Source organism: Amblyomma mixtum, chromosome 1 (assembly GCF_055824585.1).
Source record: "Amblyomma mixtum isolate Tamu chromosome 1, ASM5582458v1, whole genome shotgun sequence".
Classification (NCBI taxonomy): domain Eukaryota; kingdom Metazoa; phylum Arthropoda; class Arachnida; order Ixodida; family Ixodidae; genus Amblyomma; species Amblyomma mixtum.
In genome coordinates, this window is record NC_143012.1 from 45461782 (window position 1) to 45533870 (window position 72089).

The 72089-nt window shown below is 45.6% G+C and overlaps 1 protein-coding gene and 1 long non-coding RNA gene across 3 annotated transcripts; one reads left to right on the forward strand and one right to left on the reverse strand.

Annotated features, from left to right (window-relative positions):
- Window positions 1-1642: 1642 nt before the first annotated feature.
- LOC149366205 (uncharacterized) lies at window positions 1643-8030 on the forward strand. 2 transcript variants are annotated; one of them, XR_016284507.1, is made up of 3 exons: window positions 1643-2004; window positions 2788-2991; window positions 7059-8030. It is a non-coding gene; the product is annotated as an uncharacterized LOC149366205 (long non-coding RNA). The 2 variants fall into 2 exon arrangements; XR_016284503.1 differs by having other exon boundaries at window positions 1645-2004; window positions 2811-2991.
- Window positions 8031-15488: 7458 nt separating this feature from the next.
- On the reverse strand, window positions 15489-54966 carry LOC149366206 (uncharacterized). Its single transcript, XM_089569866.1, has 9 exons — window positions 54879-54966; window positions 52277-52311; window positions 44922-45008; window positions 36722-36821; window positions 30818-30921; window positions 25062-25088; window positions 22387-22410; window positions 18511-18658; window positions 15489-15566 (listed from the first exon to the last, which is right to left on the reverse strand). The coding sequence occupies exons 1-9, from the start codon at window positions 54964-54966 to the stop codon at window positions 15523-15525; spliced, it is 657 nt and encodes a 218-aa protein (XP_089425992.1). The 3' UTR covers window positions 15489-15522.
- Between the last annotated feature and the right edge of the window lie 17123 nt (window positions 54967-72089).

Here is a 72089-nt window from a genome sequence, read left to right on the forward strand (position 1 = left end):
TATATGGCTGGCAATCCGACAAGTCGCGAAGAAACTTCTATTGTGAACTGGCCGTCGCTTTAAGAAAGCGGTCGCGAGGAAGCAAGGTGCCCGCGCAGTACAGAAGTTCATCCCGAATACAGCTCTTTCTTCTCCATGTAATGACACATCGCGAGGCGAAGTGCACCGTTGTCAAACGCGGAAATACCGGTCCGAGGTTAAGCCAAATTTAAGTGAAGTTAAATTTGCCCGTCCGACACCCGAATTAGTGCTGTCGCTTGGTTGGCGTCCACAGAAATACTTCGTGATCCTGTGCTTATAATATCGCACCGCTTCCTTAACGCTTTTTTATTATCTAATTTGTTTGCGTGCACACGACCAGAGGCGCGAAATGACAGTTTCATCGTCTCTCTCATTTTAGCGCCACTTCGAGGAAGATCAGTTTGAGAGAAACAATGGATGCACGGCGGCTCCTCAAGTCAACGGCTGTCCCGACGTTGTTTGATTTTAGACGTGTTTGCCCACATTCGGCTTGCTAGCCTAGTATCCGCATCAGATAATCTGAGGAGCACTAGAGCCTCGGATATGTTTGGGTACTGATGAATTAATTTCTTTCTTGCGCAAACAGCGCAGCCGAAGCGAAGAAAGCCGCCTGCACCGCGGCTTTTTCCTGGTAGTTCTACATCTGACGCCACAAAAGGCTCTTCGCCAACCCCTGAGACGCCACCTGACCAGGAAGAGACCCGAGCCGACTGCGATGCAAAATATTTTTGATATGCGCGGCTGACTAAAACGTCAACTAGTTGTTCATCTGCATCAACAGACGCAGTTAAAGCCTTTTGCATGTCATGCACCTTATAAACTCCGTCATGCTCTGGCAGTACAAAACGCATTGCTCTGTAAAGCAGTCACTGCAGTTAAAATAACCGCTTTGAGCATCTGAGACGGCCAAAAAGTAAGTGCTGTCCTAGCTGCACAGTGGTCATTTGCTCTAAAAGCTGCGCTTGTAAGCACAGGCTAGCTCTTTTCTCATTTATATCACTAAGCAAAAAGTGCTCAGAACTGTGAGCATATATGAGAAACCTTATACAGCTCAGCCTGCTAGCGAAAGCACGTTCTAAAGAAGGATACCGGCCGACGCTCCGTAGGCCCGCATTTCAGCGCTTGCCCCAAGATGGCGCCCACGAAGGTCGTGTCTCCACCCTGTACGGCGCAGCGCTGGATCGAGGCACCCTACGTGTTCCCTAGGTACACACACGTACACTAAATCGTATGAGCCAAGCTGTGTAGAGTACGCTAAGCCACACAATATGCGAAAATAAAAACCGAAACCAGTAGCGTTTGGCAACATCATCATCATTCCTTATTCTGCGACGCAGTTACGGGGAGCTGAGTTATAGCCTTAGAACTAGGCAGACTGTGCAGCCGTGCAGCGGCTGCGGCTTTCCTGGCCCCAGATGCGTCGCCTGTAGCTGCCCGGCGTGCTGCCCGGTTTTCCAAGCTTTCGTTCGCAGCGCCGCCAGAAACAGATGGTTGTGAGTAGTCGCATTTTTTCACCGCAATCATTACAATTTGCTGACTTTGTAATTGAAACATAATATTTTGTCGTTTAATGCAACAAGTTTGTGGCAAAAAGGGCTTTATCAAGTCTTTTTTTAACGCGTGTAAAGTTAGGCGACATTAGCGCCACCTTTCCGTTCGCTGGCGGCGGATTGCGAGTCTCATGTTGGCCGCGCGCTACACTATCTTTTTTAGGACGCTGAAACGACTCTTTGTTGGCGGGGTGCGACGGTTGTGATGTGGGTGCGTTTCTTCAGTTTGTTTGTGTTAAATGTGCGGCCTCGTTAGTGTTGTGGTAGTGTGACTGAACTCGGAAGGTGACAGATGGCTCCAGTGCTGCGGAAGACGTTCTTACGCGCACGCAGTGCTCAAAAACTGCTCTGACGTATTGCACGCAACCACGCCGAGAGCGGCTGGCGCCCGATGCCCGATAGAAGAAACGGCTTGCCGTGAACGTTGACAAATGTAAGTACAGAACTGGAAAATGACTTCTGCGATGTGTCGGGGGTATGATTGAGGGCTGCGAATGCATTTGGGTTGGTCTTCACGTCTTGTTCGCAGTGAGGTGCAAAATGCGGGCACCACGAGATCGTTTGCAGAGAGAAGGTGTTCTGACACGCTCGCTTGCCAACTATGCAACTTTTAACCCGCCGCCTCACGCTGTTTGCGTCAGCTCCTCGGCGCAGGAGTTATGTGATAGAATTTGGTTGCACGCCGAGAACTATGGGGTGCTGCTTGATTCGTTATTCCGACTGAACAGGAGCAGCGCGTGAAAAGGAGACCATAAGAACGAAAAGTGCTTGTAGCGGCGTGCGTCTTTTGATTCTGCTGCCTGAGTGTTTACTGGATAAGGAGCATTGCCCGTTCTACGTCGCAGTCACATCAAGTGCTGTGTTTCTTGATAGTTCTGGTCAACGAAACGACGATTAAAAATAGCAGAACCATTCCATTGCACTGCAGCTGAGGTACTCGCACAATGGAAGGTTTGTTGTCATTTTATTTTTTTACGTTCACTACATTTATGTCATTCCCCCATTTTCAGTCTGAAGCGATAAAAGTATACCGTGATTCGCGAATAATAGCTTTAAGAAAAGTATGACAAGCTTTGTAAACCATTTTTTTGCTAACTATTGGAGGCATAGGTAATTAATAATTAGCCTCCACTCATGAACACATTGGACTGAACAGCTAGAGGTTTTAATGGGATGTGGCTTCTGTGATGTTTATGAAAGCATGGCTCTAATGCAGCCTTTCTTCAAATGCACCCGCAGTCAAGCCCTGTACAGCTGCTCCACCGGTATCATCACGCTACTTTTGCACCAGCTTTCATCTGTCATCGAGCCAATGCTACCTCAACCAGAGGCAAATGACATCAAGACCTGCTGGTTCAGCCTATCAGCCATTGACACTGGATATCAAGCATGTGCCACTTGTAAAAGGATAGGTAGACAAGTGGGTATATTTTCCTTGTCTTTTTTAGCCTGCCAAAAATCTTCTGGTCCAGGCTCCCTCTCTCTTTCGTTTTTTTTTCTTTTAAAAGAGGGCCAAGAGAAAGGGAAAAGATATTGCGGGCGTCATGAAAGCACTCCCCTAGTCAAGTGCATTGTGTTATAGTGTGAAATGCTTTCTATAGTTTTTTCCCTCATGCCTCTCGTGCTTGGAAATCTTGACCACTGTATAGACCAAATTAAAACAATTATCTGCTTCATGACCCTTATACAGCAGTCTAAAAGCAGCAAATAAATTTTATAGGTTTACTTCAGCAGTACCTACCTCTTACAAGGTATGGCATGTTTGAAGTGAACCAGTGATGTGATAGGCATGGCCTAACGGGTAATGCATAATTGAATATTGGCGTTCAAGTGGAGCACTCTGCTTTAGAAGCATATTTGTTGCTAGCATCAATAATTGATACCTTACCAGGTTATCCTTGCATTACATGAAACCCTGCAAAGCTTATATTTGAGCTGTACAGAAGAAAGGTGCTTATTCGATGTCATGAGCATTGCTGAAGTTTTCTTTCACACTCCCTTTGTCACAACTGACTGCACTGTACAGTTGAAATGCATTTGGAATTGAGTATTGGTGCATTGTTTTTTTTATTCATGCCGACTTTCAGTTACTGATTGCATTACACTAGCTGAGCCTAAGTCAACAAATATTGCTGTGACCTTAACAAGACCCCTGGCTTTACTTGAACCGATGCATTTGATGTTGCCTTTCTGCCGTGCCATCAAGGTTTGTAATAAGCTGTGTAAATAACTTATTTTCTTTCTCGAGGTATTTATTGCTGCAATTAGTGACAGGTAATTTCCTAAAGAACAACCTAAGTGCACATTTTTATCTTCTTTGGAACACTTGTTTGCTTGTTTCCCTTGTATTCTTAACTTAAACAGATATGAGCAGGCCTCAGCACTAGAGGGATGTGCTGCGGGACAAATAAAAAAACTACCAGTCCAGCTGCTCCCTTAGGGGCACGTTTCTGAGGCTTTTATCGCTTGTAGTTCTATGCAGCTTTACTTACAAGTATTGTATCTGACGCAGTGTGTGCCTTAATATTTTGATTCATTTGCTTTAGAGTGTGCCACTCTTGCCCTGACGAACTTGCTCACCTTTGTACTCTTTGTTCATACATTTTCCCCTAACACCTGGTATAGCTCCAAATGATACATTATCTACAGCAACATGTGCATTATATTGCAATGTCTTTGTGCCATCACTTTTGAAAACAAAAGCTGCCTGAATTTTTGTGCAGACAAATCAGAAACACAACATAATTTTTATATTTTATGGCCTGCATGTTATCTTCATATGACTGGAATGGCTAAATATCTCTTCGTAGTAGCCTAATTTGGTCATCATCATCATCAGCCTGACTACACCCACTGCAGGGCAAAGGCCTCTCCCATGTCTCTCCAATTAACCCTGTCCTTTGTCACTTGCCGCCACTGTATCCCCGCAAACTTCTTAATCTCATCCGACCACCTAACTTTCTGCCGTCCCCTGCTGCGTTTGCTTTCTCTTGGAATCCACTCCGTTACCCTTAAGGACCAGTGGTTATCTTGCCTTCGCATTACATGCCCTGCCCAAGCCCATTTCTTCTTCTTGATTTCAACTAAGATGTCATTAACCCAAGTTTGTTCCCTCACCCACTCCGCCCTCTTCCGATCTCTTAACGTTACACCTATCATTTTCCTTTCCATAGCTCGCTGCGTTGTTCTTAACTTAAGCTGAACCCTCTTTGTTAGCCTCCACGTTTCTGCCCCATAGGTGAGTACCGGTAGGATACAGCTGTTGTATACTTTTCTCTTCAGGGATATTGGTAAGCTACCAATCATGATCTGAGAGAATCTGCTATATGCGCTCCACCCCATTCTTATTCTTCTAGTTATTTCCCTCTCATGATCCGGATCTGCGGTCACTACCTGCCCTAAATAGACATATTCTCTTACTACTTCCAGCACCTCGCTACCAATTGCAAACTGCTGTTCCCTTGCTAGGCTGTTGAACATTACTTTGGTTTTCTGCATGTTAATTCTTAGCCCCACCGTTCTGCTCTGCCTGTCTAACTGGTTGATCATGCTTTGCAGTTCTTGTCCTGAGTGGCTTAGCAAGGCAATATCATCAGCGAATCGCAAATTACTCAGGTATTCTCCATTAACTCTTATCCCTAACTGTTCCCATTCCAGTCCCCGGAATACCTCCTGTAAGCAGGCATTGAAGAGCATTGGCGAGATCATGTCTCCCTGCCTGGCACCTTTCCGTATTGGAGTTTTATTGCTGACTTTATGGAGAACTATAGTAGCTGTGCAATCGTTATAAATATCTTCCAATATTTTCACATAACACTCTTCCACACCCTGATTCCGCAATGCCTGCATGACAGCTGAGGTTTCCACTGAGTCAAATGCTTTCTCGTAATCAATGAGGGCTATATATAGGGGTTGGTTATATTCTGCGCATTTCTCTATCACCTGATTGATAGTGTGAATGTGGTCTATTGTCGAGTATCCTTTACGAAAGCCTGCCTGATCATTTGGTTGACTAAAGTCCAAGGTTGTCCTGACTCTATTAGCGATTACCTTAGTAAATACCTTGTAGGCAACGGACAATAAGCTGATTGGTCTGTAATTCTTCAAGTCCTTGACGTCTCCTTTCTTATGAATTAAGATAATGTTAGCGTTCTTCCAAGCTTCTGGTACTCTCGAGGTCACAAGGCACTGCGTATACAGGGTGGCTAGTTTTTGAAGCACAATCTCTCCTCCGTACTTCAACAAATCTGCTGTTACCTGATCCTCACCAGCTGCTTTCCCTCTTTACATTGCTCCTAAGGCTTTCTTTACTTCCTCCTTCGTTACTGGCAGGATGTCCCATTGCTGTGCTCGACTGCCTCCCTCAGTAACTTGATGATTACATTCGCTACTGTATAGATTTGTGTAGAATTCTTCGGCTAATTCAACTATCTTATCCATATTGCTGATGACATTGCCCTGTTTGTCTTTTAGCGCATACATCTCGTTTTTACCTATGCCCAGTTTTCTCCTCACTGATTTTAGGCTACCTCCGTTCCTTAGAGCATGCTCGATTTTCTCCACGTTAAACTTTCTTATGTCGGCTACCTTGCGCTTATTTATTAACTTCGATAGATCTGCTAGTTCTATCCTGTCTGTGGAGTTAGAACTCCTCATGCTTTGGCGTTTCTTAATCAGATCTTTAGTCTCCTGAGATAGCTTGCTGGTATCCTGTCGAACCATCCTACCACCTACTTCTGCGGCGCACTCTGTAACGATACCTGTAAGATTATCATTCATTGTTTCAACACTGCGGTTGTCTTCTTCAGTTAAAGCGGAAAATCTGTTTTGCAGGGACAGTCTGAATTCCTCTACCTTCCCTCTTAATGCTAACTCGTTAATAGCCTTTCGCTTCACCAGTTTCCTCCGTTCCCTCTTCAAATCTAAGCTAACACGAGACCTTACCATTCTGTGGTCGCTACAACGGACCTTACCGAGGACCTCCACATCCTCTACAATGCCAGGGTGTGCACACAGTATGAAGTCTATTTAATGTTTAGTCTCACCATTGGGGCTCTTCCACGTCCACTTCCTGTTTGCTCGTTTGCGGAAGAAGGTATTCATAATCCGTAAACTATTTCTATCTGCGAACTCTACTAATAACTCTCCCCTACTGTTCCTAGAACCTATGCCATAGTCACCTACCGCCTTGTCTCGAGCCTGCCTAATTAGGTGTAACACGTTAATGTCAGTTCCTGTGAATATCATTCAGTCTTCGAATGTGGTGGCAGAATTGAACACAACAGCATGTTATAGCTTTTTCTTGTTCAAGGACGCATTACATTTAGTTCTAGTCTTGTGACTGCTGCTTATGCTATTACTCAGCAGCCTTATCAAACTCGCTCGGAGTGCTGCATTTTAGTGCACATTTAACTGATTGTTGCTGCTCCGTGTTTGATTCTATTAGAAGTTACTATAACTGTATACTTTGAATGTTTTCTTGTGCAGTTCTCTTGCTGCTGCATTCTGCCATGGAGAAGGCTACCTGTTCGTGCACACGTCTCATCACTAGGACGCTACCTCTTCCACTGGTGATGCAGACAAGTAACGACAGGGTTAATTGGAGAGGCATGGGAGAGGCCTTTGCCCTGCAGTGGGCATAGTCAGGCTGATGATGATGATGAACAACAAGCAGGCTGCCTGATATTGAGGACAAGTGTCAGGATAGTGCACCAACAAAGTCGCTTAAGCATTTCTGTGCTGATGCATTTTTATTAAAATCAGCTCATAGCTTAATATCTACATCCATGGGGACATTTAGCATATGTTTGGCATTTGTTTGACTTTTAATTCGCTAGTGTTTGCAGCCTTTAATGTTGGTCTTAAGACAGTGTAAGCATTGTTTCACTGTGTGGGATTTTTTAGCTGTTTTGGAGAGATGTGTGTGTATGCATGCAGTTTTTTCCACGGGTTTGTTATGTGGCTCATGGAACTTTCATGTTACAGAAGAAATTATTTCTTTTCTGTGTTGTACAGGAAAGTGAGCAGTATTTATATGCACCAGGTGTTTCAGGGAAGAATAAGTAGTTTTCAAAAATATGGCTTTTTCTGCATAATATTACCAGTGTTAGCAGACACCAGAAAGCCGGTGAGGTGTATTTAGTAAGCTGGTTAACTAATTTCTGATAATTAACTTTTTAACTAACACAGGTTTGCAACTGGTTGCAGTTAAAGACTTTTAGCCAGTTGTTCGTAGTAGCCATATCAGTTTCTGGAATGTACAAAACATGATTACTTTCGCCGCTGTGGCTCGACAAAATTTGGCTGCATCGTGCGAAAATACATGCGCTTTTGAAAGCACACAGGGAAAGAAACCCCTCCAGTGCATGTAACCGCTACAAATCTCTAATGGCAACTAGACGCCTAACTCTGATAGTGAAGGAGTCATATTCTTAGCGGTAAGAAACAGACACAACACCAAGATACACACACACAGGACACCCGCTAGACTTAACTATCTTTACTGGACACTTGTACGACATAAATATGTATCACTGAGCACATGCAGAGGTGCCTCGTCATCTGCAACAGGTCTAACTACGCCCTCCCCTCTCCTCCAAGGCATACGGTTGCGCCGATAAACAATCTCTTTTTCTGCCAATGCCAGGGAGGGAGTGCTTACACACGTCACCCGCCTCTTGAATACGAAAGACTTCGATAATTTTTCTTTCTTTTCTCTCGGCTCCCAGGCCTTTCGTATTCAAGAGGCGGGTGACGTGTGTAAGCACTCCCTCCCTGGCATTGGCAGAAAAAGGGATTGTTTATCGGCGCAACCGTATGCCTTGGAGCAGAGGGGAGGGCGTAGTTAGACCTGATGCCGATGACGAGGCACCTGCGTGTGCTCAGTGATACATATTTATGTCGTACAAGTGTCCAGTAAAGATAGTTGAAGTCTAGCGGGTGTCCTGTGTGTGTGTGTCTTGGTGTTGTGTGTGTTCTTACCGCTAAGAGTATGATTCCTTCAAGCCGTTACCAACTAGCCCAACTTAATGTTTTAACAAAGTTTCTGATAGTGAAAAGGTTCATTAATAAAAATTAGCCAACCAGCTTATACGTAAGACACTTCACAAGTTTTCTGGTGCCTTCCAACACTGGTAATACTATGCTGAAAAAGCCATACATTCATCTCAACATACCTGTTTTTTGAAAATTACTTAGTCTTCCCTGAAACACCTCGTATATATGTAAGAAAAACCTAACGGGATTTAATTGACGATGTTTTGGTTGGAGGGCCAGTCGTTTTCAAGTGTACTACAGCATTTGAAGCGCACAGCTTTTGTTTCGAATGCTATACTATACTCGAAAAAGGCTGGTCCTCCAGCCGAAACATCGTGAATTAAAACCTGTTATGTTTTTCAATTGCTGTGTGTCAGTCATTGTTACTCAGAGGGAACTGAGGGGAAGCGTGCCGAAGGCAATATTCTGTTCCTCTGTTGTTCTCCATAAAATATTTTGATGCATCATGCATGTGTTGTAGCGCGTATGTACACTTGTGCACAATAAATGTAATAATTTGCATTTTGCTTCTATTATTCTTTAAGCACTCCAGGATAGTGTTCACAAAATCATTTTGAAGTGATAAAACTATGTTGGTAAAAGTGTTGTACTGTGTAGTTAACATACACTTTTCCAAAAGTTGATGTAGGAATTATACTTTCTTCGTACTTGAGTCTTTTGAATAACGGTGGCCAATTGTCGGAAGACCGTTGATAGGGTGTTGGTAGACATTGTCGGTATGTGGTTGATAAGAAGTGTAAAGACTTTCTATGTACTTGAGTCTTTTGGATAACGGTGGCCAATTGTCGGAAGACCGTTAATAGGGTGTTGGTAGACATTGTCGGTAAGGGGTCAGTAGGAAGTGTATACAAACTCGATAAGGGGATGATAGGAAGTATAAAGACTTTCTATGTACTTGAGTCTTTTGGATATCGGTGGCCAATTGTCGGAAGATGGTTGATAGGTTGTTACTACAATGTACAAAGGCGTTTAAAAGACTTTCTATTCAATGTTGATAGGTTCTATTAACAATTGTCGAAAGAATTTCTAAAGAATGTTACTAAACATTTTTGTAAGGGTAAGCTTCGCCTGTAAGAGTGGAACGCGACAGCGTCTTGCAACGCTGCCAGGGAGTCCACAGAACGCCATCGCCAATTCGGCTGTACGCCTTGCTGGACGGTAAATTTATTTTTTGAGGAAAGGAAATGTATCTCTCTCGCATATCTGGGTGGACACCTGCACCTCGCCGTAAGGGAAAAGGGGAAGATGGGAGTGAACGAAGACGCCGTATTAGCTAGACGCGCCTTTGTTCATTCCAAACTATTCAGCTGGCATTACGGAGTGGCTAGCGTGCTCGTATCGCACTCCGGAGACCCTGGTTCGATTACCCAACTCGACCAATTTCGTTCTCGGTTTTATTGATTTATGCGGTCTAACTAGAAAGGTTAATTAGGCTATTTTTTGCATTTCTATCCATCGTGTTCTGTCATTAACCTGTCAATTGTTGGAACTGTCTAGGATGTTCGACACAACGTATATGAAACGAGCAACGTCTTACTGAGTGGGGAAGTGCGTGGTGGTGGAGGGAACGCGGCTTCGTACTTATGTTTTTTTCAGCAGCGTCTCCTTCCGCGGACGCTGTTGTCGCTGCGGCGCGCGTCTTTCTTTTCTTTTCTTCTGACCTCTTCATTCTCCTCTATATTAATTAGGCTAATTGATTAATTAAGCAATTAACTAAACTCACTCCAACTTAGGGTCAGCATCACTATACGATCCCTTTGATTGGTTGCATGGTTACTAGCCAAAGTACAATTGGCCCCATTTGAAATTCGCGCACTGTGACGTCACGAGCATTTCGACCAATTGAAAAGCGTGACATTGGGGGCGGAGCTGGTTACGAGGCCGACGCCGACGCCGACGACGACGCGAAACCCAGGAACGGACGCCAAAGAGCTGCGCTCTAAAAAAGAGTCCGGTGAGGAGTGTGAAGAAACGGTTAAAAAAGAAGAAGAACAAGAAGATGAAGAGGAAGATCACTCTTTCGAAGAAGAAGGAACGCTTGAGGAGCAAGAAGATGGACATTAACAGTGTAATGTAAAAGCAGACTGGTTTGGAAGTGTCAAACTAGCTGAAGAATTATGTCTACAGCGCGGAAAGGAATTCAACGAATGAAAGTAGCTTCCGAAAAAGCAAGCGACTAAAACATTTAACTTTTTACACGGAGCCATACCAGGAATGCAATACAATGATGGAAAGTACGTAACTTAGCCGTCTTCTGAAACTCAGAGAGAAAAATGGCATTGCGTTTCCGTGATTAGTCTGCCCTGTGAAAAGCTTTGTGGGATGCTAATAACATTTTTCTTCTTTTAGGGACGTTGCACAATGAATACTGAGTTGAGTTTATGTTAATGGTTGTTATGTTTAATACAAACGTTGTCTGATGTAAACGCTCCTAAAGCACCTCGGTGTTCATTACCTCTGAATTCGTATCACTCACGTCACCTGTGAAAAAACTAAACTCTTCCTGAGAGAAAGAGTAGTGATAAAAACGGAAATAATCTTCCACTCTTGAACTAAGGGCGCTATGCTCAGAAACGAAGATTTTAGGCTATTTCGCTTCTTTCCTAAATCTGATTATTTGCGAAAAAAAGCTAAAAATTGTTGAGGCTCAGCTTGGCTAAGCCTGGGGAATGCGAAGCATATTAGTGGCTAGGCTTGGTAATACATGGCTTTCCTTGGTTGAATACTTGGTCATTTTAATACAACCACTAGAAGCCTTCGTCGTGGCGGAAGACAACGGCATGGCTACAGCGGAACGCCGACTAACCCCGAGACGCGCGTTGGGTGAGCGCCTGGATTGCCACGGAAGCCGCGTCTGCCTGCCCGGTGGAGCGAGCGTTTCACCTACACTGAGTGTGAACGCGCGTTCGAAATGCGCGGGTGTGACGGCTAGGGGTCCCACGGCGACGGCGCGAGGTGGAGGCCGGCTCTCTCATCGGATGTCACGTGGTGTGACGTCACGGTGTCACGTGGCGTGACGGCTAGGAGTCCCACGGCGACGGCGCGAGGTGGAGGCCGGCTCTCTCATCCGATGTCATGTGGTGTGACGTCACGGTGTCACGTGGGGGTCCCACGGCGACGGCGTGAATGGTAGCTCTAGCAATATGCTTCGTATAAAAATGATTGCAGACCGACCGAAAAAGTCACACACAGAAACACCATAGAGTTTCTTACTACTACCTAGAGGGAAAGCTGGCGGCGCTGCACTTCAGCCAACATGGACGCTCAAAGCATCATGGGGCGGTGAGCTACTTGTTGCGGCACAGTCGTAGTTTTTCGGGAACACAGAGTGGCAGTACTAAGGCGTTTCATTCCGAAAACGTAGTTCGTGTGTGCGCAGACGACTTTCGCGCGAACGCAGTGTGCAAAAGCCATAGTAGTGAAGACGCGACGACACACGACGCCAATAAAAGGTTTTACTCTTCCGAAATGCCATTAAAAAACCTCTTAAAGTATCTAAACAACAACATTTTTTTTAAAACATATTTACTTTTAAAAGTGCGCCTGTTAATTAGGAAATATTAGTTTTTGTAGTGTTCATCACTTGGCCAATAGGAAAGCTAGTCATGTCTTATTTTAGGCAAACTTTGCACTTAAATGCTTTTCTGCTCGTTTGTTGCAATCATTAGACAAGATATTGAATGTTAGGACGTTTGTAGCTATCAAACAGCTTTATTTTTTTATTATTTTTTGGCCAAAAGTTACAGTTCCGCAACAAGTAGCTCACCGCCCCATGATGCTTTGAGCGCCCATGGTGGCTGAGGTGGTCACGTGGGGTCTCCATGCAAACTCCCATAGACGGCTTGCCAGCTTTCCCTCTAGGTAATAGTAAGAAACTCTATGAGAAACACCGACCGCGGAGTGCTTGTGGCTGACTCGTCACTTTGTACTCCTCTGTACAGAAAATACTGTTGGTGCGTTTCAGGTCATAAAAAGCAACTCTTTGAACCAATTATACGTGCGTTCCGTGAGCGCACTGCCACTACAAAGGGCTGTTCTTTAAGATCTACTTAGGAAACTATGTAAAAATCAGTTTTTCTAGTTTAGGCACAACAGCATTAGCGATTTCAGAATGTACATATGCAATGAGGATATTCATTGCCTATCTTCCAAGCGTGCTTTATGCTTGAAAAACATTATGGACCATCCTTCGCGTAGAATGAAGTCGTAGCAGATACTCGTACCTACTGATTTCTCCTTCATTTCGACCAGCAATTTTACTGAAATAAACATTGGCGCTATTGTGTGTGGCAGCAAAGATGAAGCATGCTCGACTAAGTATTGTTCAGTTCGGAGGAGCAAAGACAGTTCTGTGATCTAACGACATGCAAGCTTCGAAGTGGTCCATTTTGGAAGTGGTACAGCATCCGAGCGCATCCTCCAGGAATGCTTGATATAACAACGCAAACACTACGCCACCTGGTGGAGAAAAAGGCTGCTCTGAATTCATCCATCGACCGCAGATGGTTGCAACAGCAATTGAAGAGGGCGGAAAAAAATGCAGAGACGACACCGACGTCTAGACAGAACTTAAAGATAGCACGGGTTATGCCCACAAAGTATCGCAATCGCATTAATAACAAACACTTTTGCAGATAAACATAAATGAGTTCAGATTCGACGAAATGAAATCGTGCATCCCACGGTGTCAGCGCTACGCAACCGGGGCATCTGCCACATAAGTTCGAAACTTTTACCAGCACTGCAACAGGGGACAGTCAACCAGAAGATGGTTTGGTTTATGGGGTTTAACGTCCCAAAGCGACTAAGGCTATGAGAGACGCCGTAGTGGAGGGCTCCGGAAATTTCGACCACCTGGGGTTCTTTAACGTGCACTGACATCGCACAGTACACGGGCCTCGAATTTCTCCTCCAAAGAAATTCAACCGCCGCGGCCGGGATCGAACCCGCGTCTTTCGGGACAGCAGCCGAGCACCATAGCCACTGAGCCACCGCGGCGGGCAGAAGAGACGCAAGGACAAGCGCTCATGAGAGTATATTAAGGCGAAAGCCTTTAATGCTTCATCGTTGTCGACAGAATGCTGCCAGCAGAAGTGTCACGCTTTTCGGTTAGTCGAAATGGTTATGACGTCAAAGTGTGCGGATTGGAAGTAATGAGGTTACCCATGGATGCTTGTCGCCCCCTTTTGGAGCACACGACAGCCAATAACATAGTTGTCGTAGGCCACGCAGCGCTGAAAACTCAGTTTCTTGAATTGGGCCAGAACACTCAGTTTTAAAAAAAATGGTAACTTTTAACTGGGACGCCTGGTATATTAACTGCTCTTTCACGGACAATACCTGGAGATGTTTCTGTGCAAACACATGTTCTGAACGATTTTCTCTCCGCCTACCCACATATTCATTTCAAAGAATGCTAAGACTGCAGACGTGAGTGTGCTTGCTTAGCTTCATAGCGCTAATTGGGTCGCAAACGGGCAACTTATCGGCACTGAGCAAACAAAAGTGGTTCCTATATTCAAGGTATTTGTTGCAGTTTTTTTTTTAGCGAGGAAGAAATAATGTTATATAATGGAGCATGCGTTTACATACTTTTCTTTGTGAAGATCCAGGGATCACAAGAAAAAAACAAACAAACGAAATCGTATGACAGGAGCTGAAGGGAATCATTCAGCACTGAAGAATCATACGGGTTTTGAAGAAACTGGAAAGTCGTCAGCGTACGGCTGACCGGTACGGGCACTGAGACGAAATGTCGGGCAATAAAACTTACCACGTGAACTCCAGCGCGCTTGTAAGTTCCGTGATTTTTTCCAGCCAATCAGACACCCGTAAGAACAATTCAAGAAAATATTTCTTTCACAGTGTCTGCGAATCAGCGCGTCACGTCTGTCTTGGGTGACTGTGCTCTGAGGTAACTGCACAAGGAAGGACCCTAAATATGCGTCAATTTATGATTACTGATGAATCCAAGTGCCAATTTTAACACGCCAAACGCTCATTAAAATGGGCCCCCACTTCATAACGTAGATTCTGTTTTTCTTGAATGCCTTGTGCGTGAGGGAGTGAATATTTTTAGTCGTCCGTGAGGTCATGAATCCGTGATGCCATGACATGAATCCATGATGCCGTGATGATGAATTCGTGATGAATCCGGAGGCCATGACATGGCGAAGCTCCATTTTGTTTTTTATTGCTTACAAACCATCCACGTACGCTTACTTGGCATAATGACGTGTGTTTGTTTGTTCTGCTGTTGCCCATGTTCTATATATTTCTTGCTTGTAACGAAAAGTTGTCGCTAACATGATCCTTGCATATTTGTGTGCCCTTAACTTTTTGAGCTCGTGAGAAGGTCTAAGAGCATTGATAAAACAAATATAAATTTCCGCACTTTACCCGAATGCTTCAAACTTTTCTTGACGTAGCCGACAACCATCTGAAGCCTAACTAGGCTTCCCCACCGAAAGAAAAAAAGAAACGAAAAAAAGGGGCCACTGAAATATTCAATGATGGCCGATACATTAGCCATACTAAACGAGAAAGATCTCACGGCAGTGCTTATTTGCGAGCATTCTGCGCATAGCAGCACGTTGTAAGTTGCCTTAGATGGCTGCAGCGTCTGAGCATCTCAGTTGAACCTTCGCATGTGATGCATTCTTTTTTTGAAGGTTGTTAGGTCTGGGTTTCCTTTTGAGGTCACAGTGATGTTAACGTAGGTATGTGTGAGACTAAAACAGCTCCGTCGGCTACCGCACGAACATGCTCGAAATATTCATTCCTGGTGGAAGCGGTGCACGCTAAATCCATGAGAACACGAGTCGGTGACTGGTAAAGAGTAGCCGATATCTTTATTTTCTTGGAATTCAGTGCTGCTCAGGCATACCGATACCACTTATTCCCAGGGTTTCAGTTTGTTGTTTTCCAACGTTTGCTTACCTGCATTCAATGAATAAGGAAACATCTTTTATAACTTTCAGTTGTTAATGGGCTTATTTCTAGCTAACCAAAGAATTTAGCGCCAGAAAGTCTCCTACTAAGACACCCATTTGAGACTGATCAACAGCCTTTTAACACGAAGACGGAAGTGTTAGGAACATAGAACCTTCCAAATAGGCAATGAGAACACAGGCTACTCAGTATTGTTGCGACAAGGAAAGTTTAGTAGCTAACATGTGAGCCTTCAGCCCACTTGGAGTGTTTATTTCTCTCGACGCCACTGTCGTCATATTTCTATTTAAAATACCCTGCATGCTCAACCACTTTATGGGAACAATTCGATCTACTTCAGCATGCTAGCGAGGATGGGTTAGCAGCAGAGTTGCTCGGGCAACGTTCTTAAGAACAAATGACAGAAAAATAATTCTGTTACCTACCGCATGCTGAACAATTGTTAAAAATGTATACTATGCCAGAATACAAGCATTTTTTTGGTCTTTGGATGAGCCCTGGTGTATACCCTACAAAAAATTTCTAGACACTGTATCAACTGTCAATTGACTTCTGTCTATAAAGTCAATAGACCCTCTATTGAGAAATCCTGGATAACCACCTATAAGCAATACAAAGGCTACAGAAAGTCTATAGAGAATCTATATATTTATGGCCGTACACTTTTAGTAGACTTCTGTCTATAGACCATCTATAGACTATGAACAGACAAAAAGAAATATATATAGCAAGGCTGTACAGTCGGCAAGAAATCTATAGAATGTCTGTAGACCATTCTTATTAGGGTATCGCATATTTGACATGATTTTTTTCGAGGGGTATATCGGCATTTTGTAAGGAATTCAAAGTGAGATGGTGCGCGAACCAGTCCCAGGCCTTGGAGGCATAAACAAAAGCGCGCTTTCAACCTCTCTGAGCAGCCGAGAGGATCTACCCTCAGAGACCGTAGCTTTAGACAGGAAGGGGGGATGGTAGGAAGGCACTTTTATCGGTCGGACGCAGGAACAGGGCGTGCGCGCTTTGTCCATCATTGCACTCAACGCAACACTTTCTCCAGCCTTCAAACCTGACCTTGTAGTGCTCCGAAGTCTGGCGCACACAGTAGATATGGCCTCGTTTACTGGTTCCAGCTGCAATGTACCCATGGTGTGAGAGGATACATTTGCTGCCTCCGCATATGGTGCAGCTTTCGCGTCGGAAATCTGTTGCCTCAGATCCCTAGCTGAACGACACCTAATGCTGATAAAAGACTTAACCACGCTTTATAATCCAGCTGCTGTATTTGTAGAACGGGGTGTACTTAAGTGTGGCTCTTTAGTTAGTCTTGCTTGCGGACTACATAAGAGCGTCATATTTGTTTATTTCTCCATGATCTCGGCTATATTGTGCCTTCGGGTTTCGTATTCGTTATTCAGTACGCGGCATTCTAAGAAGGCGCCTTCGGCAGCACATTTTTGCAACCTAGTATTCTGCCGCCGCTGTAGCTCAGTGGTTATGGCACTCGGCTGCTGACCCTAGAGACGCGGGTTCTTTCCCGACAGCGGCGGTCGAATTTCGATGGAGGCGAAATTCCAGAGGCCCGTGTACTGTGCGATGTCAGTGCACGTTAAAGAACCCCAAGTGGTCGATATTTCCGGAGCCCTTCATTAATCTGTCCTTCATAGCCTGGGTGCTTTGGGACGTTACACTCCGTAAACCAAGCCTGTTGAAAGTGTTTGTAGTGCAAAGTAAAGGGGTCATACGAGGAGAGAGTTTTCTTCTTTTCACCATACTTCATGCATCGCTCTTAAACAGTTTCGTTAGAATGGAATACAGGAGGTAATTAAATATTTGTTTTCGTGATTTCATTTTTGCTTCCCAATAGAAATTGTGCATGTGACACACAAAAGTATAAAAACAACATTTAGCTCATTTACGCCATGTCTGATAATTTTTCTCTATATACGCAAATCAATGCTATTTTCTCTCTGTATTCGTAAGTCAGTGGAGCTTGGAAAAACCCGAAGGACATGGAGAGGAACACAAACCACAGCATGCCAGCCGTTTAGCCAGGAATTCATTTGGGGATGGTCGGCTAGAACCATGACATTAGGATCTTAAAATAAAGTCCCATGCACTGTTACGCTTCCAGAAATTCGGCATACCTTTTAAGAAGTAGTGCACCTTTATGAAAAGCCGGAGGCACAGTATAAAAGAGTTTACATCTGCGGAGTTGCCGGCTCCCAAAGCACGGACAAAATTTGTTACACAACAAGGTAAAGCCGCTCATTACAGAACTTCAGAGTAGGTCTTAAGCGTTTTGACACTAAATTCTCTCATTTTCACTGAATGTCTATTTTCTGCGCGAATAACCAGACCAGATATTTCAGTACCTAAGATTTTGGAATGAGAAGTTGTGACATGCTAGAAATACCCGAGGGGTCTAGTAAATTTTATTCTCCCAGAACCTGTCGCCGCAGTGAGTCAGTGATTATTGCGCTCGGCGTGGGTCCCATCCCGAGCGCGGCAGTCGAATTTCGATGGAGGCGAAATTCTAGAGGCCTGCGTACTCTGGCATGTTATTTCCCGTTAAAGAACCCCAGGTGGTATAAATTTCCAGATCATGGAAGATGGGAAGGCACTTACGTCCCGTCGGTTTCCTGTGTCGCTGTCCTTGTGTTTCCACGCTAGTTGCAATGTCGCAGTCATTAATAAATTTCCAGAGACCTTCACTGCGGCGTCCCTAATAGCCAGAGTCGCTTTCGGGTGACAAACCTCCATAAACTAAACTATTTTTTCCAGAACCGGAGAGCAATTTATTTTGAGCGTGGGGCAACCAATAATTGTGAATAAGACACGATGGTTACAACCAGCCGATATTCGCGTTGGAAGCCTAACGCACACTACCATTTGTATATCCTGAGAGCTTCCTTGTGCGCCAGTAAAAACTTACAGTTCAGCTTTTCAAGGAGTTTCACTGCGGTCTCGAACGGCTCTCCTTGCTCGGAGCGAAAGAGAGAGGCGAAGATTTCAACCGTTTGGCAGTCATTCACCAGCCTCCTAATTTCAGTTTGAGTCTTCAGGGCTCGATGGTAAAGACACTGTGAAAAAGGAAAGCAGCTCCCTTATCAGAAACAGTGCATTAATCATAACCTATTTCAACAAAGAGAAAATAAGTAACATTTTAAGTGCTGAAAGCTCTCGGCTCTTTTCTAAACGTAATCTAGAAGCACTGGCACTATTACAAAACACGACATACGTAACCAACTGTAGATTGTAGCAAACAAAATGTAAATAAATTATAAATTAAATTGTAACTGTAAATTGTAAATAATAAAAATTCATTACGAACTCGAATTAGCAATATACCAGAGGTAACACTGCACTAAATAAAAAGCTACACCAGCCAGGCGGCAAGTATCAAATTCTCTGTGGACCGGATGTTCCAGGCCATGAGAGCGAAATAGAAGAGTAAGAATTGGGTGGAGCCCATATGGCAGGTTCTTTCATGGCGTGAATGGCCGTTTACCAATGGGAGAAATGTATACGATATCTGTATCTTACGGTAATCACCTATGGAGCAGAAACGTGTAGGCTAACGAAGCGGGTTTAGCTTAAGGGCAACACAGCGAGCTATGGAAAGAAAAATGATATGTGTAACGTTAAAAGACCGCAAGCCTGCAGAGTGGGTGAGGGAACAAACGCGTGATAATGACAACCTATTGTGGACTAGCGCAAAAACGGACAAAGGACCAAGGAAAGAGAAGACGACACTGGCGCTGTCTAGCAACTGAAATTTTATTGAAAAACCACGTGAAATATATAAGGTACGAAACAAAACCAACAACCAAAACACCTGAACTACATCGAAGATTACACAGCGGATATACGACAGTTATCGAGGAAGATTATCTTGTTACTCTGCAACGCCACAGAATTCGCTCGACGTCAAGAAATCCCTTGCATCCAACCTAGTGCAGCATAGCCGCGGTTACAAAGATCAAGATGACGTCCCTTGCCTGCCTGACTTGCATAACATTGAGATCTAGTACTACAGCTGCAATCAGGTAGGCAGGGAGATCATTGAAGCTTATTGCATAGCTAAGGACACTGTCACGTGTGTTGCGAAACTATCCGTGGCGTTGCAAAGTAACGAGAGAGCCTTCCTCGATAACTGTCGTACATCCGTTGTGTAATCTTCGATGTGGTTCTGGTTTTTTGGTTGTTGGTTTTGTTTCGTGCCTTATATATTTCACGTGGCTTTTCAATAAAATTTCAGTTGCCAGACAGCGCCCGTGTCGTCTTCTCTTTCCTTGGTCCTTTGTCCGTTTTTGCGCTAGTCCACAATATGAACTACTTCCAACTTGCCCAACAAAACGTATTGTTAAATGACATCCTAGTTGAAATCAAGAATAAATGGGCTTGGGCAAGGCATGCAGTGCAAATGCAAACGTAGCAGGGGGTGGCAGAATGTTAGATGGAAGGATGATATTGAGTAGCTTGCGGAGATACGGTGGCCGCAGCTGGCGAAGGACAGGGTTAATCGGAGAGACATGGGACAGACCTTTGTCCTGCAGTGGGCGTAGTCAGGCTGATGATGGAAGTTGATGGATGCGGCTATATGCAATGTACAGCGAAAGGGAGCGGAAGTTAAATTGCAGGGGTGATCAGTTGCGACAATAACATAGTGCTCTCGTGCAGGGGCTTGTGAAACTGTCTGTTCGTGACGGCGCGGGATTGAATGTGAGGCATGGCGCAGTGCGTCCGTATTGAGGCGGAAGGCTTTAATGCCTCATGGTTGTCGACAGAAGGTTGTCAGCAGAGGTGTCACGCTTTTCGGTTGGTCGAAATGATTATGACGTCAGAGTGCGCGGATTCGAAGTAATGAGGTCACCCACGGATGCCTGACGGCCCCTTTTGGAGCAGACAAGTAATGAAATAGTTGTCGTCCGCTCCGCCAGGGGGCATAAGGCGTCCATGGGTGACCACATTACATACCTCATTACTGCGAAGAGAGCCATGGATATAACCGAACTCATCGAAGCAGCGAGAGAGTCGTGCTAAAGAAGCAGTCAAAGTCGGCAGTCAAAGTGTAGTCAAAGCTGTAATGTGTAGACAAATAGAGCACTAGTACAGAACAAACAGTCTCGCACTCAATGTCAAACAGTGCGCCAGGAAAGGCTTTCGCCTTGCAGCAATTTAGAAGGCAAAGTGCCCCCTGAATTTTTTTTATTCCATTTCTGCAGGTCTAACTGGCTTCAGGCACTCTAAGAATCAAAGGACATTTTCGAGATTGGATGTCTTAGGGCTAGCGCACTAAAAAATGCGCTCACTTATGATCGCCACCTTGAATGGTTTTGCTTACGTAAGCACCAATTATTAAAAGTGAAAAAAAAAAGGTACGGAGGCACGATGCACTTTTCTTGCCTTCAGAGGATTTGACCTACGCGTTTATTTAGTCTTTCTTTGGGCCCACATAGGAGTACTATATTTGTTTATTCCGTCTTGATCTCGGCTATATTGTGCCTTCGCGTTTCGTATCCGTTATTCAATTGGCGGCAGTCTAACGGAGTGAATTCGGGAGCACATTTTCGCAACCTGGTATTCTGCCGCCGCAGTGGCTCAGTTGGCGCTCGGCTGCTGACCACAAAGACGCAGGTTCGGTCCCAGCCGCGGTAGTCGAATTTCGATGGAGGCGAAATTCTAGGGGTCCGTGTACTGTGCTCTGTCAGAGCAAGTTAAAGAATCCCAGGTGGTGGAAGTTTCCGGAGCCCTTCACTACGGCGTCCCTCACAGCCGGAGTCATTTTGGGACGTTAAACTCTGTAAACCAAGATTGTGAAAATCGTAATTCACACGACGTTATCAAGCTTGTTATATGCGCCTTTGCTTGTTGGTATCTTGCTCCCAAATTCGAACTCATGAGATTGTCATCCTTCCTTCGCGTGCATTGTGCTAACGAGGGCGCAATGGTCGCAGCAGAAACGGCAGCCGCGCTTTCCTTCAACTGCGGCCCGAACGCACTGAAGTTTATCGCGGAACCAAGCGCAACGCGAAGCTCTGTCTTGGGCAGCACGAAAGACGGGAAGCGAATGATGCTTTTTAGAAAGCCCGGATGAGAGCGCTGTAACCGTGCCGCTTCCGGGCGCACAAAGCGCGCTCTCACGTGGTAGTTTTGAAACTGCACGGGCTTCCGTTTATCCCAAATAAAAACGGCCACGCAAAGTCTATCTTGTTAGAAGTGCATGGGCTGGACAATATTTGTGGAGCTCCACAACTGTCATATTGACTCCTGAACGTTTCAAGCTTTATTTAAAAAGATTTATTTATCTCGACTAATTATTCAAATAAGACGAGCGAAAAAAATGGTAATGTAACTTCAGATAAGCCCTAACAATATCCACGGGATTTCAGTTCTTAAGAACGCTTAGGTTTCTTTTAAATATTGGTCCAAGTTAGCTGAGACACCCTGTATATCAGTGCTTGAATAATAATAGTGTGATCATGAGCAGTGAAAACTGATCCTGTTCATATTTCTTTCGGAAATCGTTTCAACGCTGAAATGTTTTATTTTCACCTATTTGGAAGAGAAATTCTTTGTAGGAGAAATTCTAGAGGCCCGTGTACTGTGCGATGTCAGTGCACGTTAAAGAACAGCATGGTCGTAATTTCCGGAGCCCTTCACTACGGCGTCTCTCATAGCCTGAGTCGCTTTGGGACGTTAAACCCCATAAACCAAACCAAACCAATCACCTAATTGGGACTTTCCGGATGCCTAATAAATACATGTCATTTACATAGACGAAGTGGAGGTATTCTTGTGCACTTACCCGATACGTTTGAAGTGTTCTTTCCTGAAAAAAAAGAAACGAAACGAGACTATAAAAACCTTTTAAAAATTGCAGTAACAAGAATATCTTAATTGGTTGCTTTGACTTCAAATACCCAAAGGGCGTTAATGAGGGCATAAAAACTAAAAGAACTTTACTCGAAATGTCACACAAATAAGCTTTTCGCCATAATTAAAAAACAAGTGAATAAAAGGGCTATAAGCAAAACATGTCAGGTCGGAGGCGTCAGACATGAAGCACATAAATGTAGATATGTAAAGAATCGTTATATGCCCCTTGCTTATGGTTTTATTATAAAACTAGTCTACATTATTTCTTTCTCCTGAATCACAGTACCCAATTTAGCCGATGGCAACAGCGGTACAGGGGCGCGATTACGAGTTTTTGTCTCAATTTTGAGACTCTGACGTCAAAATGACGACACCGCGAGTTGTTGACTGCGGAATCAACCAATTAGCAGCGAGGTTGTGGTGTCTAATAGTAGGGTTCCACCCAGGAAGCATTTAGTTGCGCAATAAGGGACCGTATGCTAAAGTTTTTCTGTAAACACGCCGTTAATAATTTGAAGAATGTTTTATTTCGCTAACAAACTATGTTTCAAACTCAACGACATGAAGCAAAAGAAGAAGCGTCCTCAATTTTGCAATTAAGTGTGCTCTTCAGTCACGTTTGCTGCCGCGAGGGTGCGCTGACGCTGGAAAAGCGTCGGTAGCGGCGGCTAGGCGGCGTGAGCTGCCGCCTGATTCAACCGATTCAGCCTTATCCCTCCACGCACATATTCAGCCATCGTAAACATGGCAGCCAGAATAAAATCAGCTGATTCGACGGCTGTCCTCTTTTTTTACACATTACGCAGAATCAAAGTACTGCGCCGACGTCTTAAGTGCGCGGAAAAATCTGTTTAAAGGCAGTGATTGCTACGAGTCTGCCGAGAACAATTTGGAAGGAGCGCTTGGCTCGAAAACCGGCGAAGGCAGCTTCAAGGCAAGTTCACACTGGCGAGTTGCAATCGTCGCGCTAGTATTCTAGGCGACCGATTTCGGTCAATTAGTTACGGTTTGCGAAGCACATGTAAAGCGGGGAGGGAGCGTAATAAATCGATTTAAGCCTCTCGAGCGACCTCCGCGACTAGCCAGTGTGAACTCACCTTGCTGCTATCGATGGCAAATGTGCTCCAAGGGCGATGCGTGATTATATTTATTTTTGTTCAGAAAATACCCGGCGACCATGAATAATCACACTGCAGCAACTGCCGACATACGGAAGCAGACCGGTGCAGCTGATGGGAGCTTGCAATCTCACTGCGGGAATTAAGAGCCGGCACGCCCGGTCACTGCGGCAACAATCACTCTTCCGCCTCGTAACCAACTCATGCCGCCCGCTTCGGGTTAAGCACTTGATATTCGTGTTGGTGGTGCCGTTCCGTTCGGATGATGCTCGGATGACGCCGCCGGGGATACTGCGGTGGCGAAAGTTTATGCGAAGGAAGTCCACCTTCGCCGCCGCCTTGTCTTGAGGGGTCTCGCCGGAAAGCGCGCACCTTCTGCGACTTAACTTTGACAGTGGTCTCCGCAACTCACCGCAAACACTTGCACAGTCGGTTGGGCTACGCCGACGTTTACTTCATTTCCTACGGTGTCTTGAAACCCACCGGCGGCGAAGGCGCGCACAGGCACTTGCCGCTCCACTGACCGCGCACTCACCCGCACACCTCCAAGTTCAACGCCCGAGTTCGTCGCACAGCCATTATGCTCCTTCCTATGTCAAAACGTCGAAACAACTCGTCCGGCACGTCAAAACCGTCTTCATGCACCCTCTTACACCGCTGCTCGCGCGGCCACCGGCCATGTAAACCACCGCCATTTTCTGTCTCGAGCGGTTCCTCGTTCTAGTCTCAAAAAATCGTCTCAATCGGCTCGCATAATTAGGCAAGCAACGTCACCACTTCTGGCGCACTTCTGACGTCGGCCGGTGACGCAAAAAACCAATATGGCCGCTGGTCACGACCGACCAATAGGAACGGGGCAAATGAGACACTTTTTGAGACACTTTCCGATTGAGACGATTTTGAGCAACTCGTAATCGCGCCCCTGAAGTCTCATAAATAAATGAACGTGCTAACGAGATCTGAAAAATCGGTTACGAGGCGAGTGTTGCACAAGGTTCACCGAAAGATGAAGTTATAAAGCACTTGGTACAGGCTGCCTGTCAAGTACCACTTTCCTTCCCTGAGCGCATGCACTAGCTTCTATCCCGCCTATTGTATAAGATGCCGCAAAACAGCTTCCCAAGCATCACAAGTCATAGGCCCAATATTGGAAACGTAAGGGCAAATGCCGGTCCTGCAGAGAACCAGTGTGAAGCCATCCGTTTCCAACACTAGGGTCAATTACTTGTGCTGCTTGGGATAACAGCATTAGAAATAAACAATATCAATGAGAATTTCCCACGTGTTTCTACACGTTGAGTTTCGTATCAGTATTCTTTTTTGCATTCCATACGTACAGCCAAGCGTTTTGATATCTAAAATCGGCCACATTACATTAATTGCGAAATCATAAATAGGCACAGCACTCTTAAATCTCAAATAAAGCTTTTACTAAAAGTTACTTAGGTCGTGCCTACGACTACCAAATATCTCAGCGGTCACTTACGGCGCAGGGTCCATCGGTGCGGACGCACTACAGAAGAAACAGGGAAGAAGAGTTAAAATTAGTGAAGTCACGGGATTCAGCGCGTTTCTTGCAAGTTCAGCAGCCTCATTACAAATCTGAATGAGAGCAAGCGCACACGGGGATTTACGCAATGCGGGGGTTTAAGAGCGAGATGACAAAAGCAGCCGTCATCGCGGCTTAGGCGGATGTGGTTTCGCCACATTCGTTTCACAAGTTTTCTAACTGCTTTCATCATCATTAAAAAAATTTAGTTGAGGTTTTCCCCGAGGCGAACGCACGTATTTATTCCCCATTTCCCTCCCGCTTAATCTCTCCTCTCTCCACATTCCGACACATGCCTCGAGAGCGCGCGACTAGGCGCAGCGACGGCCCTGCCGCCTGGTGGAGCGTGGTTGAAACGGTTGCTATGGCAACGGCGCTCCATCTGTTTGACCTCGGCCAACGCCGGGAGCTACGCGATGGCTCGAAACCTGGCGCAGTATTGCTTACGCAATAAAGATATTGTTATCATAACTGAGGAGCTTGGAGCACGCAGATTCTCGAACCCCAACACTGAAGCGTTTATGTTCCTGCGGTCCATAACGCTGGCAGCTCGGTCGGTAGCGATGGCCTGCATGACCGGCTTCTAGGAGACCAGCAGGGTATCCCTGTCTTCCCAGGTCTTAAGGTGCGCCTGGTTCCGCGGGAGAAGACGAACTGGGCATTGAGAAAGGAGATGGAGAGCTGAAGCGAGAAATTCAGGGCGCAGTGTTCAGGCTGTAGAGAGGTAAAGTTGGTCATAGTGAGAAAGAGTTAAAGAAGAGGGCAGAGTGTGCGTTTGTAAATTGTGCCAAATTGGTGCCTGTCGACTGCTAAGAGATTTGTGCGGTGAGGGATATAGTTACCCACTAATTGCCCTTCGCAGTGATAGAGGATAAACTGGACCCACGAAGGAAACCACTCCTTTTCCTCTGGTAAATCTTTGACGCAATCTCGCAAATGTACCCTATATTTGGCGATTATGACCGTCATTGATGATTTGCGATCATTCGGAAAGCGCAACGAAAAGATGGCTCAAAAGGAAAACGTACTTCGAGTCTGGAAAAAAATTTCACTGCTTCCTCTGGGCTGCTCATAATGCGAACATAAGTATGGCGCTGGTAGCCGGATGTGTCACATGCACGGACTCTAAGTGCATACGATTCGGCGTATATAGCCCGGCGTGAAGAACATTTTCGTCGTATCAGCTTACTCCGTTTTTCGCTAGGGTGCATCTCTATGCATCTGGGATAAGTTCGGGTAATAATGCAGTTCGTGTGTACTTCACAGCCCGAGTTTTTTCAGCGCGATGAATGACCTGCGTAAATTCTTGCTAGACAATGAAGAGAGAAGAAAATCACTCTGATTTCTTGCACCAAGATACCAGCTGGCTTTGGGACGATTTCTAAGAGGACAGGTTTCGGCAGCTCAGGGTCTCTCTTTGTGTGACCTCACCATTTATTTATACATGAAAACTACAAAGCTTACACTGTCTATTGACTTGGAGCAGCCCGACTAAAAGAGCGAGAAGACGAAAACAGGCTTCCAGCAGCGTACGCTTCCACAGCGTCTCACAACGCGAGAAAACACAAACCACGGGTGAAATTTTTTTCCGGCTAAGAGTCTTGATGGCATCGCGCTTAGTTTTTTGCAGCTGAGATCTTCTGCGGTCTTCTGCGGTCTCAAAGCAAATGCGTGCCTTCAGGTATGAGTCAACAATCCCACAGGTCGCAACCAATGTTCTTTTCACAACAGATGTGTTCTCTAGGAAGCCTCTAGCGTCGGTGCACTCAGTAAAAAGACGCGAAACACAGGCAAATTATAACAAGATCCTCAAAGTACATTTTTCTGCGTACGGTTCGTACTTAATGAGGCTGCCAACGGAGGTGTCTAGGGACCGTGCTTGGCAAATGTGATGCGTGATGTGAGAGTTAGCAGGTAATGCTGGCACAGAATGATCCCCTGGTTACGTCAACCTTTCAAGATGAAGTCTTTGTTGGTATTAGTGCATTCTGCGATGCCGAGGGAGAGTTGGAGACTGTGTCTGGTGGTCAAGAATTCGCGCACCCAGATATACGAGCATTAGATTCGGTGCCCAAAATGCCATGACTGTTGTCAGCCCAACGCGAAGCCACTTAAAATTCTATTGCATGATAGTCTACTGAAGAATATTCACACAAACTTCGGACTAACTGGGAAGAGATTCTTCCATCCGACGGAATAATATTACAAATCTGTTGAGCGAGAAGGGAGAAGGTCCTAAGTGGCTTTTCCCATCAGACCTGCTGGGACGGGAACAACCAGTTAAGACCTTCTCATTGAGCTCGTAAAAAGCTTTGCACGACATGTTGGCCCTGAAGATATACGCACTGACACCTGTCCCCCGTTTAGATCAAATGAATTTTGTCGGTTAATAGAAAAGCGGGGAACCTAATTCTTGACATCAAGCCAAGATTCCCCTAGTTGTGCCCCTAGGGACTTCATTATTGGGCAGATGTTAAGGTAACCGCTTTGCGCTGCTGGAAAGACACCGGGAATCTATTGGGATCACAAAAAAGTCGCACTGGCGCAAATATGAGAAGCGGAACGCAAGGTAGGCGTTCCCTAACCCGTTGCACATACCAAAGTGTGGCTCCATTATCACGTTCAGCTGATTGGATGCATACTGGTGCCCCAATCAACCAAGGTGCTGTGCAGGGTCAGGAAGAGTGCGACTAAGAAGTTTGCGGGGACAGGGTGGCTTCACCTTTCAAATGAGAAGGTTAATTGGAGAAATATATACTCCGTTTCATACATAGCAGTCAACGCAGCTAAGGCTGCGGCGCCTGTTCGCGCTCCTCGTCCGCATCGTAATGTAGTGCGTAGATAGTGAAAAGAATAATGAACTTATAATTAAAGTAAATGTTGGTCGATATTGTAGAATAATAATAAAAATGTTTTATTTTGCAAAAAGAATAATTTTTCTTTTATGTTCTTCAAAACAGACTGCCTTAGTTTTCTGGTTTTTTTCCGGCTCCTCCTGTATCAGGTTTTCGCAGCTAGGCCGGCCGGTGATGTCGTTTGCTTTCGTCTTTCGGTTTCTGAGTCTGCGAAAATGGCAACGCTATCTCCTACTCGCTTGTTTTCTTCGCCCACTGCGGCTTCAAAAACATCTCCTTCTCGCCTATTCTCCAAGCTGAAGTCTCCGAAAATTTCGAAAGACTGCAAGCAGGTGACTGTCAACGTTTACTCTAGCGTAAGGAAGCGCGTAAGGAAGCGTAATGAAGTTCTCGAAACTGTGGGCGAGAAGACCGGGGTGAGCCCTCAGAGATTTGCGAGGTTCAAGAAAGAAGGTCTCTCTACTGGAATAAGATCACCGCTAAAACGACCTAGCAAGGTGACAACATCTAGCTCTCGCAGTGTTAAATATGACAGCTTTGCACTCAACGCCATCCGACTCAAGTTACATTGTATGTAGGCCGTACACTAGACTGCCTTTTCCCTTCGAAACAAGTAAACAGTGCTGTGTTTTTCAAAGAAGGTATTAGAGTTTGACAGTTTAGAGTTTCTACCTAATGAATCTTATAAGAAAAATAAATAAAAACCAGCCAAGCCAGGAGTCGAACCCAGGCCCCTTATCAAATGAACAGACAGGGGCGCGCTTTGTACCACTCAGCCACGACGCGAGGCGAACGGATACATTTCGCTTGTTTTTTGCAGCGGACTACTTTCGTTCTTTTGGCAGCGTTGACTGCTATGTATGAAACGGAGTATAGGAGAGGCCTTTGCCCTGCTTGGGCGTAGTAAGGCTGATGACGATGAATGGACACTGCGAGGAACGAGAGTTCCCCTCTGGACTCTGGCCGCAGAAACAACCACAGTGGAGGCTAGTCAGCCGACACGGAGACAATTCTTTACTCACGACTGGGGACGCCGGTGCATCCAACCACATGATATTTACAAAGAAAGGCGCACAGCACATTGAAAAATAATGAATGGCGAGTTCGAAAAAACGAGAGCTGAAGGCACCAAAATACAGGTAAGCACAGCAGTGCCATACTGTCGAAGACTATGCCCGAGATGATGGACAGAAGAGCTCACAAAACCTGTAACCAAAGCTCTCGTGCGCTCTTTCAGTCTTTTAAGAACTGAACGTAAGCTGTGAAGGGGTTCAGAAGCTGCATGTTTTGTTTTGTTTTTTTTTCGAAAGAAGCCTAACGCTTTCAAATCCACTAAACCCGTAGCGCGTACAAACAGCTAGGTGCCAGTGGTGGCAATCACGCGTGGAGCATTCCGCTGGAAATTCCTAAAACTGAGATCACTGAATTCAGCCTTTAAATTTTCGAAAAGTAAACTTCGAGACCGCCTAATGCCGAACAAGAGTGCCTCATCGCAGAGAAACTGGTCACAAATAGCAAGGACCGACTGGAAGGCCGACAATGTTTCTTTTTTTTTTATGCCAGTTCATTGAAGCCACTGGATTTCTCCTTCAAGCATATAGCTGTTTCAGGGTTGTCCCTTATGCGTGTAATAGTCAAGAAAAAGTTCGTTCACTAAAAAAATATAAAACAATTTTCGCAATGAGACTGTCGACAAAAGCTAATGAAGAGCATGTAATGCGAAGACAAGGTAACCGCCGGTCCTTAAGTGTAACGGAGTGGATTCCAAGAGAAGGCAAAGAAAGTAGGGGGCAGTAGAATGTTAGGTGGACTGATGAGATCATGAAATTCCCTGCTGAAAAAAGGTATATGGTGCTATAACGTCATACAGTTTGTCATACAAATATCAAAGACTTATTATACAAATCATAGAAAATTATCACAGAAATGTCATACATTTGGTCAAATATTTAGGAATCCCCCAAGGTGGAGCAGATTTGGAATAAGGGAGTAATTACTCATTGCCATCCACCTTCCATCCACCTGCCATCCACCAATAAACATTTTACCAACACTGTTCCCACTTCGAGTTATTGATCAATTCGCTCTCGTCCTACCATAAGCTTGCCGTCCCGGTTGTTCATCTAAGAGACGTGTATGCCCAGACTGAGTACGAACCGGAGTGGCACTCACTATTAATGATGTGCTCTGCGTTGCCCCTTTTCTAGTGCATGGTCTTTTGAATATGTATTGTTTACCACTGTTTTCATAATGGCTTGTATATAGTTCATGTACATAGAACATTACATCACTGTAATAAATACCATGTTGAAGAAAAAAAGTCCCGGTTAGCTCAGTTGGTAGAGCGACTGCTCCGGTGAAGCAGTGGTCCTGGGTTCGAACCCCGGACCAGGACGAATTTTTTTTAACTACGAAGTTTCTGAGAAAGCTGTATAGCTTACCTTTGTAGCCGTATGGCTGCGCTCAGGTGGATGGCAATGAGTAATTACTCCCTTGTCATACATTTCTGTAAAATCTTCAGTCATCATGGAGATCTCATAGAATATCGTACAAATTTGATGATATATCATACAAATTTCAGAGATATGCTATTGCGAAGCCTCTATGAGGTTATGGCATCATAGAACTTTTTTTCAATGGGGTTTGCGGGGATATGGAGCTGGCAGGGGGCACAGGACCGGGTTAATTCGAGAGACAGGGGCCAGGACTTTGCCCTAGAGTGGGCGCAGTCAGGCTGGCCATGTGATAAGAATCAAGCGATTAATCAAATTTGTTTACAGTAACAACTGATGTGCACGATGGACCAGAAGGTTATAAAGAATTTAGAGGCGTGCTTACCCGTTGCAGGTTGGTTGGCACAAACATCGGTGCTACAACCGAACAATTACGTTCTTCGTAGGTATTATTTATCTTCTTCAACTCGTTTAAAAGGGGCAAAGCCACTGAAAAACCAAGATATGTTAAAATACCAGAATTAAATATCAGCAATTGGCAGGGGCGTAGCTAGGGGGATTTCTGTGTCAGAACGCCCCCCCCCCCCCCCCCCCCCGAAATTTTCGGAGCACTGCAGACCTCATCCCCCCCCCCTCCCCCCCACCACCGCCACCCTTCCCCCGGAGGATTTGAACGGACGGCTTAACGAGGGCCTCGGTTCTGGCAGCCTTGATGCCTTAGGAAGCATAAGAGGGTTCTCACACAGCTTCCACCCTCGCCGTTCGATGGCGTTCTACGTCACATCAGCGGTAACAGGGGACGTGCTACGTCCGCCGCTTAAGAACGTGGGTGGCGCTGGTGAACACTTCCAAGGTTAGGTTATCTGTAAACATAAATACCCCCGAAAGCAGAAGATTTGACAGCCGTCGCCGTAGCTCAGCGGTAGAACACCGGACGCGTAATTCCGAGGTCGTGGGTTCGGATGCCACCGGCGGCATGTGGTAGTTTTTTCTTCTGCTTTTCTAATCAATTAGCTTTCAGCGATACATATTCAGTAATATTATAAATTGATCAACACCACAAAATAAGTAAACAAATTAAAAATCCCCTGTGCCCCTTGGTTTCTGTGGCTGTTGGCTTCTCTCATATTTACGACGAGCCCCTCATTCCCCTTTCCTTGTCTGCTTAATTCTAAGTTATGTTCAGTTTGTAGAGGAACTGAAAGAAATTTCTTGCTTTGCGGCCACTATTTTAATAGCGCTACCTCTCCTCGCCCGATAGTTTCGCGTTGATTTTCAAACACTGGCCCTTATTATTTTGCTTCTGTAATTATTTGGGAATGTTCTGATGCATTTGCGTTCTCAGGGGTTCCTTCTCGAAAAGATTGACGTACGTAGTAACAGCTCTTTAATAGGAAGCGGAGGTTATTTTAGAAGAAAGTCATTTGTCCTCACCATCGCATGACGTATGGCACTCCTTTTATTTGAAGGCACAGTTTACCCGATTAAACATACCCTTTTTACATCAGCCTACATTTCCATCATTTGCCTTGTTCTTAAATGATCATACAGTATCGTGAAAATAAAAGCGACTGTTTTATTTTAAGGCGACTATGCGGCCGGGCGCAGGTTCACAAGAACGGGCTCGTTTTGACAAGTGCCCCTCATTCATAGTTCCCGACTTTGTTTTAGAGAAGAAACTTTTGTGTTGTGTTATATAACACGAAAAATATTGTAAACAGCCGCGATTTTCGTACGAGCGTTTTTCTGTGAGAGAATGAAGGTTCTTTACTAATGAAGTCCTCAGACTCCTGCACGCACTCGTATTTTTATGTAAAAATGGACGAAAAAACTAACATTTCGGCATTATTAAAGCAGGAAAATGACTGAGATATTATTTGGGTGCAGGCATACTTTTTGTCTTTATTTTTTCTTTACCGGCGGCGTATAAAAGCCCCCCCCCCCCCCCCCAAAAAAAAAAAAAAATTATGGTTGCGTCGCTGGCAACTGGCTACTAGCGTATATCCATGTACTGTCTAGTACAGAAGGGGCCAGGACGGCCCTCCGCGGGCCGGAGCCACCGGAGCACCAAAAACTGCATCGCTGCGCCATCTGGTGATGGGTCGCCTGGTTAGAGATGAAATATAAGTGTGCATGCGCCTCCTAGCTTGCGTGCAAGTGACTACTGGCTGGCGCCTTCGCGCAAGTTGCTGTTCGCCCTGGCATCTTCCGCGAGATGCCGCCACGTGGACATCCCCTGAAAGCGTCTGCCTCACATGCTGCAGCGCTAGCGTGACACGGCATTTGTCATAGCTTTCGCCGAGCGGGGGCGATATGCCCATTGAGCAAGCGTGCATTGAATGCGAAAGCTTTTTTTTTCCTCATCGCATTTAACAGCGTCTGTCTTTTTGCTGCCTGTCTCCAGACAACCAAACTTCGTTTTTGCGGAGTGGGAAAGTGGTGCGCCTCCGCTTGGGAAGCGTTATCTGTATTTGATAGCGGATCGTTTAAGCTCAGGGAATGTGCCCGGCGAACGCCGGCGGCAGTGGTAGCTGTGTTTCTTCAGCAGTGCGGAAGCTGGTTTTTGAAGATGGCACATCGTATTCGTTTGGAATGGAGGCAATTGATTCTATGCTGTTTTATTCAAGGCGTCCCTAAAAGAAAAATCTCTCGACTGACTGGTGATTGAATGTGGGCAATGGCGTGCATTGTAAAGGCATTTCGTAATGAGCAAGGTCGACTTGCCGACGCTACCCGTTCTGGACTGCCAAGGACAACGCAGATCGTCTCATAGTAGATGCCGCAGTCGTAGGCCCATGCATGAGCGCCACAAGCATTAAAGGTGCACTGAAGAGGAATCTGAACTCGTCTTTTTGCCGCGGAAACTCGATCTACACGTTCCGAGCATTCTTAGAAACTGCGATTTATTGCCCCGTGTGGCCGATTTACGCAATTAAATCAAATTAACGCCCGGCTCCCGCCTTTTTTTTTTATTCTCCCTCGTACGGTGGGCGGAGTCGACCAACGCGTGGAGTGCCTTTCAGCCAGTCCCGCGGCGGCTTGCTGCTCTGCCATCGGCGGAGTAATACGTAGTATTCCGTAGAAGCAAATAGTCCGCACGTATTTTTATTTCTGCGGGCTTACTTTGCGGCTATATTATCTGCGAATGAAGCTATTTATTCACGGAAACCTAAAAAACGAAATAAAGCGAAAGGAAAGCCTCCACGGAGCTGGCTGCAAAGCACTCCACGCGTTGGTCGACTCCTCCCACCGTACGAGGGAGAATTTAAAAAAGAAAAGGCGGGAGCCGGACGTTAATTCGATTTAATTAGGAAAATCAGCCACACAGGGCAATAAATAGAAGTTTCTAAGAATGCTCAGAACGTGTAGATCGGGTTCCCGCGGCAAAAAGACGAGTTCAGATTCCTCTTCAGTGCACCTTTAAGAATCAGGTATCTTTGAACATCTCCTGCAAGGCCGTGAGGAGGGGGTTACGCGAGTGCGGATGAAACTGTATCGTTGTAGAGAAGCCCATTCTCAGTGAAGCGCAGCGGCAATCAAGGCTTTCTTCGCTCGTGCTCATGCGTGCTGGAGTGCTGCCGACTGGTCTGAAGTTCTCTTCACAGCCTTCTACTTGTGTGACAAGGTGGGATCAGAAGCGGCGCGTGTCGCGACCGATGAAGTCCAGGTATGATTTTCTGTTCTTTGTAATACTAACAATGAAAAAAGTATTTCATGCCTTCCGTGGCGTGAATCTGTTTGTTTATTTGAGGAGTTCTCTTAGTTTCTTTTGTTTTTTTATGAAGCTTTATTCTATTCATTGAAAGCGGAAACTTATTTTGAATTTAATTGTACAAAAATGGCATCTTACCTCTCACTGCACAATTATGGTTCCGGACAAGAACTAAAAGAAGGACAGTCATGATTACGTCCTCAAATATGTAAAATATAAAGTATTATTAACCGCACAGCAGAAACAACTCTCCAGCATAACTTGGCTCAAAGAGTTTTTCTTCTTGTCTCTTTCGCTCAGGTACCTGCGAGGGAACACGCAAAGAGTTCTTTCCAGTGGAGATTGCGCTGTTTTGGGAGGCAATAAGCAATGAGGGATTGAGAGCGCTTGTAAGAATTAGTGGTCACTTGGACGCGGACGCCTACTGCGACGTTATCAAAACCACGCTTGTGCCATATCTTCTTGTCAGTCCCTTTCCGGACGGTTGCTGTCCGTTGCAGCAAGATCGCAGCCCGGTGCACACGGCCCGGCCGAAAAGTCAGCGTAACACTTCAGGATCACAGCGTATCCTTAATCGAGTGGCCACCCAATGCCGGCGATACGAACCGAGTCGAGAACATCTGGGGTATGCTAAAAAGGAACTGCGTGTCACAAATCCTCGGTGGCGCTACAGCAGAAGGATTGCGCAATGTAATTAAGCAAGAGTGGGAGAAACTGCGTGCGCATCCGAAGTGCGGAGTCCGACTTTACAAGGGAATACATCGTAGAATGAGACAAGTGACTGCTGTGGAGGGAATGTTTTGTACTCATTTCAGCAGAGGCAAGGTTACTTTTATTACTAATCTGAGCATGCGACGCAGTGTTTGTTATTCGGCGAATGCACAGTCTTCTCGCGCCTGATTGACTTTGTTTCAGCGACATTTAGGAGGTATTGGAGTTCTGAAGACATAAAACTACGCAGGAGACAGGACACAGAAAAGATGCAGACAGGACGAGCGTAGGACCTACGCTCGTCCTGTCTGCATCTTTTCTGTGTCCTGTCTCCTGCGTAGTTTTATGTCTTCAGAATGTCTTACCAACTAGCCTCTCATCAGACACTTCTAGAATTCAGGTATTGGAGACGTTTTTCTAGGTTGCAACTACTCACTGCAATGTAACATCATCGTTTCCAAGGAATATGTGTCACTGTTCCGAAGGCGTGTTCTGTAAGATATTTCCAGTGAACTCCAGAAAAAACTTCGCTTCCATTCGCATGGGTTCCATTCGCATGGGATTTTTCTTTAAGTGCGTTTCCGTTTCATCCGCGCGCGCCTCGAATTGAAAGCCGCCCACAGATCAACGGGTAAATTACGGCAATCAAAGCCTTCTCACTTTGCCCTTCTGTACGCCTCACGATTCGCTGGCTTTCGTGTCTCCGCCGCATGGGCACTCAGTACATCACACCCTAGCCCCATTCACATCAACCCGACAGGACCTGGTAGAGTCGCCCTTGATTGCTCCCGCCTGGTGTCTACATGAACTCTGTTCAAGGTCGTAACTATCGCAGCGGCGCCTAGAGTAGGGGTTATTAGAAAGGCGGGTCAAGCGATTTAACCTACCCCCTACAGGCGAGTTGACTCGCTCTGCCGCTTATTTTACTCGACCCGACAGCGTTTACATGAAGCCCGCAACCGGTTTGTTGCCTGACAAGCAAACTCGACTCGACTCTATCTACTTCATGTAAACAGGCTTCCTCTCACTAGAGAGATACCGCAACAATCGAGGAAGCAAAAAACTGTAGTTTCTTCTTAAATCTCGAGCAGCACATTCTAGATAAGAATTCAACTATTGCTTTAGCGGAAGCTGCCATTCGCTACTAGCCACGCTTGATTGCCATGACTAAAGGAGCAAGGGTATTAATGGCAACTAACCTTCTGGCGCAGATTTGGGCTAGTTATAGCGCACAGCAGAAACTTTAGGAATTTCAGGGTCAACATTTACCTACCGTATATGTTCGAATGCATGCCGATAGCGTTTTCAAAAGCATGAGATAAGAAAATCCTAAGTCGGCTTAAATTCGAGGATTCGAGCTCAGCTTAGACTTCACGGGACCAGTGAACCGCGCCAGCTGAATCCAACAGGCTACATCTAGTGCACGTTGCTAGGAGTTGTAGCTAGCTGAATCGCTGCAGCCTGGGATGACATCACAGAAAGCTTGGTTGCGCACTCGTTTCGAAAGCACAGCATTCCCAGTGAACTTGATGGCGCAGAAGAATGTGCATTGTACGAAAAGATGGGCGTTAAGGAGATTAGCTATGACGAGTGAGGGGAGCAGGTTAGTACGAAATAACTGCCGTTTGCGTGCTATCCCTGCTGTCGTTCTCAATTGTTTCTTTCGGCCGGCTTCAATTCGTAGAAGGTTTTTGTTTCATTTGGTCTTCAACTTTTGGGTGTCGGCTTAAAAACGGGGCCGGCCTAGATATGAGCAAGTACGGTGTGCGTTGGAATGAAAAGGAATGATTCGTTTCACCGAAAAAGGTTCAAGCTCTGTTTAGTCCAAGAGTTTTCTTGTGTGAAGAGAGCATATAGTTAACTCACCTCCATACCATTCAATTTCTCCTGTTATGACAGAGAGGAAACCAGCGAACACCGTTGCAATCTTTCGAACACTTTTCCAGTCTGGAGAATGTAAAGTGCGCTGAAAGAAGTTTTTTGTAGGTCAAGGAACGAAGTAGAGGATTAGTGACGTTAGAAATAAGACATCGCTTGCCGCTTCGTTAAAATTATAACAATTTTACTTTGCTAATGTAGAGTAGGCCGTCACTAATGCATTATAATGTGATTGCTAGCTTGAACTCATCAGCTGTTAAAAAAGTTTAAGAAGCTGGGCTGAAGAAGTGGTGTTGTCGCCAACATCATTATTCAGCGAGTACAGAAAAACTTAGCAAAGGCATCCATTTCAGCACCCAGGAAATATATTGCGCATATGAAGTCTTAATGGACGGCCGCGTCCATAATCATGGGTTTCAAGCCTCGCAAGTAGTATACAGAGTGTCCCTGTTTAAATGTAAGGAGTATAGTAGTTTCGAGCACTCCAATACATAAAAATAAATGTGAACAAACAAGACCACAAATTTTCCTCGGGAAAATGAAAACATGCAGCGTACTTACGTTTAAGTCTTTCGGCAGATAGTTGAGGAACTATTTAGCATGCGCAGGCGATGGGGAACAAAAGAGAGCATACTGTAGCAGCATAGAAAATAATAACCACCGCAGTGCATAAAAATAAGCTTAAGGACACCAAGGCTACAAGATGAGCATCATCAAACACAAAGCGGTTGCTGAATAGGAACGGTGTTTGGCTATTGCGAGCAGTGTCGACGAATCGCATGCCAAACGACGTGGTTCTTTTTAATTAGGAGGAAATGACAAATCTGCCCCCGGGCCTTGATCTCGGAATTTTATTGTAAGAGCAACCAACGCTTGTTCGAAATAAGTTCAAAGCAAGTGTCTTTCATAACAACCAATAACTCTAGGTTCCTGAATACAAGAACAGAACAGTGAAATAACGATGCCGCGCATACCAATGGCCACTGAAACTTCCTTGGACGTCTTGTGGACGTTTAGGATATCTTTGGGACGTCCAAGGGCGTTTCAGTGCTCACTTGGATGTTCACATCATTTCATATGGCCGTTTTAGAGATCTTGACAAGACCGCCTCATGAAATGCGGCTAATTTCAACTATTGGGAATAAATTCTGAGCACGCAAACAACGCGGTTTTGTCCTCTACCGTCTTCAAAATCTTATACTTTTCACTCTGTTTATCTAGCTTAATTTTCGTTGGCACCGCTTTCTAATCGCTGTTCTCCACTGGCAACTTCTATTGATGGTCTACCTCCTACAGTAATCTCCGTCTCATCTCTAGTCGTCCTCGAGCCATCATCACATATATTTCTACAAATAATGTTTCTCGTACAAAATGTTCTTCACCCGTACCATTCACCTATCCAAAGCAAAAGATCGTTGACACCTGCCGGTTCGCTTCTATATTAGCTACCTTAACCGTACCTATTACTTTCCTGCTGAGTATTTACTGCGTGCTTGACACTCCATGCATCACTTCAAGAATTTTGATATGAAAGCCCTTATATCCTCTTCCTAATCCCTTCTTCAGATCTGCGGTCTCCTTTACAAACTGCCGCCGCGGTGGCTCAGCGGTTATGGTGCTCGGCTGCTGACCCAAAAGACGCGGGTTCGATCCCGGCCGCGGCGGCTAGAATTTCTTTGGAGGAGAAATTCTAGAGGCCCGTGTACTGTGCGATGTCAGTGCACGTTAAAGAACCCCAGGTGGCCGAAATTTCCGGAGCCCTCCCCTACGGCGTCTCTCATAGCCTTAGTCGCTTTGGGACGTTAAACCCCATAAACCAAACCAAACCAAACCTTTACAAACTGGGTCATCAACTCTTAGTTTGAATCTCACTCCGTGCTGACGGGGCTCCGCGGAGCGCCTCTGGCGGGAGCGTTCGAAATTATCGCGCAGGACCAGTGCGAGACGTAGGCGGAGCTTGGCGCGTCGTCTGCTGCAGTGCGCTCTAAGTTGCGATGATGTGGGCTTCAGTTCTACACAGCGTCCGCATAACGCTGATTGGATATACGGTACTGACTAAAAAAGGACTGCTGAGAAGCCTATCAGCTGCTTTTATCCCGATGCAGCAACAGTAGCTAAGTTGAAACTTACAAATGAGAATACTGGGGAGAAAATGCGCTGTAATTCGTAGCTGCGGGTATCCCGTCAGATATAAATCCACAATTAGCCGCCTTTTGCCCTCCGGCACTCTCGACATTTCGGTTTAGTGTAGCCCACGCAGCTGACCAGACGCAGCTGCGCTCTTGATCTAGGCAAGCAGCGATCACATTTTGGGTCACAGTTATGATAAGGCAACGTTCTTAATCGCCGAATGTCTCGCGAAAGCAGTTGCATTCGGCGGCAGAGAGCGGGGCGACCGGACCGTTTACGTCTCTACGTAAACTGACTCATTGATATCTCAAGCTCCTACACAATGAACCGACAAGCCATCATTCTTTCGTGGTTCTTCCGCATAATGCATTAATGTGGGCGACTATTATGAGCGCTTCACAGTTTGTACTCACCAAGTTTTCTTTGCAACCGCCGAGATACATTCTAAAACCGTCCTGCGGAACAAAGCAGGCACAAGCACGGCATCAGTAGTTCAGCAATTGGATCAGTAATTCAGAGGACGGAATGCTGTAGTCTAGTTGAGAATTAGTACCGAAATGTTACGTGTCCGCAACTTATTAGGGTCAGGGTTCGGGCTAGTGGTTAGTGAACATAAGGATCCATAGCGCACAATATTGAAGAGGCACGACACGAGCTCTGAACAGCAACTAGCGCTCGTGTTGTGTCCGTTCAGTATTGTGCGCTATGGATCCTCATGTTGTCCGCCACGCACATGGCGTTATGGGAAATGAGAGTCAAAATCACGCAGAAACAACATTCGGACCCACTTCCCTTTCGTTGGCCCCGTATGAATTTATTTGGTTTAATAGTGGATTGCACCTGGTTCCAATTTGGGTTCCCAGAAGACTTTGTATCAGATGCATAGTGTTTTACCGAGTACATATAAAACCTCATATCTTTTGTTCTTTTCTCCTCGTAGTCCTAATTTGTGGCTTGCACAGGCATCACATCGCTCACTATGAACAATTTTCTTAGAGCTGTGAGCGCTATTGAAGCTTGCTCCAAAATAAGCATGTTCTACAATAATGGCACGTTTGAAATTATCTAAGTTTCACAGGCGCTGTTTATTCGACATAATTCACAAAAAATGCGGCTGAACAGAGATTTCTCCTGCGCGCACAAGTACATCCGGAAGAACTGACAACACAATAGACAACTTCAGACGTGGTAGTAGCGCGAAACACACACACACACACACACACACACACACACACACACACACACACACACACACACACACACACACACACACACACACACACACACACACACACACACACACACACACACACACACACACACACACACACACACACACACACACACACACACACACACACACACACACAAAAGACAGGGTACGGGACGAGCGCAACTTACAACTGTAAGTTGGAGTTGTAAGTTGTAAGTGGCGCTAGTCCCATACCCTGTCTTGTGTGCGTGTGTGTTTCGCGTAACTGCCATGTCTGAAGTATTGAACCAACTAGCCCGACAACACGTTCTCCTTCCAATAGACAACGTTTAAGGCAAATATGAAATGACAGTGAGGCGCCACAAAACCTCGGGTAGTTAACAAAAAGCACATATGACTAAATCTGTGCCCTCGAAGTACTTATTGGAAGATTTATTCAGGATATGTTTTTTTCTTGTTGTTCAATCGTGTACGGCAGCCGCTGGAAAATATGGTTTTCATTCTGCAGATGAAGTGAAGACATGCTTTCGCACCATTTGTAATTTTGGTTATGTCTCTTATTAACATCCTTTATTTTTAACGCGCACTTCATTCCTTAAGCCCTTCTTTGCTTAAGACAGCGAATTGGACTTTTTTTAGGTAATCTCGCAGCTTTCCGTTTTCTCTAACTGTCCATGCTCAAGACAGAAATAAACACTTCGTTGATTTCAGAACGCCGAGGTAAAAATAATAAATTGGTCCTTTCCTTCAGTCTGCAAAATGCCCTGGTTAAACTTTGTGCACCAAGCAGTACAGGGCTTTTCGCAACCATGAAGTGCGGAGAAGAATATTAGGGTCTAAATATATAGTAAAGATGAGAAGAAACACAAATGACGTTTCTTGCCACCCTCAAAAAGCACTGCCGACATTCCCGAACTAACTGAGCTGTAGGTTTGTAATCACCCTGAAATAAATTATTAAGGCGAAAGTTTCTCATGGCGTATACTGTCACCCGTTAAAAAAGCGTGTCTCGTGCGTTTAACTAGGGAACTAAAAAAGAAGAAAACCAATGTTTCTGCAGATAGAGAAAGAAACATGAACCCAGAAGCCAAGTTTGACGACTGTAGGTTAATTAGTTGATTGATTATACGCAAATATCGAAATTGCGTCGAAATAGCGTGGACGTCGGTATAGCCACGAGAACGGTGTGACGTCATATTCACCAGAAGTCGTCACGGAATAGTGAAAATTGTCACATAATGCTTGGAAAAACGTCAAATTTGAGTCAAACTAGATAGGGAAATGTGTAATTAAGCGTAATTAACACTTAAGATCCCCGAAAGAAGTACATTTTGGGATCGATACAGCCACGGGAACGGTGTGACGTCGCATACACCGGAAGTCGTCACGGCAGTGTCCTCGGCTTTCGCCTCACAACAATTTCGTTGCCATAGTGTCCCCGCAATTTTTTTTAAATCTCTCTTTCGACATTGATACGAACGGACGCGTTAGATTTCGCTGTCCAGTAGATTGATTCTTCAAGACAGCAAATTCTATCCTAAAAACATTCACTGAAGTAGTATATTGGAATCTAGTTTCGCTGAAAGGACTCTCTAGATGCCGAATATTGGCATCAGGACTTGCGTCGGATGTCTTCGCGCAATAACCGCTTATATTATATAGCACGCGCCAATGTACGCAAATCGAAGTTTACACATCTCGCATGATGTGTACTTTCCTCAATAATGCTGTCCGAAGAGTACACTTAGTTAAAGGGACATTAAGTGGATTTCCAACCAGTTATTCTCGTCAATAATCTTTGATTCTCTGCCTCTTGCTAGGTTGAGACAGATATGAACGAAGAAAGAGGATGATAATGGAAGGGACGTTAACCAGGACGATGTTTCGGCAGGCTACCATGTATAGGAGGAGAGAAAGAGAGACATAAAAGGCAAACGGAAAAGAGAGAAACGACTCAGCATGAAGGATTCCCAGCAAAGCTACTCATGCTGCGAAACTTTAATGCGCCATTTATTGAAGACATTACCGCGAATCTAATGGGTGCACGCCCACGTTGGCGGCTGCCGTTCGCTGCAACACAACAGAGCAGAGTGCCCATGGTTGGTCGCTCATCGGAGGGCACTGACACAGCAGAGGGTCCGACATAAACCAAAGCGAGGACATGTTCATGACCTCATCTGCGCATGTTCTGTCATTGACGTGGCCGAATTTGTATTTTTAGAGCTGTAATGTTCTTTAGAAGAACCGAATACTGAGCGAGTTGGTGCATATTTAAGAAGTAAAATAACAGCGCAGCGAAGACGGACAAAACCGAAGAAAGAAGGACAAGCGCTGACTGAGGTCTATTGGAAAAACACAAGCATTAATACCCTCCAAAAAACAACTAGGACGCATGCTACACCGCAAATAGAATCACGATACTTAATCTCACAGTCGTGGAGAAGCATCGAGCAGTGCTTACACACGTGTCACCATTCCCGTGGATGTGATATGCCTAACACAGTTCCCTTGTTAGTTTATCCCTATGCCTGCAAACAACTTTTGTCTCATAGAAAAGAGGAGTGCACATTTTCTTATCGGGGGCACCCGGGATATTATTCAGGGGGCAACCTCTGTTATGTAACGCAAGGTTGGACGCTGCGTGACCTTTTAACGAGTTATTATGCTGACGTACACGGGTATTCACGTAATTTGCGGTTTGGACGATGTATTTCTTGCCACACGAAAACTCAGTGTCATAGACTACCCTTTCAGCACATGGCACGAACTTATTTTTGTGTTTTATCTTGTAGGCACTACTACCGTTTTTTTTTTTTTGTTTTTAGCCTTTGCTTTCCTATCTACTATGGCCCATATTCTTTAAAGTTTTTTCGGGGCTGAGAACAGCACTTGAATGCCATATTTGGCGCCTAAACTCTTTAATGTATATGCCCAAAGATTAACACATGGTATAACACGCCGCCGCGGTGGCTCAGCGGTTATGGTGCTCGGCTGCTGTCCCAAAAGACGCGGGTTCGATCCCGGCCGCAGAGGCTAGAATTTCTTTGGAGGAGAAATTCTAGAGGCCCGTGTACTGTGCGATGTCAGTGCACGTTAAAGAACCCCAGGTGGTCGAAATTTCCGGAGCCCTCCACTACGGCGTCTCTCATAGCCTTAGTCGCTTTGGGACGTTGGATGGCAATTCTTAAAAGACTTTAGTTTTCTCAGACTTTTACTGCATGCAAGCAAGATTATCTCTCCCGGAAAGGCTGCCGATTGTAATCTCCTAACCTGCTGACAAAACCTATTTGCCATTCCATGCAGACAAGATTTTGAAAGCGCTGATCCTAAGGATGCAACGGCTGTTCGACATTTAACTAACTTAGAATGGGCTGAGGGATAACTTAGCACTGGCTTCTCTGAGCGCTGCCGGAACGACCAGCAGACGTGACCCCGGCTGAGTGTGATAAAACCTAAGTTTGGAAATTGCATAAAACAGGTCTTTAGGTATGTTGATGATTATTTATTTTTTGTTGAGCCTATGGATTTAAAGCGCCATGTAGGAGTTCTGGTAGTTTTTGATAGTTGCGGACAAGGGTTAAAATTTACGTTCGAAGTCCCGGGAAACAACGAGCTACAATTTTTGGACTTAAGATTGGTCCTGAGCCGGGATCACGTCTCCTGGTCGTGCCAGCAGCGTTCAGAGAAGCCATTGCTAAGTTATCGCTTAGCCCATTCTAAGTTAGTTAAATGTGGAATAGCCGTTGCTTGCTTAGGATCAGCGCTTTCAAACTATTGCCTGCATGGAATGGCATATAGTTTTTGTCAGCAGGTTAGGAGATTACCATCGGCAACATTTCCGGAAGAGGCAATCTTGCTTGCATGCAATAAAATTCTGAGGAAATTAGTCTTTTAAGAATTGCCATCCATCTGAGCCGACTGCTATGAAGAGTCATGGGGTCATATCATGTGCACTCCTCTTTTCTATGAGACAAAAGTTGTTTGCAGGCATAGGGATAACTTAACAAGGAAACTGTGTGAGGCATATCACATCCACGGGAATGGTGACATGTGTGTAAGCACTGCCTCGGTGCTTCTCCATGACTGTGAGATTAAGTATCTTGATTCCTATGATTAGAAGTGTTTGCCGAGTAGCATGCGTCCTGGTTGTTTTTTGGAGGGTATACTTATACGTGTATTTTTTCCAATAAACCTCAGTTGTTATTCAGCGCTTGTCCTTCTTCTTTCTTCTGTCTTGTCCGTCGTCGCTGTGCTTTTTTTACTTCTTTATTGTTCTTTCTGTCATCATTCAATTCTCATATTCCAAGTTGGCGAGTCCTATGAAGTGCATAATAGATTTGAGAAGTGAAGGATAAATATGCGTCGAGTGCCTGTGGGAGGTATACAAGCTTGCGGTTAGGCAATGAAGGAGGAGCGTTACGCGTGTTCGATGCTTTGTTTAGTTAGACTTTAATTCTTATTAGTGATTTCGTTTCACGCAGCAGAGGGGTAGGAGATTCCGCATTTCTTCATAGCAACTGCCCCTCCGACATGAAAAAAATGTCCTTTTTTCGTGTCCTCAATTATATGCTCTTCTGCATGACAATTACGCTGGATGCTATTTACAAAAAAGGCAGCTACTGCACAGAAATCTTGATTACTTGATTTTGCTACGCGCATGTATAAGCAATATAGTTTTTACTTTTACATCACGGCATATCCAGGCATTGGGTGTACCAGGGGTTGTGGGTGACCATTTAATTGCCACTCTCAATCCCACCCCACTATATTTAGAATTGGAGCCGAAAGCTCCAGCACAATAAGATACAATAAAAATAATAATAAAATAATAAATAATAAAAGGGCTGTTTGGTGCGCAAGAACATACTGGTTGCGCGTTTGTAATTTCGTACTCACGCGATTTTCTCGATAGAGGTTACGTTCAGAAGGCGCCTGCAAAGGAATTGAAAACAACCGCATTTTCCAACATGCACTCATATGCCATGACAATCGCGAATAACAATGTGTCCATGACAAAAGGTGTGTCTCTTTTCCTTTCATGCAGTGTCATTAGAGCTTTAAATTCCACGAACACCTTGTATAGACACTATTCACAAACTGTGACGTTATTCACCGACGGCTGGAGATTTTTTCCTTTCTTTCGTCAGCAATAACAACGCTTGAGTAAAAAAAATGGCTGAGGCTTAGCTTAGGTTAAGCCTAGTCAGATGCGAAGCATATTGTCGCCGAGTTGCATATCGAGCACGCCGCTTGGCTAGACGTTCTTCACGCTCTTCATCAGTCTCTGTAGCACGCCGCAACTTTTGCTTCTCATTCCAACGAGCAGCCCTGTCTCCAGGAGGCATCTCTATCCCGTGTACGCCTAGCAGAGGCAGGCGCTCTCCCTTGTATACCGCCGCTCCAGCATCACGTGTTCACTACAGCGCACCTAGCCGCAGAAGCAGGAAACACATTGGTCGCGACGCCTCGCGCGACGGTGCGAGCTGGGGCCCCGTTTCTCCTATGTTACGTGTCGTTACGTCGCGCATCACGTGGTCCTCCTTGGTCGCGACGCCTCGCGCGACGGCGCGAGCTGGGCCCCCGTTTCTCATCTGCTGTGACGTCACGCACCACGTGGTCATCCTTGGTCACGACGCCTCGCGCGACGGCGCGAGTTGGGCCCCCGTTTTTCATCTTCTGTGACGTCACGCATCACGTGGTATGACATGGAGGTCACGAAAGGTCAATGGTAACGACACCGCCGCGCTCGAGGAGCTGGGTTGGGCTATTTTAGTATGCTTCGGATAAAAAAAATGTGGCCTAATTATTCAACGCTTGTGACATCAGCTTTCTTTCTTTTAAGCAGTAACCTAGTTCTGTTTATATGTGGACGAGGCTTAGGACAAAGAGTCCAATAAACGGAATGAGCAGCACACACAAGAACATTTTACAAGCATGAACATTTACGCAAACGCATAACAGCAATGAAATACACATATGTATTTCTCCCCTGCGCTTAAGATTGATAGAATGCAACTTGGAATAGAATGAGAGACATACGCACACGTTCGCCTGAGTATAAAAATTACCGAAAGCACTTTGGAAGTTCTAAAGTGTGCTTGGTGTAATCCTTGTGGTCAACCCACTGCCGCTTCCCCGAACCGCTTGGCGTGGACTCACTGGGCCGCTTCGGAGCCATGCGTCTCACACACACGACTGCAACGAGACGACCGGCGAAGGAGCGGCGGTGCAGCTGCCACCGCCGACAGGCGAGCGTTTGTTCTATCGCTACTGTGTGACGTCATGGTTGCTATGCACAGCTGCGCCCCCCACCGGCGCTCCGGTTCCTAAAGAGGGGAGAAGGTTGCGCAGCTCCGCGGAGGAGAGGCCACAGTTGGCATGATTCCAGCGCACGGACGGACACGGACGGACGGAGCATGAGCCATTAAAGGCTTTCGGCTTAAAACAAATCTAGAAAAATCTAGCGACAATATTCATTCCTGACGAAACAATTATGCGAAGGCAACACAAAAGACGGACAGAACTCGTAGCGCTTATCTCCGCCATCCTGTTCGCCCTTCGTGTTTCCTTGGCTTTATTTTCTCATCATGGACGAACATCAGCATGTGGTTGTAATATTAAGGCGAAAGCCTTTAATGTCTCATCGTTGTAAGCAGCAGTTGTCGACAGAAATGTCACGCTTTTCAGTTGGTCGAAATGGTCCTGACGTCACAGTGCGCCAATTTCAAACGGGGCCAATTGTACTTTGGCTAGTAACCATGCAACCAATTGAAGGGATCATATATAGTGATGCTCCAAGTAAGTGGGACTGAGCTTAGTTAAGTGCATAATTACCCAATTAGCCTAATTAACTTTTCCAGTCAGGCAATATAAATAAATAAAACCCGGTAGAAAATTCGTCGAGCTCGGGAATCGAACCCCGGTCTTCGGAGTGCGAGACGAGCATGCTATCCACTCCGCCATGCCAGCTTGATGGTTTGGAATGAACAAAGGCGCGTCTAGTGAATACGGTGTCTTCGCTCACTGGCATCCTGCTCCCTTCCCTTCCGGTGAGGTTTAGGTGTCCACCGAGATATGAGAGAAAGATACATTTCTTTTCCTCAAAAACCAATTTACCGACGAGCGAGGCGAACCGAATGGGCGATGGCGTTCTATGGACTCCCTGGCAGCGTTGCAAGACGCTGTCGCATTCCACTCTTAGGGAAGCTTAAAACCACAGATCAGTGACCGCACTTTAGGTCCCCTGTGTTTTGACGCGTGTCCACCGAGATATGAGAGACAGTTACTGCGTAATTTCCTTTCCTCAAATACGGGCCATCTTTGTCTCTCTTCTTTCACTCCCACTTCCTCCCTTCCTCTACGGTGCGGTACAGGTGTCCACCGAGACGACAGAGAATTACTGCGCCGTTCCCTTTCCTCAAAAAGCGTTGCGTTCAAACGGCAAGGCATCGCGCCGAACGGGTGGTGGCGTTCCGTGGACTCCCTGGCAGCGCTACAACACGCTGTCGCGTTCCACTCCTAAAGGCGAAGCTTAAGCGTCATTAATTAGCAGTTAATTAGTATTCAGGCATTAATCAGTAATCAACCATTAATTAGTCATTTGTCATCACTTAGTAATTAGTACTGAATTATATGTGACGCCACCAGTGCCACAGAAGCAGTCAAAGTGGTGCGGAAAACGCTTTCGCCTATACGCACTTTAGACAGTCAAAGTGCCCCCTGACTTTTGATTCCTTTCAAAGAACCGTGTTAGACTTTGAGAAGTCTTCTATAGAGTATACGCAAAAATATTTCTGAGGCGATGCTAAAGTATCGAAGATAATGACCCTTTAAGGGTGTTCGTTCGACTATTAATTTTTGTACTATAGACAAACGAAGGACGATTTTGCGTCGTGAAGATAACAGCGAATTAGGTGAGATATCAGTCTGATTTTTAATCGAGGTTCAATTTTCAAGGTCAAGAAGGATTGAGAGAAATATCTTAAATCAGACTTAAGCTCCGCCTTATGGATATGACGCGATGGCTTTAATAGTCATAGCTCATATATGCGGAATTGCTTAATCTCTACACTCAAAGGTCGCTGGGAGCCTTCATACCATTCCTGGAGCAGTGGTGCAGCAGTTCAAGGTTGCGCACTGCCTTACGGTGGGAGGTGCTGCCACCTGGCGGTGCTTTTGAGACCCAGATTACCCTTATTGAGCAACCTCTCGGGATGAGTAAATAATCGAACCGCCAGCTCCCGCGGATGGGAGGCTGTGATGACGTCACAATGTAATATGTCTTAGGTGGCTCACCTGCCACATAGAGGGGCACCTCGGTGGCAGGTGGGCCACCTAAGGTAGGTTGCCCTCAACTCGTTGGGCGCATGGAGGGACCTCGCAGACAAAGGCTAAGCGGCCGAGTGGAAGCTCTAGCGCTTCCTTTCTGAAACTGAGTGCTAAAGTTGCGAAGTGAAGCGTGATATTAGTTGTTTGAGGAGCTAACCTTCACCTAGAATGTATGAGTGCTGCAGATCATAAAACGACAGCGCATAACTGACAGATATTATTTCGTGTGGACACAGACTGACATAAATAAATCATAGGGCCACCTAGTGACATTATGTATTGGCAGTTCGATTGCATTCGAAGCTGCTGATGCCTTTAACGGAAATTAAGCCGTGGCTTGTGAGGTACAGTTTGATCCTTTTTAGCAATGCGGAGAAGAAATAGCTCCTGCATGTCTCCTTTCTGCAGAGATAATATATTTTGAGGCTTTCAATTTGTACATAACCCGGCTTTGTTTACGGACTGTTTACGGGGGTTTAACGTCCCAAAGCGGCAACGGCTATGAGGGACGGCGTAGCGAAGTGCTCCGGAAATTTCGACCACCTGGTGTTCTTTAACGTACACTGAAATCGCACAGTACACGGGCCTCTAGAATTTCGCCTCCATCGAAATTCTACCGGCGCGGCCGGGATCAAACCCGCGTCTTTTTGGTCAGCAGCCGAGCGCCATAAACACTGAGCCACCACGGCGGCCATAAGCCGAATGTTGAGAATCATTTTCTAGTGAACACCACCTGCCACGGATTGCACGTGAAGACTTCACACACAAGACCGTCGTCTGGTGACGTCCTTCTCCACCAGGCAATGAGGTTTCTACGCCTTGTGACGTCACTGCTGACGATACTTCCCGCCTGCCAATCGGTGAAGTTTATGAGAGAAGACGCCGGACGACACCGGACACCACTGAATATTTCTTCCGGGTAACGCTAGAACTAGAGCACTGCACGGGCTTCAATCTGAAGCCCAGGTCCGACCCGGGCCCGAGACTTGAAGCGCGGCCCAGGTCCGCTAAATTATCGCTCTAGCAAGCCCGGCCCGTGAACCCCGGAGTGAAGCCCAGCCCGGGCCCGGCCCGGCCCATTTCACAGGAACGCTTGAGGTATACTGCTCACTCTGAGCAAGTAGACTGCTACTAGACCGATAATAAACTGGCCGGCAAAGGTTCTGAAACCACAGTTTGGCTTGCAGAAAGTTGGTTCTTTTTAACCCAGAAGGAAGTGATTATGAGTAGTGCTCGCCAGGTCGTCTTTTGGACAGTGATCTCAAGTAGGTGCGCAAAAAGATAAACTGGGAAGTTCCGAGTGCCAAATAAATAGGGCTGAATACGCGCGTAATCGGCCACTTTGCATTTCTTCATGATTTTAACCGTTTATATTTTGCCGCCCGTGAAGTATACACATTAAAGCTGCTAGCAAGCAGTAGGATGACATTTTTTTAGTGAATGCCATCTCACAGGTTGAACTCATAGCCTAAGTGGTGGCTTTTCAGCAAAAACAAAAAGCTAAAAGGCTCGAGTGTTTCTCGGTGTGTGTTTTGAAGACTATAAGCGTACTGAACATGTCCTTCTCGAATGCATTTCTAATTGTGTATAGGTACGTTTTGGCATGACGAACGATCTATGGCCAATCAAGACCGGTTAAATTTTACTCTTGCTGGTGGAGCAGAAAATAACGGGTGAACCACGTGATGACTTACAGGACAAAACTCTTGTCATGTCAACCAGGCTGAAGAAGCGAGGAGGGATTGATGTGGTTATGAGATGAGATTTACAAACTCTCGCTCGCTTTTGGCACTATTTCATTTACGAGACGTTCCGCTCAGCTGATCAAAAAGAAAACCAAACGCGCTTTAGTTTGTGAATTTTCTCACATGAGAAGAATATAGCTATAAAATAAAAGCTATATTTTTGGGCTTAAGGGCCCAAGGGGAGTCAGGCTGTGAGAGATACCGAAGCAGAGGGCTCCGGATCATTTCAACCACCTGGGTTTCTTCAAAGAGCAATGATACTACAAAGTACATGGCTGTCATGCTTGCCGCCTAAAGGGAAATGCGGCCGCCGAGGTTTGGAGCAAACCCTGGTTCCCTGGCTCAGGAATCAAGCACCTTGACCACTAAGCCACCGCGGCATGGAAATAAGCAAATAAGTCAATGAATAAAGCTTAGATTTTTCACTGCGCGTAACCCATAGCTCATCCATGTCGCTGCTCCAATGCCGCAGTTAACTTCACTCTGCAGTAGTTAATGAATAGTCGGACCCAAGCCCGGCTCGGGTCCGTAGCTTTAAGCCTGAGCCTGGCCCGGGCCCGCAACTTCAGGCCCAGGCCCGGCAAAACAGATGCTGTCCCGGCCCGGCCCGAGCCCGTGCAGTGCACTAGTTTGAACGCTATCGCAAAAAATACATTTGTGCTGCTCCTTCTGAGTCCCAGATGTGCGCTATAAGCACCTCTGAGTGCCGTCAGCTAATCGAACGTTCATTACGTAGGCGCAATGAATGGCTGTAATTCACAGTAATAAGAAAGAATTCATGAAAACCTGTAGCTGTGTGATCAATATGTTTTGACTAAGGGGAAATTGCCTCTCAACAGCCCAATTGCATCTAAAATTGAAAGCCTCCCGAAAACCTCTAAGTGCAAAAAAAATTGGAGTGGGCACTTACGCTCGGCCTTAATAGCATGACGGAACAGCGTTAAGTGGTTAATGCCCAAATATGCGGAATCAGTAATTCTCGACATTACATTGATCGGAGTCCTAACATCACTCCTCGCGCTTTCATTGATAGCTTGTACCCTGAACGTAACTGGTAAAAGTGTTCTTACACAAACACAGGTTTAAAGTTGCAAGAACAAAGCATGTCATGCTGTGTACCGATTTCTCACTACTTACTCCTTGGATCCGCCCAGCACAGCATTCATCTGACGCAACAATATTTATAACATTAAGGCACCAGTCTCAGCTAGACTCGCTTGTGACAATCCCTTATCTGATAGACAAAAATTGTGGGATCGTGTAGAGCTACATATCAAGTGCTTTTCTGCTGAATAGTGCGGTAAGAACGGTGTTTTAATTGATAACATGAAAATTCCTCGCATTTGCAAAGTACCTTTTTTCTAGTAGACTGCACTGATTTCCTCTTGCAGCTATTACTATGTTCAAACACTGTTGCATCGCACTAAGAAACATTACCCAATATCGCAAAACACTGATATTCTTTATTTCCTAAAAGCTTTTCCTTCAGTTCGGATCAGTTTTTCCGATTTCAACGGTTTAGGCTCGTATACCCCGTGGAAGTGTTTTGACTAAAGTGCCGTTTCAATCATTCCACTAGACGCATAGAGTATTTAAAAAAAAGACACTTTTTAGTTAAAAGTTTGAACATCATTCTCCTCAGCTGCCAACCAGACGACATAAGTCGACTTTCTTTGCCTCACGTGTATTTGTTATCTCTCACCGGTAAGCGGGTCAACTTAAAATTTCGTTGTTGTTTCTGATTTGCGACGGACGTACTCTTATGCTACAGGTTATAAACCCCATCTGCGCCCATGTGCACGGTGACCACAAAGCGGGACAGCGTCCGGAGCTGGCTTTGGGAAAAATCGAATTGTTTTGTTGAGTCGTTCGCTAAAACACCGGAGATGACCTATCGCAATATGAGATACCACGCACGTCGGCATCCAGCATGGTTGCTTTAGCTCTCTTTTGTGTATCCTTTTAAGGAAAATACTTTTTTCGCCAATCAAACTACTGCCTAATTAGTTATTGCGCGCATGCGCAGAGATGACACAAAAGATAGCCACGTTCAAATGCTAGCACTGTGCAAAGTACGAAAATTGGCAAAGCACATTCTAAATTAATAAAACAGCATTCGTAACTTACTAGGTCTCGGATAGGGAAAGTCACTAGGTCGCATGCTGTAAATGCAAGAGAATACAATGTTTTACTCTTCTGTATGATATTCACATGAACAATAATGAGACATATCGAACAGCCTCTTGTCCTGGGCTGTCGAGCTTTACAAGGACGATTTGGAGGGCTACTTTGTCCTTCATGGTGAACATACAGCGCGAAGCGCAAAGACAAAAGGACGGAAACAGTTAATGTTACCTAGGGGCGCTGTGTGTGTCTTTGGCTGTTTCTATCCTTTTGTGGTTGAGCCTAGGGCTGTATATTCAACACGTAAAATATCAACAGGTTTTTATGTTGCTGGAAAACTAGATCGGATGCCGTTTGCTCCGCGAGGCTTCGATACTGTAGATCTTCAAACAACATGAACAACAAGTGTTAGCAGTGCTGCGCGACATTTTTCACAAAAGAGACCGAAGCAGAATGAGCGCTGCTTCAAAGTTTTAGCCGCTCTGCCACAGAACCGAAAAAGCGGAAGTTTGCACTGATGTATAATAAATATAGGTTAACCTAGTTCGGAGAATCATTTGTCGTAGTTAAGTAAAATTAAAAGGAAAACAAACATTTTTCTGGCCTTGCCAAAAAACAATCACGTTCATTCATGAGCAGGCAACATTACACTCTAAACATGAATTAGCCTGTTAGGAGTAAGAGGTAGTAAGTTGTCATATAGTGCACTTGCTTCCAAGGACTTCCTTTTATCCCTGCGGTAGATTTCTATCACTAATGTAAAATTGTTACGGTTGGCAATGAAAAATACAACTTTTAAAATTATGAAAATTTCTCCCCGCTACGAAGAATTTAATCAACGTTTCAATGTCCGATGTTTGCTAACCTCAAGACCTTCAGTGCCGCGTTTAAAAACCTCCCCCCATTTTTAACTGAAACAAATAATCATGCTTTGATTTCCGATTATGCCTCCGTGGCCAAGAGTAGGCATTGCTTACTTTCAGTCATTGATATTTTATGCGGGACTTAAGTAGGTTACATTTCTCTTTAACGCGAATATGCTAGTGGACAGGTTAATCCCTTTTTTTACTCCCACATAAGCTTATTGCAGTTCAGAACGTAGCAAAAGGGGTTCTTCATAAAGAAGCCCAACAATCATTAAACCAAGAAAACCATGGAACAAATTTTTTTAGTTTTTCTTCTAATTTCTAGCACTGATGTACTTGAGAAGTCATTTCCTCTGTTCTGTCTTTGGTTTCGCTGACTGTAGGTTTTCGTAGCGATCCTTCATATTGTTTTGACAAAATGCATACCCTGCTTATACCAGGTGTCCCAGCTAAATATAACCAAACTTTTAAAAAAGGCGAAGTGTCCTAGTCTAGTGAAACCAACTCAGGGTTGTTCATAGTTACGTGGCCTAGTCTTGAGTATTTTTTCGCTCTTCAAAGTTAATTAATAAGTTAAGTTTAATTAGCTAACTTTTTAATTATTAACTTCAGGAAGAAAGTGTCAATGCAAAACTTTTAGATCACCTCGAAAAACCGATAGTATTGCTGGTTCCGTCAAGTTACGATTTACGTAGCTTCATTTATTGGCCTTAAAAGAAAGTTGTCACGTGACCAGCTGCTCGCTCACTTCTGTGCCCCAATGTGCACCCAAAGTCTCATCGAGGAGACGAGTTCAGAAAAAATGGATTTTATTCTTTAAGGCGCGTCTTGGGACGTTGAAGTGGCACAGTTGTCATGTGGAAGCTTTTTCTTATAGTGCGGGTTACGGTTAAAAGCCGGTAAAAAAACTACTTTACGTAAATATTACTTTGCTGCAAATGTCTCAGCAAGCTGTTTCTCAAAGCGATCTACAACTTTTCCATTGACACTTTGTTCCTCAAATCAATAATTAAAAACTTAGCTAATTAAGCTTAACTAATTAGTCAACCTTGAAGAACGAAAAAAATACTGGAGACTAGGTCACGCGACTCTAAACAACTATCATTTGGTTTCACACGGCTAGGACACCTCGTGTTTTTTAAAAGCTTGGTTACATTTAGCGGGACACCTGGTATGTACGATAGCCATGGCTAACACTAACACATTCAGCAAGGGTGAAGATTAGACACGTTTAGCATACCATGTACCAGCTAGCGTTACTGGTACCGCAGTACCTGGAGCCCACGCGCAGCCAATGCGCATGCGCAAATCGCCTTGACGGCGCCAGATGGCGCCACATACCCGGCAACTGTGATCGCACCCGCAGCGTCGGAACCAATCAGCGCGCGCTCACCGCCAGTAGGCGGGCTCCCGGTACTCCGGTAACAGTAGCGGTAACACTGTACACGGTATGCTAAAGGTGTCCATTATGGGAAGATGTAATTTTAGAAATGAAGTCACCTAAATTAAAGCGCCTATTTGACTGCGCGAACCGTTTTTAGTGCATCACCCTCACGAGGCAGACAGCAGTCAAAAGAAAAGAGGTGCTCAAAGTGCGCCTCCTGTGCAGCATGAAAGGTGGAGAGACTACGCCCGACGGTTGCTGCCAATACATTGTGCGCTGATGCACAAGCTAGAGGAAGCGAAGGAACCTTTCCCTTTGCATCTTAAAAGAAAGTTAAAAGTGAAACGATTCTTACTTGTCGTTCCTGGTCTCTGCGATTCGGCCGGCAGACAGAGACCACATAGGACACCGACAATGAGCCGAAGACAATGAGAGGACTTCATCGTCGGACGGAAGATGTGCGTATCGACGACCAAAACTGCTGCCAGGTCACACGAGCCGCAGGTTTTATAGCCGTTCAACAGCTGTTAGTCTCGGTGCACCTTCATTCGCTCTTTCCCTTTCCTCCCCTCTTTTTTCCCCAGTGTGGAGTAGCAGGCCATGGCCATGTTACCACCGGCCGACCTTTCCTCCTTTTCCTCTAATTAAATTCCTTTATCTAACTCTCTCGGTGCGTTGCGAGTTTGAAAGGCTCATTAACTTCCTGTCAGCGGTGACTGGCATGACTCTGGTTAGCCTAAGCACTTTACGCTGTTTTTGTCGAGCGCATCTGGGATTGCTGCTGCGAATAATGAAGCTCGAGTTAAAAGCCTTTGATGACAATCACAAGAATATAAATCTTTTTCCCGTTTGATTTGACCAGAGGGTTTCGCCAACAAGAATCACGAGGACGCATATCCTTTAAATATACATTACTATGGTTAAAAAATCTTAGCGGAATAATGGGACCCGACGAAGACAGGGAGAAAAAAACTGATCACAGGCGTTACTACAATTTTATTTTTGCGAGAGACAGCGCGTACTGTATTTGTAAAATATCTACAGCAGAAGGGGTTTGCTTCCAAGCCGTGTAGCGGGGCTCTTAAGCACATCTGACAGTCCTAAGCTTGGCAGGGTTGAGGACTTGAATTCCTCCCTCCTTCGTGAGATTAGGATACCTGAGTATGCAACAGGAGCGGCGCTGCAGGGCTCAGAAGCAGACTCCTTGGGCTGCATACCTTTGACAAAGACTGTTCATACGCATATTCATAAAGGTCGTGCGTGCGGAATGAAATCCAAAGAGAAGGAATACGTATACAAGGACAACAACACTTTTCTAACAAATATGAAGATGAGCTGTACGGTGAACATAAAGGATAGACGCAGTTTGATTTACTTGCAGGAAGCATACTGTTTTGCGATATCTGCAGGCAAGTGGTGCTGTGAAGTGACAACCCGTTGTTCGTACCTACGATACCATGTGCTTAGCGCTAACAGGCGAAGTCACGCCGTGCTCGAACGAAAGACACCACCATTCAACCGCGGCGGCGGCGGGGAAGGTGGACCAATACGATGCCTAAAGGCAATAAAAGAACTTTGCTACATTGACGGCACCGCCGGCTGCAAAGTAAGCATGAATACTCACCAGGACAGATGAGAATTTTTGCGCGAAGAACCCCGTAACATGCACCCCGAGTACGTTTAAAGACAATCGGTTATTTTTCTAACGCGCAAAGTTTCTTACCCATTCAATTTCTTTTTCCTCATTCTTATTTGGATCCTAACTCGCGTGTCTTCCTTTTACTACTCCGCCTTTTTCTGTATAACAGGTGTCATTTCCTTTCCACTAACCCGTTGCTTTCTCCCCATTTTCCCTTAAACCTTTTCCGGTATGCTGCGTGTTTCGGAACTTTAGGTGATTACCGGTAAGATATAGTGGCAATGTACTTTCTTGATGACGAGTACAGTTAAAGAGCCTTCCATATTCTCAGAGTAGATTTAAATGCGGACTAACGCAATCTTTTTGCATTCGTTGATTCATTCTCCATGTGCGGAGCTTCGGTCGCTATGTACCCTAATTCAGCGTAGTCCCTTACTTCCTGCGGCACTTGTATGCCTACGGCAAACTCCTGTTTACTTCCAAAGTCTTGAACGTTTCTTTTGGGTTGCTTCTGTTAATTTTCAAAGGCCCCGTACTGCTTAACCTCTGAGTCACACATCGTGCTTTCCAGTTCGTCCCAAGACTTACTTGACAATCAAGTGTCATCAACGAGCAGTCTATCTAGTGAGTAAGGTATTCCCCATTACTTTTTAACATCCACTCTCATATCCATCTGTCTAAATACCTTTTCGCCGGCAGGAACGCTAATTTTGAAACAGTGAAATGCTTCATCTTAATCTATAAGGCTGTACAATGGGTTCGATGTGTTTTGTGTATTTCTCTGTTACTTGCTTGACGGTATGAATAGTCTTCGAAAAGTCGAATAGTCGAAAAAAAGAACAGCATATTTCTTTCGTCGACTGAAGCGTAAGGTTGCTCTGGCTACATTTTCTATTGTTGATAATGGAGATTAACCAGTTTCGGCAGACATTTAAGCCCTTTACGTCCTCGTTATCAATGGTTAATAAACTTCAAGTGCTCTGCCAAGACACTGGTAAGTTCGATGTTATCAGACATTGCTTGCACAGCATGGCCTCTCTTTATACCCCAATTTCCCTCCCCCCCCCCTCTCTTTCAAAACATCTAAAGTTACCTGATCCTCAACAGCTGCTTTCCAACCTTTGTATTTGGTTCTAAGGTCTTACATATCTCTTTTGCTTCCTATCGTTGTCGAATGATTCTGTTGTGCTCTCTCGATCGTTATTATTCTGATAATTTCGGCTGCAACAAAAGAATTGGAACTCTTGGGCTACTTAACTATCTTACCTATATTGCTAATGGCATTGAGCTGCCCCGCCGCGGTGGCTCAGCGGTTACGGCGCTCGGCTGCTGACCCGAAAGACGCGGGTTCGATCCCGGCCGCGGTGGCCGAATTTTGATGAAGGCGAAATTCTAGAGGCCCGTGTACTGTTCGATGTCAGTGCACGATAAAGAAGCCCAGGTGGTCGAAATTTCCGGAGACCTTCACTACGGCGTCTCTCACGGCCTTTATTGGCAAGAGATGACTGGTTGTGAAGGCCGGTTAGAGCGGGCAAGGACAGGTCCGGTCGCAGAACAGTTGATGCTCCCACCACGCGCCGCGCGTCGGTTCTGCTGCCTCAGCTGCCGATCGTCGTCTTCTCGCCTCGCCCCGCGCATCGGTTCTGTTGCTCCGTCTGCTAAGCGTCTTTGCCTGAGTTGCTTTGGAACGTTAAGCCCCAATAAACCAAACCAAACCAAACATTGAGCTGCTTGCCACTTGCCACTTGCCACTCGATTGTCTGCATATTACACATAATTATTTTTGTTACCTTGTGCTTCTAGATTATTTTTTTTTTCAGCTCTGTCTGTTGTGTTCAAGCTGTCGGGTTAGACGTTGTCCTGTATTAGCGTTGCTTACCTTTTTCGTCTCCTCAGAGAGCTGATCAGTATCCTGTAAAGCGACCCTGCCCTCAAATACTGCTCTACACTCAGTAAATGTGTGTGAGATTACTATAATAATTTGAAGAGTATGATCGGAGTTTAGTGTAAAGCGTAATACCTGCCTGAAGAAATATCCTTAATTCCTTTACTTTCCTTCTTACAGCTAGATAATTGATCACAATGTTTGTGACTACTTTCCTTATTGCCTTGTCGTCTAGGCTGATTCGAGACCTAACCAATAGGGACTTTATGTCTAACTTTGCCGAGCACTTGAACATTGTGGACTGAGCCGTAGTTCACAGACCATATTTAGTCTATTTCATTTATACTTTCGTCATTCGGTGCTTCCACGTCCACGTTATCCTCTTCAGGTTGCGGCGACGATACTCGTACTGCGTACACCACTTCGTTCTGCTAGTCAGCTGAATTACTGCCATCTTCTGTTCCGAAAACCTGTCTCATATTCTTGCACAGCAAGCTTCTATACCTAGACAATAAACTTCCCCGCGGTTCATCAAAATTCTAAAACTGATATGGTTATTAATTATGCTGGGCTACGCGCTTCTCAATAATTAAGAAACCTAAAAGTAATAGTAAGAGAGTTAACTACTCAATATTAGTTGTCCAGCCTGCTGGTTATCACATCATTGCTCCATTCTGATGTACTACACCACTCACAATTCTCTTCCGGGAAAATGCGCTCACTCGAGCGGTCGACGACACGCTGCCGCGGACTGCCTTTCGCGGCTGACCCTTTCTGAGACTGAGTGTGACATCGGCAGTTTCGATCCCTGCGTCGCATCGTGTAACCTGCCTTTAATGACACCAGGACGTTCAAAGCGGAACAGATAGATTCAACCCTTCGGTCTCTCCTTGCGGCGGCTGTAGACCTCTCCGGTGCAAACCACGTTTGAGTGCGCGTGACGGTCTGTTACGGGAAGAAAAGTTATCCTAAGGGTCACCGCATCCTCCTGGTAGTTCCGGAGAGGCTGTACACCTCCGCCTTGCAGGCAATGCACGAGAGCTCTACATCTGGACATCTGTGGTCGGCACGAATGCCCCACTCTACCCAGGCACGTTTCTATGGGAACCGCTGGGCGGTGGTTTGCGTTCATTACCTCACACGGTATTGTGAAACAGCAGCCCGACCCTCGGCCACAGCTTGCCATGTGTCTTATTTTATGCTGATACCAGAAGAACTCAGGATTGAGCTAGTTGGTGGTTGTCCATCGTAAAAATTCAGCGCTTAAGGACACGGACAGAGGACAAGGTGCAACAGACTGACGGTGCTGAACTGAGATCCATAGCTCCAGCTGATTATGCTATCCTGCTGATTATGATATCCAGCTGATTATGCTGATATCCATAATTCTCCGCCATGGACAGCGACAAGTTATCATTAGTGACTGCGGTAGGCAGTTCACCGCTGTCATCATGAGCTTCTTTCCCGTACCTGGCTCCACATTTTCGCCATTCGTCGGCTTCAAACCTCGAAACCATTGGGCTAACTGAGCGCACGAACCGAACGATCGGTTGTATACTGTTCATGTAGATTGACTCCAAGCACAAGACCTGGCACAGCGTCCTCTGTTTCATCACTTAAGCGTTCACTATCGTGCGTCATCAGACTACTGGTTTCAGCCACTTCTTCTTACTCTATGCTTGCAACCACACCCTACACTCTAGAACCATGATCCCATTTTCTGCCAAGCCTCACGAGGATCCCTGCGTAGCCGAGCCACTCTGTCTCGCCGAAGAAGACTTCATGTAAGGGCCACTTGCCACATTCATATCCCGACTGTGCTTCATGAGAATGCTGACTTCGTCATGGGATTTTGACTACTTTGCGGAGCCCGTAATACGTCTTTACGACCCTTCTATGGACGCGGCATGTTGCGCTTATGTGATGTTACACTCTAAGAACAAAAGGAGTGCGGGGAACTCCTTTCGATGGAGTATACGCTTGTCCCATATTTCACTCCTTTTTCCAGAGTCGCCGCACTCCTGCTAGGCGCACTCCCTCTGCAGGAGTAGAAACACTCCTTTATTACGAATGGCTGGGAAAAAAAAGCTGCGCCGGAGGGAGGATTCGAACCAAGAAACTCTGCATTGCGAGCCGAGTGCGCTACCTCTCGCCTATACTTGTTTTTTTTTCTTCAACATGGTATTTATTACAGCGATGTTATGTTCTATGTACATGAACTATATACAAGCCATTATGAAAACAGTGGTAATCAATACATATTCAAAAGACATACACTAGAAAAGGGGCAATGCAGAGCACATCACTAATAGTGAGTGCCACTCCGGTTCGTACTCAGTCTGGGCATACACGTCTCTTAAATGAACAACCATTCGACTGAAGTGATCCTTTGTAGACACAACAGGTTCACAGTGTCTGTCCATCATGCGGGTTTTCCACAGGCTGTGCAGTCAAATCAGAAAGAACATGTCCAGGGGTTCATCAACAAATGGCAGTGCAGTGAGATAGCGAACAGAATGTGGAGTCAGATTAATTCTTTTTTTTAAATGTGCGTTGCAGGATATCCCAGAAGAGTACTGCATCTTTGCAACTGATGAAACAATGCTCAATTGCTTCTGGTTCATCACAAAGGCGGCAATTAACAGTAGACACAAAAATGCCCTTTTTATCTATGTTCTAACGTGCAACGTACCGGTGTGTAACTTAAAGAAAAAGGTCTTTGTACACGGCGAGAGTGGCATCTTACGTACTCTTTTGAGTACGTCATGCCCCGGTAAACCAACATACAGAGAGCGGTACATGGGCGGAGGGAAGAGCATACTAATCAAATCCTTATACAACTTTTTCCTTGACACTAAAAAAAGGAACTCAGGAGAAAAACGAACAAGTAGGAAACGGACAGCTAAATACAACTCTTGCATTATGCCCCACAAACACGGACAGTCACAAACATTGGAAGACACAATGAGGTTGGGTAAAACATGAACCAAATTTGTTTGCAGGAATGAACGTACTATTGGGTGTGTAGTGTCACGCAAAAAAATGAAACGTGACACTATCTGTCGGACATACAGGTGAACTAGACCAAGGCCGCCAGCGCTTACAGGCCGAAAAAGGTTATCACGCCTCATGGATTCAAAAGACGAATCCCACACAAAAGTAGCGAAAACCCTGTGAAAACGCTGGAAAGGAAGTCTTGCGCAATGAATAATTTGCAGTACATGATATATTTTAGTGGCGAGAAACAGATTACAGGCGGTCGCCCTGCCAAAAATTGAGAGGCCATGGGGGACAAACGTTTGAGCATAGCGCTGAAGAGTTGACACGCGGTCTTTCCAATAATGTGCGCTATGCTTATAGGCACTCAGAGGGACGCCAAGGTACTTTGGTGGCCTGCATGTCCATGTTATACCAGCATATTCAGCCGGTGTCGAACACCAGCTACCAAACCAAAGACCGCAACTCTTAGAGCGATTAATCCGACTTCCTGACACCGAACCAAAGTCCTCCGTTAAACGAATAACCTCATCGATGCTTGGCTTATCAGTACAAAAAAACGCAAGGTCATCTGCATAAGCCAATACCTTCAGTTCGTGGCCCATTATTCGGAAACCATTGACAGCTCTACTGTTTATAACACTTATGCAAAGTGGCTCCAAATATAATGCGAACAGGAGCGGAGACAGTGGGCACCCTTGTTTCACCGAAGACTGAATTGGGACTGGTTGCGAGAGACAGCCATTAACAATCAAGCGCGTGGTACAGGATTTGTAACAAAGGCGTATGCCAGTAGAAAGTATTGAACCGAGATTGACGTGATTTAAAAGTGCAAAAAGAAATGAATGGCACACTCGATCAAATGCCTTTGCCAGGTCAATTTGCAGCATTGCAACTTGTTCTTGAGCGTCACTGCAATACTGCAACACCGTACGCGCTACATGTAGGTTAGATTGTATTGATCGTCCCCGCAAGCCACATGTTTGATGAGGCGCAATCAAAGTAGACATTGCAAGCTGCAGCCGATTTTACAGTACTTTAGGAAAAATCTTATAATCTACATTAGAAAGCGTGATTGGTCTGTAGCCATCTACAAATCGAAGTTTTTCCTTATCCTCGGTTTTTGGTATGAAGACAATATGACTTTTCGTAAATGACTGAGGTAGAAATTCAACATCAATACTTGTCTCAAAAATTTGAAGCAGGACAGGGGCTAGAACGGATTTAAATGCCTTGTAAAATTCTCCTGAGAGGCCGTCAGGCCCCGGGGTTTTCGAAAGCGGCAATTGACCAATTGCATCTTGCAATTCACCCAAGCTTAAAGAGCCACTTATTGCCTTGCACTCATTCTCATTGAGTGGGTTAATCATGGACACCAATTGTGCTATATGATCATCAGCAGTGCTAGACGTGGCAGCAAACAGAGAGCTATAGTGATTTTCAAACTCGGTAAATATGACATCTGTATTTGTGACCAGGGCACCACCACAGTAGAGCTCAGAAATTCGCTTCGCAGCCACATGACGACGCTCATCTAGCAAGGCCTGTATAGTAGGCTCCTCAGAGTGCAGAGCACGGTTGCTGCGGGATCGTACACGGGCCGCACGATAGCGTTCTGCATCAAACTTCTGAAGGTTGCACTTAACAGCACCAATTTCCTCTTTGTACAAGCCAGGAGCCTCACATTGAAGCGCATGCAGATTATAAACACTCTGAAGAAACCGTTTCTCCTTACCATGCTTAAGATAAGACTTCACGGAGCCGATCTCAATAGCTAGGCTACGAACTTCTAGGTTAAACATCTCCCAAGCTGCAAATAATGGGACATCCATGACAAAGCAAGATTCCAAAGCTGTCATCACTCGCTGCTGAAAATGCTCATCATTTAGAAGCTGGGAATTAAGCTTCCACAGTTCCCACTGCGGCTGAAATTTGGGACGGGCGCATTCTCCAATCCGCGCAATGACCATAGCATGATCTGAGAAATAAACAGGCTTGACATCACATGAAATGTGCCGTTTAAGGAGATCTACGGAAACGTAAATGCGATCAAGGCGTGAATGTGAGGCTCCTCTGATGTATGTGAAGGCGGATGACAATCCGGCATCAATTAAACCTGCGTTTACGGTAATAGACAATAATATACCAGAGCTCTTATCGGCGTTTTGTTAGGACCTGTGCGATCGCGTGGGTCGCACACACAGTTGAAGTCACCCATGAAAACGACATAACGATCACATCCTAGGAGAGTTGCAATGGCATGAAAAAAACTGCTCGTTGCACCGGATTATTTGAAGCATACACATTGATAGCCCTCCACGACTCGCCATGCAGTCGAAAGTCACAACATATCAGACGCCCTTCTATGTCAACCTGGTACTTAAAGTCAGAAATAGGTAGACTCTTCTTTAAGAAAAGAAAGCAACCTGCCGAAAGACCCACTGAGTGCGACACAAAGACGTTGTAATCTGTTAGGAAAGGTCGCAGGGCTATCTCTGTATCCACTTCACTTTCTATCTTAGTTTCTTGAATAGCGACAATGTCTAGCCGATTGCCCCAAAGCAATCGGCGTAACTGTACCTGTTTCTGCCTTGAACGGAATCCACATATGTTGAGTATTGCGACAGTCAACTGCTGGTTAGACGCCATGGTGGCTAACTGGAGCTTCAACCAGGCATCCACGGTGTCTGGGGGCATCACTCCGGAAGGTGAGACCTCCCTAGGGTTGACGCCCTTTCTCCTTGATCTGGAGCGCCGAGGAGGTTTCTTATTCTTTGACTTTCGACGGCGGGACTTGTGCTTGGAGGGGACACTGTCCTCCTCAGAGGAGGCAGAACTCGGAGACACACCGCGCTTCGAGGCCGCACTTAAAATTTGCTCATCGGCATCACAGTTGCCGTCGGGGAGTGAAGTGCCAGGTTGGCACTCTGTTACCTGTGTGGCACATCCGGCAGGAGCCTCAGAAGATGTAGCAGTGCAGACACTCGGCACCGGAGCCACACCGTCGTCCTTGTCTTCCTCTAGCCCACGCACAGCACAGGCACGTGCGCCAAGAGCGCCATCACTGACACTACATATAGCTGGAGCCTGCTCCGCCAGGCATCGACGCTCATCATCTGCAGACAGCTGCTCTATCTGTGAAGGCTGGGTAGGCTCATGCTGCACAGCAGGAACGGGGCCAGACAGCGGGTCAGTAGTCGCTGAGTCAATGGGCGCAACGGCTGGCGTGCCACCAGCAGCATCCAAAACTTCTGTTGCGTCCATCAAGTGCTCCTGCAATGCGTCGTCCATGACACGGGTGCCACCGCGTAGCTTATCAGCATACGACACTACGCACTCCTCTGTAGTTTGGCCGAAACGCCGACAAACATCACACCGAGGAGTGCGGCAATGACGGCGTATATGGCCAACCTTGTGGCAACGGAGACACAGTGGTGGCCTTCCTGGCTAATATTTTGAGTTCAGCGGCAGTTTCGTGCGTATATGTCGCGAGTTCTGTTCTCTACATTGTTAGATCGCTGGCTGGTTAGAGTTGGCACAGCTCAGTAAATGATGAAATAGTAAACGCAACATCTGAACGCCACAACGCCACGGTAAATCTTTACTCGACAGCAATTTCATGGTGCACAGTACGTTGACTCGCCCTTCGCGAACGAGTTAACTGGTGTCCTGATGCACTATTATTCGTATTAAAATGATGTGTAGCTTCCCTAGAGCACTCGTCGATCATTCATACCGTAGTAGGAAAGCCATATAAAGTGTTTAGACTAATGTTTCGCCGTCGACCGCGAAGGTTTACGGGATCTGACAGAAGTGTTTTCCTTTAACAGAAGCATCGCTCGTTTCTGCGAACCGCTTTTTCTTGGAGGTTGTTGTGCTGAAATAGATGTTGCAAAATGTGAATGGCGGTACCGAAGGGCATAAAATATATTCACACAGCAATAAACTAATGTTTAGAATAAATTGCGACAGTTACCATGACAGTCTCTTCTTAAACGCATTCTACGGAAGTGCATGACTTCGCTGAATGGTACAGACTGTGGGTTTCTAAGTGGACACAGGCCACCACCCACCGCGGGTTCGAGCTTCGCGCGAGCCAAGGGCCCCGATCAGCCGTCACCACACACACACTGGGACACCGATGCGGTGCTCTCAACCTCCGCTGGGAGCAGAGCGATTCGCCGCAAAGCAATAGGCCTCCAATCTCACAAAGGAGACGTTTATTCACGTCGTCCTCCAGCTGATACACACACACTCAATAGTCACCCCGTCCCGGGGGCGCGCGAGGAGCAAGGCTCCGCTGCGCGCACGAAGCGACTCGAGCAATGCGCGCCGCTAGCACGCCGCTGCAGGAGAATGTCCCCGCGGCAGTGCTGTGATCTCCCTCTCGTGTCGACCGTTGGGCCGGTTGCGTGAAAGAGTGGGCAATAAACGCAAGGTACGCCTTTCGGAGGTCGCTGGACCCCGCTGGACAGGCTCGAGCCGCTGCAGGTCAGAGGACACGTGCGGGCGAGCTCGAGTATATGCACTGGTCCGAGCGGCAAAGGCCGGCAGGGACAAACAGTAGCGTACGCACCTTACGCTGTCTCCGAGGGATCTCTCTCTTTGGGCCCCGATCGGACGGTCGCGCGGTGCGCGGCCGCCAAAGCGGGTCCCGAAATCCCGCCAAAAGGCACCAGTGGCAAAGGCCGTTTGGGAGCCGGGGCGGAGCTGTGGCCAAATGGCAGTGATTAGTCACTTAGCCGCCTCTGCACCGCCTGAGGCGGGAGCAAGGGAAAGAGTAGAAACAACGCGGGAAGCCGGCACAGCCGCGCAAAGGCAACGGCGGAAAGCCAGGATTCCCACAAGACTATTCAGAACACCGCGGCGGTCGCATTTCGATGAATGCGAAACTGCAAAGCCTCATGCACTGCGCGATGTTAGTGCACTTCGCTTTGGGACGTAAAATCCATTGAAATCAAATCAAATATGCTGTATGAATGCAACGCAATAATCTCCAAAGTGTACACTGCACGTATCGGTTATGTACAAGGTCTGGCTCTGTGGGCGGAGCACAGGACACTTTCTTGTTTGTTTGTTTTTGCTTATCACTAGTTTGCATGAGATGCGAGTCACAGGTCGCTATATATATGGCTCCGCTGCAGTACAAAAGCTAAGAAAATAAACAACCTCCAACTCCCTCAGGCCCTAGAGGAATTGCGCTCGCAGTTTTACACTTTACCGAAGTAGGCGTTTCACTCCTTAGGGAATTTAGGCGGAGTAAACTGCTGCTAAAGAGAGTGCAGTAGCCGGTATACTCTATCACAGAGAGTATCAGTTCTTAGAGTGTATTCGTGTGATAAAAACATGTAAATGCAGTGCTGGAACCAACTGATCACCAAGACATGATATGCGGTACAGATAAGCGTGATGTGTTATTGTGAACGTTATGAAGGGTGCCGCCGCGATGGCTCAGTGGTTATGGCACGAGGCTGCCGACCCAAAAGGGGCGGGCTCGATACCGGCTGTGGCGGTCGAATTTGGATGCAGGCGAAATTCTAAAGGTCCGCGTACTGTGGGATGTCAGTGCACGTTAAAGAACTTCAGTTGGTCGAAATTTTCGCAGCCCTTCACTGCGGCGTCCCTGATAGCCCAAGTCGCTTTTTGACGCTGAAACCCTCTTCACTAACCCGTAAACCAAACCGAATGTTATGAAGGCCATCTGTCGTGTCACGTCTGTCATGCGCATCTTACTCAAAGCATCTTCATTCAGGTAATGCCTTTCATGAATATTTAGACTTTGAGCTTCTGCATGTGTGTAAGGATCAAGCCACGAAGATATACCTTTACATGCATTTACATATATATCCTACATGTTGGTCTAGAGCGTGCCTCTGTAGTCTTGAAAACTACCTGTCAGATGAAATTTATTGAGAGCAGACGGACACTGAAAGCAAGCAGCTAGCAACAGATATGCTATCATCTCGTTGTTACGCAGAAGTCTGCAGCGCGGAATTCTCCAGTTGCGTTGGAAGTGTGGATTGTATGCTTCTTTTATTTATACAAACGCCCAAAGCTTCAGCTGCGGTGCTCAGCTTAGGATGGAAAGTTTCGAAATCTACAGCATTTCAAAACTCTTGCCGCTGCGAAGTGGCAAGAGTATAATTTTCTGGCACTGCAATTGCGCCTATACCCTCAGGGTACTTTCTTCAGAATACTCTCTAAGAGTACTTCGAGTCTTTCAGAGTACTTTCTTTTTAGAATGGACTTAAAGGCACATGATAAAACTAAGAAAATTTTAGGGTTCGTCTCTGTCTGCCCACATGATTGCAAATCTGGCACAAAATACTGAGCGAAAACACAGTTTCTATAGGTGCGCACCACAGCAGCCTACCTGTAAGCGCGATTGAGGTGTCCACAGCCCCACGGAGCCTGTTATGCGGTTCTCCATTCCTAAATATCAACGAAGTCTAAACCTTTAGCTGGTTTTGAGAAAGAAAAAGGCCCATAATTGCCCCATTTTGTATGTGGACGGCACCGTCTACTCACAGCGCAAGCGCTATTGAGATGTCCGGTTACCCAATCGGCCAGTTACACTTACTGCTGAGAAAAAACTAACACCTGAGGAACGCTATCTCCGGTAGGTACCACTCGGTTAACCGAGGATATGAATTCGAGTTCATTATTCAGGACCTAAAAGCTAAAAGCCTCCGAAAAGTTAGTTATTCTGTCGTGCCACATTCAAAGCTTAAGGAAAGTTATGTGAACGAACGAGGCCCACTTTACCCGTAATGGAGAAGATTATGTGCAAAATGTCCACTATTTGTCTGATGAGAAGTCACACTGATCAATATATAACCAATATAACCACCAAGTCAGGTGGTCAGTGATTGTATGGTCTGGCATTTACTAAGATCTAGTAGTGGGGCTCTATTTCCCAGAAGGACACTTAACAGCGAACTCATATACGACAAGCATTCTAAGTGGTGCTGCTAACGATTTCGTGTCTGACATGCTCTTAAGCCAAGTCCACGGCTGGTTGTTTCATCACGACGGGGCGGCTGCGAACTTCACGTTGAGTCCAAGGGGCTGGCTCGACATTAACTTCACCGGTCCGAGGATAGGGCGCGGCGGAAACATCTGGCCACCGAGGTCGACCGACCTGGCACCGGTAGATTTATTTCTTTCAGGTTACGTGAAGAACTAACTCTCCGAAACTGAACCCGAATACACGACAAGCCTCAAAAAAAGTATCAGCACGGCATGTGCAAGTATACCCAAGCAGGTTGTGAAACGAGGGCTACAATCCATGAAGGAGAGATTCATGGCATGTGTGGCCATTGAAGACAAGCAATTTGAGCATTTGTCATGAATAAAACTTTACCACCAAGATACCGGAGGGCAGCAGTCATCAGTTTACATCTTTTAGTTATTTCGGGTGAAAAATAATCAATCACATGCCAACAGCGTGCACACTGTTCCTGTCTTGCCTGATCCAGAACGGAAAGGCAAAATTTGCGCGTTGTCGCCGTGCTGCTTATTCGAGCCCACTCGCTGCAGTAAATGTGCCGCAAAGTGCAGTACCCATGACGAAAGTAGAGCGCATGCTGCCCACTGCAGCTGTGACAACGCACTCATCTCCAACGCCTTTGTGCCGCACTCACATCTACTCTCGGTGCCGTGTAGGCACGCAACCATTGACGGGTGTCGTCACCGTTTACTCAGTCACTTACGCAGCATTGTGGCTGTGATTTCTGGCCCACTCTGAGCGTCCACTTTATGAATAAGGTTCGAAAAGGCTAAAAATTAATCCCTGAAAATCTGAATACCTGTTGCAATTAGGCGTGCGCTGCAAGTTGCATTTGCTTTGGATCATTGCTGTCTTCAAAATTTTGATTGCCATTGGGGCTTAAGTGAAGAATTAAAACAATAATTAACGATATTCAACCAATTAATCAAATAACTTCGGACGCTACGTCCGTATCTTGTGTCCGCCGAGCCAAACACGTATTCAGTGAAGGCGGCATTCATGATATTATCAGCGTCTTTCTAATATCTGTAAACGGCTTAAAAAACATCGTGTATATATTCTTTGAAATTCACATGTTGAGAACTTGAGGCGTGCACGAAAGGCTGTGACTTTACCGAAAGCTTGCTGCCTTTGCACACTGACTCCATTTTCCTTTATGTCAATATATCCTCATCCCTTTCCCCCGTGCAGGGTAGCAAACGGGTTTATTATTCCGGTTAACCTGTTTGCCTTTCCTTCTCCTCCTCCTCACTTGTGGGAAAGAACAAGCGCCAGTACTGCATTCGAGCGCTTTCATTAACAGGATGAGAAAAAAATTTATGCACATTTCTTCCGCTGCGAGTATATTTGCAGCAGTGGAATGAAAATCGCGGCTTTATGATCACCAGCCGAACTCCTAAGCCTCCAAGAATACGGGGAGTGTCCTAAAAGCTTCAAACAAGAGCCACTTGTAATACTCTTATATCATAAATATTATTATTTAGGATATCCTAAATATTATTAAAGGCATATTATTTGGGCCTTCTTTTTTATCATCTCTTTTCACAACTACGGGTGGTCTTTTCTGAATGGCTCTTGAATGTCTATAACAGAGTCCGTTAGTTACTTTTAAGGTAACAAGTGCTTTAGTGGGCTTGGTCATTTTGTGCTGGTTGAGTCGCTGGTGGCTTCGCGCGATTAGACATGGCTTGTAAAAGGTTTCAGGACCTGCCTTCGTAAGATAAAATCAATGTTTCTGCGCGATCATTGAAGCGGCGAGGACGACCCTCTCCAAAGGGCCGGCCAAGGCTCCGTGTTGCAAAGACGTGGAGCCTTCGATTTTTAAGATGGTTCGTCGGCTGTATGTAGAAATTTATGGTAGGCCATTAAGGCATTTCGTATGAACCAGTAGGCGAAAAATTGGCGCCTTCAGTAGGCTCAGTAGCGCTAGAAAGTACAGGTGTCAGGATTTGTGAAATAGAAAATCAAGTCCCAGCAAAACTGCTGTACCCGCACCCGCAGCCACGTTGTGAGCACGAACATACCGTAAAAGGGTTACGGGCGTTCATTTTCATACATAACACTTTTTCTTGATATACCCATTTTCTAGGTTTTGAAAGTGCCCACGTCACAAAAGTTAACATTGGGAAGTAATCATCTGCCTCAAGAAGTAGCACCAGCCCAAGTGCTGGCCACAGAGAGGAAAAGGTGGTGCCCCTGTGGGAAAATAACAAGGCCGAACAGTGAACGTTGCAGAAAGGAATGTGCGCAGAAAAGGTTATTTTGGGCTGCGTTATTTAAGAAAACTGAATTTTTTTGTTTGCGGTAACTGGATGTATTGATATGTGGGCAGAATATGACGCACAGCTCAAATTTCCGTCCTTTTACTTTGGGCTGTTGAATTTAAATTTATTACATCTCTAACAGAAACTGGCGGGGTGAACTGCGCGCAGCTGCAGTACCACGAAATAGATATCACTTGGATGTGGCAAGGGCTTCCGCAACTTTCCGTATCCTAAGTTGAACAAAGCAGCGGAAGTTTTCAGCACTGCCATTAAGAAAAACAGCATTAAATGCAGACCTGCTAGGCAAACAAAAAAATTTATGTTGCAGAGGTCTCCGCAATAACGAGAAGATAGCCCATCTGCTGCTAGCCGCTTGCTTTCAGTATGCGTCTGCTCGCAGTAAATTTCCAGACCTGACAGATAGTTGGCTAAGGTGCAGAGGTAAGCTCTACACCTACATGACGGATTCACATGTATATGCACGTAAAGGTATATCTTCTTGGCTTGATATTTCCATACGTGCAGATGCGCAGATTCCAAATATTCATGAAGAACAATAGTTGAGCACGGTAATGCCTTGGGCAAGACGCGCATGACAGACGGAAACTTACAGGTAGCCTTTGAAATATGAAAGATAACACATCACAATTATCTATGCGCAATATCAAATAATCAATTTCGCCGCTCATGATCCGCAAGCTCAAGCGCTGCATCTACGTTTTTAATTCGAAAGAGAGAATCACAGAAGTGTATATATAACGGGTCGCTTCTCTAAAGCGTTCTTAAAAATGCGAAGCCATCAGATGCCAAGCAGCGAAAATATCCTGTACAAATGACGATTCGATGAAGTGGATTTAGAATCAGAATCAGTCTTTATTTGTTGATAACTTTTGAGAATACAGCATATTATGCAGAAGGAGGTCCCGAAATCAGAGACTGTAATGGGACCTCCTTAGTACAAAAGATTATGACAAGTGGCCTATTTGAAGGCTTTAGTACACCCCGCGTTCTCTTGAAGGCTTAGGCATTCGGCTGGTGATCCTAAAGGCGCGATTTTTATTCCACAGCAGCAAAAATACTCGCAGCGGAAGAAATGCGCGTAAATTTTTTCTCATCCTGTTAATGAAAGCGCTCGATTGCAGTACTGGGGCTTGTTCCTTCCCACAAGTGAGGAGGAGGAGAAGGAAAGGCAGACAGGTTAACCGGAAGAATAAACCCCTTTGCTACCCTGCACGGTGGGAAAGGGATGAGGAGATATTGACATGAAGGAGAAAATAGAGAAGAAAGAAAATTGAGTCAGTCTGCAAAGGCAGAAGCATTCGGTAAAGTCGCAGCCTATCGTGCACACGACAAGTTCTCAACATGTGAATTTCAAAGAATATATACAGGATATTTTTTTCAGCTGTTTACAGAAATTAGAAAGGCGCTGATAATATCGTGAATGCCGCCTTCACTGAATGCGTGGTTGGCTCGGCCGACACAAGATAAGGACGTAGCGTTCCGTGTTATTTGATTAATTTCGTGAATACCGTTAATTATCGTTTTAAGTCTTCACTTAAGTCCCATATGGCAATCAAAATTTTGAAGACAGCAATGATCCAAAGCAAATGCAACTTGCAGCACATGCCTAAGCGCAACAGCTATTAAGATATTAAGGAGTGAATTTTCAGCTTTCCGAACCGGATTCATAAAATGGACCTTATTGGTGGGCCAAAAATGACAGCCACAATGCTGCGTAAGTGACTGAGTAAACGGTGACGACACCCGTCAAT

Bases quoted from the DNA above. Each gene is read 5' to 3' on its own strand.
- LOC149366206 (XM_089569866.1), bottom strand. From the start codon at position 54,966: ATGAAGTCCTCTCATTGTCTTCGGCTCATTGTCGGTGTCCTATGTGGT. The intron at 52,312-54,878 runs GTAAGAATCGTT...TTGCATTTACAG, and splicing joins GCAGAGACCAGGAACGACAA to CATGCGACCTAGTGACTTTC. The intron at 22,411-25,061 runs GTAAGTGACCGC...CTTTTTTTTCAG, and splicing joins GCACCGATGGACCCTGCGCC to GAAAGAACACTTCAAACGTA.